Genomic DNA, 72089 nt, shown 5'->3' with positions numbered 1-72089 from the left:
GAAGTTTCGTGTGTTATCTTTTTACAGTAGCCCAAATGGGCCAATGTCTCCAAAGTACTTTCCATTTCTTGCCCATTTGGTATGTCAATGATGTCATCAGTGTAGTGGGCCAATAGGATGTTTTATGGGATGTCCAGATGACCCAGGACCTTTGGGACTGTATTTAGACAAAAGGAAGGAAAGTTAAGATAGGACTGGGGCAAAACAGTAAATGTATACTGCTGTATACATCATAAGTAAATATAAAGCCTTTCTGGTCAGGGTGGAAATCAGCACATTTCTCGGATCAATGGTCACATGCCATGTGCCTAAGGACATATTGATCTCCTCCAGCAAAAGATACCATATCTGGCACAGCAGCTATGTTCCAGTTACCTACTTGTAACAAACCACACAGTGCTGTAAACTAATAACAAGCATTTCCGCTCAGTTCAGTTGCTCTGAACTCTTTGCAACCCCATGGGCTGCAGCATGCCAGGCCTCCCTGTCCATCACCAACTCCCGGAATTGACTCAAACTCATGTCCATGGAGTCAGTGATGCCATCCAACCATCTCATCCTCTGTTTTCCCCCTTCTCCTTCTGCCTTCAATTTTTCCCAGCATCAGGATCTTTTCAAATGAGTCAGTTCTTCGCATCAGGTGGCCAAAATATTGGAGTTTCAGCTTTAGCATCAGTCCTTCCAATGAATATTCAGGACTGAGTTTGTTCTAATTCTGGAGGTCAGCTGGGCTCAGCTGGGTAATTCTCAGTCAGGGTCTGTCATGTGGCTACAGTCAATTGGCGCCTGGGGTCAGGGTCATCACAAAGGCTTTCTCACTCAGATATGTGCTCTCTGGGCTGGGATGACTCAGGTAGCTAGGGTTTCTACCTGAGCAACTCAAGGGTTGCTCAGGCAAATCTCAATCTCAATCTCTCTCTCTCTTTTTAAATGTTTAACATTTATTTATTTATTTGGCTGGGCCAAGTCTTAGTTGCTACACATGGGATCATCATTGTGGCATGCAGGACCTTTACTTGAGGCATGCAAACTCAGCTGCAGCATGTGGGATCCTGTCCTCTGATCAGGGATTAAACCCAGGTCCCCTGCATTGGGAGCACAGAATCGTAGCCACTGGACCATCCGGGAAGTGCCCTCCCACTCACTCTTTATCTCTATTTCCTTCCCTCTCCCTCACCCATCTCTCCAAATAGTCTCTCAACATGGTGGACTCAGGATAGCCAGACCGGTTACATGGCAACTGAAGGCTCCCAGAGAGAGTGCCCCAAAAGAAACCAACATGGCCTTCACTATACTAACTTTGGAAGTCACGCATCAGCATCATTTCTGCCACATTTCAATCATTAATACAGGCACAGGGTCTTCCTTGGTGGCTCAGTGGTAAAGAATCTGCCTGCCAGTGCAAGAGACATAAGAGACCCAGGTTTGATTTCTGGGTCGGGAAGACCCCCCTGGAAGACAGCATAGCAACCCACTCCAGTATTCTTGCCTGGAGAATCCCACGGACAGAGGAATCTGGTGAGGTCCATCGGGTCACAAAGAGATGCACAGGACTTAAAACTTAGCATGCACACATGAGGGGGATGGCTACCCCTGTAATACTGTTTTTTGTATACTATTCTGGCTGATGTGAGAGAGAAGGGCCATTTCAGACACTTCCTGTTGGCCTGCTCCCATTATGACAGTTTTTACTCGACAAGCCAGGGATGCGGAGTTCTCCCAAACACCTAGTGTGTCCATTCCAATCATACTTGGCTATCCCTGGAACAGAAAAGTGACCCGGGGCGAGGCAGCCCTCTTCAGCTGAAAGCAAGTCTTAGAGACTCAGATGAGAACTGTTGGCCTCCAGCATTTCCAACAGATGAGGAAATGAATATTTGTTTCAAATAAAGTGTGGCATACCAGAGCATCCACTACACTGACTGTCCCTCATAGAGTTTGATGAAATTTGATAAAGTTAAAAAAATCAAGGATTTATCTGGAAGTGGCACAGGAGAGAAAAAAGGAAGAAGGCCATTTACTCATTTTTCAAGAATGGGTAAAGAACTAACCTTTTGATTTATTAGTCTTAAAGAGGACTCTCCATGAATAAGCTATTCACAATCTCATTTTTTTCCCACCAGAATGATACAAAAGCTATCATACTCTTTCCTCCTTTCTCTTATTTCAAGCAACTTGTCTTGACTTCTAAACATCATTCTCACTCTAAATGTCAGTGCTGTATATCATGACTCCCTGTGGAGGCAAAACTAGGCATGATGAGATCTATGTTAAATAACAATCAATTCTATTTTTGAAACGAGCCAGCTCTGAATTTCCTAAACCTATTTTTCATTGAGAAGGTACCCTGACCCAATGGCATTTCTCAGAAAAACATAAGCAGCAAACTCCAAAGCAAGCATCTAAGAGGTCAAGAAAGGACCAGATCATGAAGAAATGACAAAATGGGATATTTCAAATGGCTATCACTTATTTACATTCATTTATTTAATAAATGAATGCTTTAAACCCCAAAATCTAGTGCCATGAATAATTGATTTATCTTCTACTGAATTATATTTGCTTGTTAATATTATTTAATTTTTAATACATTTAAACTATATGACTTAAAACAGCAAAAAGAATTAAAAGATAAACATTGAAAAAAAAAAAATCCCCTTCTCATCCTGAATTCCATCTGTTCAATTTCCTTTAACAGTTTCTTAGTTTCTTATATCCTGCCAGATTTTCTTTATGTATATTTGAGCATAAATCTACATTCACAAAAGTGATCTTACACAAAAGGTAGCATATTTTATACATGGCTCTACACCTTACTTTTTTCACTCAACAAAATCAATAATTTCTGATTAATAAGAACCCCAGGGTTTGGGGGGCAGATTTTTACAGTAAAATATTACCAGGGATTTTTTGGATAATCATAAGATTGTTGCAGATATGCTAAAATGATAACTATGTATTACTTATAAATTACAGAATTAAGTCTGTCTGCATGTTCCATCCTAATGACAAGGTCCTCCTATAAAATTACATGGCTTATTTCCATTTAATATTAAGCCAAAGGTCACTACAAGCAATGTGGTCCAAAAATCAGACCCAAATTTAATGTTTTCTTCTATCACCCCTGCCCTCTTCTACAAGACTGCAGGTAGAACCACATTTGGAGAAAACATCAAAAGTCTACATTTAAATGACTGGGTCCCTTCTCATCTGAAACTATCACAACATTGTTAATCGGCTATACCCCAACACAAAATAAAAAAGAGTTTTTTTTTTTATTTCTACATTGAAGACCTTTATGAATAAGGTCCCTGGGCATCACTACCCCAGAATTCCCTTCTCCACAGGACTAACTCTAAATCAGGCAAAACAGATTACAACTGCAAGGTCATCAGTGCCTACTAACAAAGACAGGTAACTTAGAACATTGTCATTTGCTAGGTCAAAGCTCTTTGCCAGCGTCAGCTCCAAGGCATGCACAGTCACACAGGCTCAAGAAGGCCTCATGCTTGGTTAAGTGCCCTGCTGTCACCACCTGGAAATTCTCCATTTTTTACAAAATGCCCTGAATTTTTATTTTGCACTGCCTGCTGCCTCCTCTCAGAATGCATTATAAGAGAGAGGTGCAGTAAGGGGAAGAGAATGTCTCCAAAAATAAGGAAAAACACATTCCACAAAGCTTACTGGACTTAAGTATTATTTTCCCCAGGGGAGAGCCTCCATGGGGTTCCCCATAAATCCTTGCAAAAGGTTAATTGCTAATCCATAGGAACCACTATCATTTTCACAAAAGGCTACTTGTTGCAAAGAGGGGCAGGTAATTGGTTTTTGTGTTCAGCTTCATTCTTGCTTTGTTTCTTTTTTGTTAAAGATGAATGGCTTGTCAAAACAGCAAGAATATACTTATTTTAATTACAAGCCATCCAAAGTCCTTATTTCCAAGAGGAAAGATTAGTTTAATAATTAAATTCCTTCTGCTTCTGTGAATAATAATTAGTTAACCAAATGCTAAGTCTTCTTTTAGTGGACTTAACTATAGAGTATTAGCATTCAGGTGACTTCATTTTCAGACAATTAATACTGGGCTTCCCAGGTGGCTCAACTGGTAAAGAATCTGCCTGCCAATGGAGGAGACACAGGAGACCTGGGTTCAAGCCCTGGGTCAGAAAGATCCCCTGGAGAAGGGAATGGCAACCCACTCCAGTATTCTTGCCTGGGAAATCCCATGGACAGAGGAGCCTGATGGGCTACAGTTCTTGGGGTGGCAAAAGAGTCAGACATGACTTAGCAACTAAACAACAACAACAAATATATGTGATACATACCAATTAATCTCCCATGGACCTCAGGTCATGGGCAGAACTCTACAGGTATTGCAACTGTTTCTCCAGTCCTGTATGTACCAACTATTGCCCATGGACAGAATCAGTAATAGACTGCTCAAGGTCATGTACTAAAGTTTTTCAAATGTTTCTATTAATAGATGCTGCTGGAATTAATAAGTTAACAATTGATATGAAAGCATTGCTGAAATCGTGTGTGTGTGTGTGTGTGTGTGTGTGCTCACTCATGTCTGACTCTTTGCGGCCCCATGGACTTTAGCGCACCAGGCTCCCCTGTCCATGGAATTTTCCAGGAAAGAATACTGGACTGGGTTGCCACTTCCCACACCAGGGGATCTTCCCAACCCAGGGATAAAACCCAAGTCTCCTATGTCTACTCCACTGGCAGGCAGATTCTTTACCACTAACACCATCTGGGAAGGTTCGCTAAATTCACAGCAGCTTTTTAAATGTATTGTCCCAACAAACAAACACAGAAAATCCTACTGCCTTTATGAAGGATGGGTCCAAGAGTATTTTGAATTTGTTAAAAGGATATTTGAGAGTGGAAAGGAAGGGGACCATCTGAGCCACATGTTCAAATCTGAATGACTCAGGATGGCGTTCAAAGGAGGCAATAGTTTAATTTAAGGCGGCAATAAGAAAGAATTCAGGTTTAGAAGCAGATGGACTGTGCTCCATGTTCCACTCTTACCTGCGTAGCTGTGGACAAGTTAGTTATGTCTTCTCACCTGTAGGGCCTTACTCAGTAAAACTTTAATCCAATTGTCAGCTGATGGGTGGGGCTGTGCGCCCCTCCTTTAGTTGTTTGGCCTGTGGTGACCCAGTTCCGGAGTCTATAGGCTTCTACTGCTGTTTTCAGCTGCTGAGTCGGTCGACTCTGCGACCCCATGGACTGCAACACACCAGGCTTACCTATCCTTCACCATCTCCTGGAGTTTGCTCAAACTCCTGCCCATTGAGTCAGTAATGCCATCCAACCATCTCATTCTCTGTCACCCCCTTTTCTTCCTGCCTACAGCAACAGGGTCTTTTCCAGTGAGTTGACTCTCTTCACATCAGGTGGCCAAAATATTGGAGGTTCAGCATCAGTCCTTCCAATGAATATTCAGGGTTGATTTCCTTTAGGTCTAACTGCTTTGATCTCCTTGCTGACCAAGGGACTCTCAAGAGTCTTCTCCAAAGAGGGCTTACACGAGCCACATCTCCCAGGACTGATGCTGTCAATGCTTCTGTCCCCATGGCAGGCCACTCCCTACCCACGCCTGTGCAGGAGACTCTCAAACACTCACAGGTAGGTCTGTCTCACTCTCCTGGGGGGTCACTGTTCCCTTCCCCTGAGTCCTGATGCACACAAGATTTTGTTTTGTTTGTGCCCTCTAAGAGTCTCTGTTTCCCCCAGTCCTGTGGAAGCTTTGTAATCAAATCCCACTGGCCTTCAAAGTCAGATTCCCTGGGGATTCCCAGTCCTCTGGCTGGATCCCCAGGCTGGAAAGCCTGATGTGGGTCCTAGAACCTTCAAAACAGTGCAAGAACTTCTTTGGTATTATTGTTCTCCAGTTTGTTAAGTCACCCACCAGCAGGTATAGGATATGATTTTATCGTAACTGTTCCCCTCCTACCATTTCGTTGTGGCTTCTCCTTTGTCCTTGGATGTGGGGCATCTTTTTTTTTGGTGGGTTCCAGTGTCTTCCTGTCAATGGTTGTTCAACAGTGAGTTGTAATTTTCATACTCTGGCAAGAGAAGATGAGCACATGTCCTTCTACTCTGCCATTTTAATCTCGTCTCTTCTCACTCGGAAAATAAGGAGAACAACAGTTTCTACTTTGTTACCTCACCAGACATCACCCCAGACTCTTTGCAACCCTCTGGACCATAGCCTGCCAGGCTCCTCTGTCCATCAGATTTTGCCTTTTCCTCCTCCAGGAGATCTTCCCGACCCAGGGATTGAAAGTACGTCTCCTGCATCTCCTGCGTCAGCAGGCGGATTCTTTACCACTGAGCCACCTGGGAAACCCCTATGGATTATTACAGGATCCTGGAAATAGTTCCCTGTGCTATATAGCAGGTCCTGTTGATTATCTGTTTTACGAATAACAGTGTGTATCTGCTAATCCCAAACTCCTCATTTATTCCTCCCTCACCCCCTTTCCCCTTGGGTAACCATACATTTGCTTTCTGTCTGTGAATCTCTTTCTGTTTTGTAAATAAGTTCACCTGAGTCATATTTTAGATTCCACAAATAAGTGATATCATATGGTATTTGTCTTTCTCTGGCTCACTTAGTATGATAATCTCTAGGTCCATCCATGTTGCTGCAAATGGCATTATTTCATTCTTATGTCAGCTCCATTTTAAAGATTAGGCCACTTAGGTGTAGAGAGGTTAAATAACCTGCATAGGTCACATAGCTGAGCTGGGTTTCAAATCCAAGTCTTTATAAGTTACATCCAGAACCCTTAAACCTTACAAGCAAACTCTAAAGGGCCCAAAAGTGATCTGGTCCTAGGAAAGGAGTTAAAGTCAGAAAGCATTCTCTCTTTATCTTTTCTCCAGCCTCTAGATTTAAGGCAGTCTCCATATGGATGTGAAAAACTGAGGTTGTTGAGAGAAATTATGGTGGCTTACCTATGGCAATCAGGGTTATCTAAGATGTGCTGAGTTCTACCTCAAGTCAGGAGGAAAATGATGCTTAATCTCACTGCAGCCCAGCACCAAAAACCACAGGGCTGCTGCCTGACCTGTGTCTTGGTGGGCAAAACTGAAATCTGCAAAGTGATCTAGAGTGGAGATAGCTCTGATGATCAGAGCAATCTAAAAATAAGGAAAGGTTTGGAGAATTACTGTGACAGTGATGTGGTGGGAGGAAGAATCTTTTAAGTGAAAACCTTTTGCCCAGGGATGTGAGAGTTGGACTATAAAGAAAGCTGAGTGCTGAAGAATTGATACTTTTGAACTGTGGTGTTGGAGAAGACTCTTGAGAGTCCCTTGAACTGCAAGGAGATCCAACCAGTCCATCCTAAAGGAGATCAGTCCTGAATATTCATTGGAAGGACTGATGCTAAAGCTGAAACTCCAATACTTTGGCCACCCATGGAAAGAACTGACTCACTAGAAAAGACCCTGATGTTGGGAAAGATTGAAGGCAGGAGAAGAAGGGGATGACAGCGGATGAGATGGTTGGATGGCATCACTGACTCCATGGACATGACTTTAAATAAGCTCCAGGAGTTGGTGATGGACAGAGAAGTCTGGTGTGCTGCAGTCCATGGGGTCGCAAAGAGTCAGACATGACTGAGCAACTGAACTGACTGAGGGGCAAAACTACAATGTCTAGACACATCTGCTAGAATTTATTAATACAAAATTCTGCTTCCCTAGATACCAACTTTTGACATTGTTGCCCAGAACACACATGAAATATAGAATTCACGATGTCATACTGTGCAGTACTGACGAAGTATTTATTTAGTACTTGGGAAGTGTTTTCTTTTGCATTCATTATAAAAGCAATATAAGTTAACGGTAAGAAAGTCAAACAGAGCAGAACGGAATAAACTGAAATGTAAAGGTCTCACCCTATTCCAACCGCCCATTTCAACTCCCCAGAAGCTATTACTTTTGTTAAGGGCTTTTCTATGTAGTCATAAAGAAATAATGTCTGTTTACTGGTTCTTTAAACAAATGGGACCATTCTATACATTACTGTTTAGAAGTTACTTTTTGTATTATATAACAGCATGGATTTGGTATCTTGTCACATACAGCTTGGCAAATAGATGTGGAAACAGTGGAAACAGTGGCTGAATTTATTTATTTTTTTTTTGGCTCCAATATCACTGCAGATGGTGACTGCAGCCATGAAATTAAAAGATACTTACTCCTTGTAAGGAAAGTTATGACCAAGCTAGACAGCATATTAAAAAGCAGAGACATTACTTTGTCAACAAAGGTCCGTCTAGTCAAGGCTATGGTTTTTCCAGTAGTCATGTATGGATGTGAGAGTTGGACTATAAAGAAAGCTGAGCACCGGAGAATTGATGCTTTTGAACTGTGGTGTTGGAGAAGGTTCTTGAGAGTCCCTTGGACTGCAAAGAGATCCAACCAGTCCATCCTAAAGGAGATCAGTCCTCGGTGTTCATTGGAAAGACTGATGTTGAAGCTGAAACTCCAATACTTTGGCCACCTGATGTGAAGAGCTGACTCATTTGAAAAGACTCTGATGCTGGGAAAGATTCAGGGTGGGAGGAGAAGGGGATGAGAGAGAATGAGATGGTTGGATGGCATCACCGACTCAATGGACATGAGTTTGGGTATACTCCGGGAGTTGGTGATGGACAGAGAGGCCTGACGTGCTGCAGTTCATGGGGTCGCAGAGTTGGACATGACTGAGCGACTTAACTGAACTGAACACCTTGTAAGTATTGTATGTTATTCCTCTCATTAGAGATGCAGGGAGAAGTTTTGACTAGTCTCCTAGTGTAAGAAATTCAGGAGAAATGTCTGCAAAATAAAGACAGTTCACAAAATTATATGATGAATAAGCATCTTCATACATAAGTTCCCCACAGAATATAAGTTCTACGGTAGCAAAGTTTTTAATGTTTTGTTCACTGACAAATCATGGGTGCCCAATAAATATTTGTGGGGTAAATATATTTTCACATATATATGGATCTATATAGATATGTTAAATTTCTCTATATATTGACCAATCATCCTCCAAAATTTTACGGGACTTCATCTGTAGAGCTGTATATTGGAAATAGTGAATGCTGTGTATTAGTTTCCAGTTGCTGTAACAAATAACCACAAATGTAGGGGCTTAGAACAACCCAAGTTCATTATATTCCAGTTCTGGGGGCCAGAAGTGCAAAATCGGTTGGCAACAATGTGTTCCTTCTGAAGGCCTCAGAGGAGAATTCATTCCCTTGCCTTTTTCACCTACAAAAGGCCGCATTCTTTGGCTCAGGGCCCCTTCCACATCATCCCAACCTCTGTTTCCATTGTCACATCTCCTTCTCAGACTCTCACCCTCTGGTCTCTCTCCTTCCTTTATGTGGATGCTCATAATTACAGTGGGCCCACCATGACAATCTAAAATACACTCCCCATCTTGAAATTTCTAAATGAATAATGTCTGCAAAGTCTCGTTTGCCACATAAGGTAACATATTCACAGGTATCAAGGGATTAAAACATGAACATCTTTGTGGAGCCATTACTTTGCATATCACAGCTGGGAATAAGGTTTGAATATCAGAGTTGTTACTTCAACATGCATATCCTTCATACGTGTTGAGTCCCTACTTATCATGTCCTGAACTAAATGCCCTAACTAGTTGACTGGTCTTGGCCAAATTACAAAAGCTCCTTGAGACTCCATTTTCTCAGTTGCAAAAGTGGAGGGAGTCACATGAGTCTCATAGGAATGGCTATATGGAGAATGTCTGCAGACATTCTTTTCCATTTAATCAACATTTAGGAAATACCATATACTGTTTAAATCTTGACAAAATGTAAGTAAAGTACTAGACTAAGCAGTAAGAGGTAGAGAAACAGATCCTCTTGCTGCGTGATCAGTTGCACCCAACTCTTTTGCCACCCCATGGACTGTAGCTCGCCAGGCTCCTCTGTCCACATGATTCTCCAGGCAAGAATACTGAAGTGGGTTGCTATGCCCTCCTTCAGGGGATCTTCTAGACCCAGGGATTAAACCGCATCTCCTGCATTGGCAGGCAGATTGTTTACCACTGAGCCATCAGGGAAGCCCTGTAAACTGCTGACGTTGATATAAATCGGTACAGGCTTTCTAGAAGGTGATGTGGCACCAGGGATGTAATGAAAAACCTTATATATGTTTGTTCTCTTTATCCTAGTAAGTACCTGCTTCTAAGGTGCATCTTAGGGGCATGGTTGAATTTATGTCTGAAGATGCTCAATAAAGTATTATTTACAATATGACAGGGGAAAGTGGAAACAGACTCAATGTCCACTAATAAGGAATTAGGTAAATGAGGATGGTACATTTGCATTGCAGAAATCTCATCGGCCATATATATAAGAGAATTTGGGGGCTTCCCTGGTTGCTCAGTGGTGAAGAATCCGGCTGCCGATGCAGGAGACACAGGTTCAATCCCTGGGCTGGGAAGATCCCCTGGAGGAGGGAATAGCAACCTACTTCAGTATTCTTGCCTGGGAAATCCCACGAACAGAGGAGCCTGGCAGGCTATAGTCCATGGGGTTGCAAAAACGTCAGATACAACTTAGCACCTAAACAGCAACAGCATTTCTTACAACTGAATGTGACTGTACAATTATCCTCAATAAAACTGTCAAAAACAGAATTTTGTAGAAGAATATTAAATGCCACGTTCACAGATTTATCAAATGAGAGCAACAAACTCTTGATTTAAATCAGGGTTACTCATTATATCAGTAAAATAATTATCTGTGGTGAGAATTTATATACCAAAAAAAAAGACAAAAACTAAAAGCTTAGATGATGTTACAGTAGTAATTTCTGGTAATAGAATAACAAATGATTTCTATTTTTGCTTACTTATACAGAATTTTTTATTTTCTAATAATGGAGGTTGGGGAAAAGGGGACGTACACACAAGAGAATTCCTCTAATTAGATTACAGGCATTTCTACCTACAGAACAAATACCTAGGTGTCCCCCTAGTGGAAGACTAGACAAGGCTACACTGGATACACCTGGTTGCGACTTTTTACAGAGCTAAGAACCCACCTTAGAGAAGGAAATGGCAACCTACTCCAGTATTCTTGCCTGGAGAATCCCATGGACGGAGGAGCTTGGTGGGCTACAGTCCACGGGATCGCAAAGAGTCGTACACGATTGAGCGACTTCACTTAAGAACCCACCTGCCAATACAGGAAACTTAAGAGAGGCGGGTTCGATCCTTGGCTGGGGAAGATCCCCTGGAAGAAGGCATAGCAACCCACTCCAGTATTCTTACCTGGAGAATCACATGGACAGAGGAGCCTGGCAAGCTATAGTCCATAGGGTCGCACAGATTCGGACACGACTGAAGCGACTTAGCAGCATCAGCAATTATAGTCAAGACCTTTCGAGAGAAACAAGAGCCTGAGATTAACAAACTATTCTGCTTTTTCAAAAATTTTTTAAAAGAGGGGCCCATTGCAAAAGAAAGGAGCAAACCTCACCCTGGGTAGCAGGTGCTACCAATCCTAAGCGCAGTCCTTAGACTGACAATTAACTTTTTCAATGGACAATGTCAGGGAGCTCAGTTCCTTGGGTTTACATCTCCTCTCTCGCTTTGTGATAGCTTGTGGTCTAGTGGGTCTAGGCCGCCTGACTCTCAAATCTAAACTACAGACGAGGTGAAACCTGAAGCCCGCAGCAGACACCTGTTGAGAGCGATAGCACCTCCCCGCGGAATCCAGGAATCTTCGATTCCTCTAGGTTCCTCTTCGGCTGCGTTCGGCCTGCTCCCGTCCTGTCGGGCTCGGCTCTCTTCGGCTACTTTCGGCGACTTTCGTCTCGGTCTCGGCTCCCTTCGGCTACACTCGGCTCTCTTCGGCCTGGTCCGGCCCACTCTCGTCTCAGACTCGACTTCCTTCGGCTACGTTCGCCCGCCGCCCCGGAAGGGCGCCCATGGAGCCGGGCTCGCCGGCTCGAACGACTGCTATGGCGCCGCTCTTGGAATATGAGCGGCAGCTGGTGTTGGAACTGTTGGACGCCGACGGACTGGTAGTGTGCGCCCGCGGGCTCGGCGCGGACCGGCTCCTCTATCACTTCCTCCGGCTGCACTGCCACCCGGCGTGCCTAGTGCTGGTGCTCAACACGCAGCCGGCCGAGGAGGTGCGGCCGGCCGCCGGCGCAGGGGACGAAGGGACCCCGAGAGGGCTGGGGAGCCTCCTGAGCGGACGCAGGCCTCGCGCGGAGGCCGGGCCTCTGAGGGCGATGCGGGGCCCTGACGCGGGCGGGAGGGCGTGGAGTAAGGGTCCCTGAGGTAGATGCAGGCCCCTGGCGCGGGTGCGGGAACGCTGAGACGGTGGGAGAGGTCCCGAGGTGGTTGCAGGACGCTGACGGAGGTGCCAGGACCCGGAGAGGGCGGCGGGGTCCTGAGGGAAGATGCGGGACCGTGACACAGGTGCGAGGACCCTGAGAGTGTTGGAGGGTGTCTGCGAGCAATTAGGGGAGTTCATTTGAGGAGGATGGAGGTGGGGAGAAGGATCGGAGGTCTCTGGAGAGGGTGGGGAGATACTTGGAGGAGGATATGGGTGGGAATAACAAGGCAGTCCTGAAGTTGGATATTAAGGGACTTGCTGGAGCCAGAGCAGTGAGGTCCCTAAAAGAGAACAGTGATGGGGATGGAGGAGTCGCTGAGGGGAGTGAGGACTTAGGAGACGCTGAGTCTGGGGAAGACTAAGCGACTTAGCAGCAGCAGCAAGCAGGGAAGAGGACGTCCTGGGGGTTCACCCAGGCTTTGGGACGAGGGGCATAAGGTCAGAAGGGAAGGGAGCTGGAAGCTGGGGGTATTGGGAAAGGGTCCCTGGGTTAGGGAGAGGAGAGGACCCTGAGGAAAATAGGATACACCTGTGTTGTGGGATGGTGACAGGTGTCACAGCCTGCTTGACAAGTCTTATGAGCCCTTAGCTATCTAGAGCAGGTGGCCTCAGGGAAAATGCCAGCTGAGAAGAGTGACCATAAACTCCTAAGAGCTGGGGACCAGGCTGATTCATCTGGGTATCCCTAGTGCTTGACTGGGACTTAGCACGACAGGCGCCCCCCAGGAAAAGTGGCACGGAACTGAAGATGTGAAGGACCAAGGGTCCCACTGACATGATGAAATCCCCTCTAGGGGGGACCCTGACAGAACTAATAGTCTAAAACACCACCTGGGAAAAGGGTACCCTTGTTGTCTTCTCACATGGTACACGTGACTGCAAAGCCACCTCTGGCAGGCAGTATTTTCTAGGTAGCAGTCTTTTAGCCCAGGATTTTAAAGTCCTTTTGTTGCTAAACTGCTAATAACATCTCCAGTGCAATGCGTCTTTAGTGCAAACCCCAAAACAAAAACAAAACCCTAAGTAAATGTCGATGGATTGATTAGTGTTAAGTAGTAATTTGTATGTTCATTATAAAGTTCATAATCTCTGGATAAGTCTTCATGTCATTTTAAGTACAAATGCTGCTGCTGTGCTATGCTGTGTTCAGTCATGTCCTACTCTTTGTAACCCCGTGGACTGTAGCCTGCCAGGCTCCTCTGCCCCTGGGATTCTACAGGCAAGAATACTGAAATGGGTTGCCATTTCCTTCTCCAGGGGATATTCCCCACCCAGGGATGGAACCCAGGTCTCCTGAATTACCAGCAGATTCTTTACCTCTGAGCCGTCAGGGAAGCTCTTTAAATACAAACACTTGCAAAAACACTATTAAAAACTGCCTTGTATTAAATAGTCTGCTAATCCAGTTTAATTTGATTTAGGAGTATTTTATCAATCAGCTGAAGATAGAAGGAGCTGAACATCTCCCTCGCCGAGTAACAAATGAAATCACAAGTAGCAATCGCTATGAAGTATACACACAAGGCGGTGTGATATTTGCAACAAGCAGAATACTTGTAGTTGATTTCCTGACTGATAGAATACCTTCAGATTTAATTACCGGTGAGAATTTGAAGCCTTATTGTTACTTGCATATGTTTCTTTTTTTCCCATGCATGTCTATTCTCTCTGCTAAACTCCAGACTAGAATCTTGTTGTAAACAGCATTGGATGTTGTTTTGCTCAGCATTTTGCTTCCAGGTGTTAACATAATACCTGACACATTTTGGATGCTCAGTAAATATTTATGGCCTGAATGAGAAACTAAATGTAAGATTGACATTTCTGTGTTTTTTAAGCTCATATTCAGTCAATGCTTAGTAATTGACTGGCGGTTGCTTTTAGAAGCTAATCAGATTTGAATGTTTATAAATATTCTTTGTATATCCCCTAAAGTAGTTTGGTTTTTCCTCTTTAAAGGGTATTTTTTTTAACCATGATTTTGAAATTTTCAAAAAAATTTTTTTCAGTGTCGTTCACTTACAGTGTTACATTGGTTTCGGGTGTATAACACAGTTAATTCAATATTTTATAGATTATGCTCCATACAAATTTATTATAAAGATTGACTGTATTCCCTGACCGGTGCATTACGTCTTTAACTTGTTTCTTTTATACTTGGTAGTTTGTGCCTCTTGATGTGCTTTTTGTGTTTTGCTTCTCCCCAACCCCTCTCCTCACTGGTACCACTAGTTTGTTGTCTGTTCCTGTTTTTTTACATTTGTTCATTTGTTTTATTTTTTAGATCCCACATAAAAGTAAAAACACAGCATTTGTCTTTTTCTGTCTGACTTACTTCCCTTAGCATAATACCCTCCAGGTCCATCCATGTTGTGGAAAATGGCAAAATTTCATTTTTTATTATGACTGAGCAGTGTTCCATTGGATGTTTATATATATATGTAGCACATCTTCTTTATCCATTCCTCCACCTGTGGATACTTCAGTTGAATCTTATAGATAATGCTGCTATGAACATTGCAGTGCATGTATCTTTTTCAATTAATGTTTTTATTTTCTCCAAATACCCAGGAGTGGAGTTACTGAATCGTATGGTACTTTTCTTTTTAATTCTTTGAGGAACCTCCATACATTTTCCACTGTTGTACCAATTTACATTCCCACCAAGAGTGCACAAGGGTTCCTTTTTTCCTACAACCTCAGAAACACTTATAACTTCTTGCCTTTTTCACAGTAGACATTCTGAGAGGTGTGAAGTGATATCTCATTGTTTGTCTCTGTTGGCCAATGTTGGAAAAATGCCAATTCAGGTCCTCTGCCCATGTTTTAATCACGTTTTTTTCTTTTTTTGATAGAGTTGTATGAATTTTTTATACATTTTATTTTATTTATTTTTTTATACATTTTAGATATTAATCTTTTATTGGAAATATTGTTTGCAAATATCTTCTCCCATTCAGTAGGTTGCTTTTTCATTTTGTTGGTTGGCTTCTTTCACTGTGCAAAAGCTTTTTAATTCGGTGTAGGCTCATTTGATTATTTTTGCTTTTGTTTCCCTTGCCTAAAGAGACAGATTCAAAAAGTATTGCTAAGACAGATGTCAGAGAGCCTACTGCCTATGTCTTCTCCTAGGAGTTTTATGGTTAAATTTTGGTTTCTAGTCCATTTTGAGCTTATTTAATACAGCGTGAGAAACATGTTCTGATTTCATTCTTTTGCATGTAACTGTCTAGATTGCCCAGCACCACTTATTGAAGAGAGTCTTTTCCCCATTTTGTTGTGGTTGTGTAGCCACTAAGTCATGTCCGACTGTGACACCATGAACTGCAACATGCCGTTTCCCTGTTCTTCATTATCTCCCAGAGTTTGTTCAAGTTCGTGTCCTTTGAATTGGTGATGCCATCCAACCATCTTGCCCTCTGCCACCCTCTTCTCCTTTCGCCTTCAGTTTTCCCATCATAAGGGTATTTTCCAGTGAATCGGCTCTTTGCATCAGGTGGCCAAAGTATTGGAGCTTCAGTTTCAGCATCAGTCCTTCCAATAAATATTCAGGATTGATTTCCTTTAGGATTGACTGGTTTGATCTCCTTGCAGTCCAGAGGGCTCTCAAGAGTCTTCTGTAGTACCACAATTCGAAAGCATCAGCTCTTCAGTACTCAGCTTTCTTTATGGGCCAACTCTCACATCCATACATGACTACTGGAAAAACCATGGATCTGACTGTACGGACCTTTGTGAACAAAATGATGTTTTTGCTTTTTAATACACCATCTAGTTTTGTCATAGCTTTTCTTCCAAGGAGCAAGTGTCTTTTTATTTCATGACTGCAGTCACTGTCAGCAGTGATTTTGGAGACTAAGAAAAGAAAATCTGTCACTACTTCAACTTTTTCCCTTTTTTTTTGCCATGAAATGATGTTAATTAATTGACCATGTGCTTGAGTTTATTTCTGGGCTTTCTATTTTGTTCATTGATATTTGTGTCTGGTTTGGGGCCAGAAACATATTGTTTTGATTGCTATAGCTTTGTAGTATAGTCTCAAGGAACGTGATAGCTCCAGTGTTGTTTGGTTTTGCTCTTTGAAGTCTTGTGGTTCCAATCAAATTATTTGTTCTAATTCTTTAAAAAATGTCATAGATATTTTGATTTGGATTGCATTAAATCTGTAGATAGCTTCAGATAGTATGGTTATTTTAACAATATTAATTCTTCCAATTCATGAACAAAATATATTTCCATTTGTCTTCAGTTTCTTTCATCAGTGTCATAGTTTTCAGAAATCAGATCTTTCACCTCCTTGGTTGAATTTATTGTTAGGTATTTTATTCTTTTTGATTAAGTTGTTAAAGGGATTGTTGTATTGATTTCTCTTTTCAAAACCTAGTACTTAGTGTAAAGAAACAACAGATTTCTGTATATTAATCTTGTAGCCTACAACTTAATTTATGTATTCTCAAAGTTTTTTGATGGCGTTTTTAGCATTTTCTATATATAATATATATCTGGAAATAGTTTTACTTCTTCATTTCCAATTTGGATGTCTTTTATTTCTTTTTCTTGTCTGCTTGCTGAGGGCAGGCCTTTTAATACTATGTAAATAGAAGTGGGAAAAGTGGACATCCTTGTCATGTCCCTGATTTTAGAGGAAAAACTCAGCTTTTCACCACTGAGTATAACATTAGCTGTGGGTTTGTTATAAATGGCTTTTATTATGTTGAGGTATGTTCTCTCTGTCCAACTTTGTTGAGAGTTTTTATCATGAATGGATGTTGAATTTTGTCAAATGCATTTTCTGTATCTATTGAGAAGATTATGTGATTTTTATCCTTTGTTTTGTTAATCGTTCAGTATTCACAAGTCAAGTTTCAATATTGAACCATCCTTGCATCCCTGGAATAAATCACACTTGGTCATGAAGTGTGATGCTTTTTATATATTGTGAATTCAGTTTGCTAATATTTTGTTGAGGATTTTTGCATCTGTGTTCGTCAGGGATATTTTCTCTTTTTTGTAGTTTCTTTGTCTGGTTTTGGTATCAGAGTAATACTGACCTGGTAGAATGAGTTTTGAGGTGTTTCCATCCTCTGATTTTTTTGATAGTTTGAGAACCATAGGTATTTACTTTTCCTGTAATGTTGGGTGGAATTCCTAGACCTAGATTTTTCTTTGTTGGGATTTTTTTTTTATTAGTGATTCAGTTTTATTATTAGTTAGATATTTTATTTTTTTCTGATTCAGTCTTTGAAGATTGTATGTTTCTAGGAGTTTATCCATTTCTTCTAGATTGTCCAATTTGCTAGCGTATAACTCTTAGTATATTCTCTTATGACTGTTTATATTTTTGTGATATAAATTGTAAGTTTGCTTCTTTCATTTATAATTTTATTTGGGCCCTTCCCCTTTTTTGTCTTGAGGAGTCTTGCTAAAGGATCAATTTTGTCTTTAAAAAAAAAAAAAAAAACCTCTTAGTTTTATTGATCTTTTCTATTGTTTGTTTGGATTTTTTGGTCTCTATTTCCAATCAGGTTTTTATTTTCTTCTTTCTGCTGACTTTGGGCTATGTTTGGTTTTTTCTAATTCCTTTAAATGGAAAATTAGGATGTTTACTTGAGAAATTTCTTGTTTCTTGAGGTAGGCCTATATCACTTTAAACTTCCCTCTTAGAACTGCTTTAAGTGTATCCCATAGATGTTGGAAAGTTAAATTTCTGTTTTCATTCATATCAAGGAATTTTTTAAGTTCCTATTTGATATCTTTGTTGGCCTATTGGTTTTTCAGTAGCATGTTGTTTAACTACATGTGTTTGTACTTTTCCATTGTCTTCCTGTATTGATTTCTAGTTTCATTCCTGTTATGGTTGGAAAAGATCCTTGATATAATTCCACTGTTCTTAAATTTACTTAAGGGCTTAAGTCCTTCTAGGACTAGTATGCTAGTCTTTCTAGCATTTCTCACTTTATTGTATTTTTTAGTTCTGATTGGCTCTTTTTTGTTCTTTGTTGAAGTTCTCACTATGTTCCTCTGTTCTTTTCCCAAGTTCAGTCAGCCAGTAAGTTCAGTCACTCAGTCGTGTCCGACTATTTGTGACCCCATGAACTACAGCACTCCTGGCCTCCCTGTCCATCACCAACTCCTGGAGTCCACCCAAACCCATGTCCATTGAGTCAGTGATGCCATCCAACCATCTCATCCCCTGTTGTCCCCTTCTCTTCCTGCCCTCAATCTTTCCCAGCATCAGGGTCTTTTCAAATGAGTCAGTTCTTTGCATCAGGTGGCCAAAGTATTGGAGTTTCAGCTTCAACATCAGTCTTTCCAATGAACACCCAGGACTGACCTCCTTTAGGATGGACTGGTTGGATCTCCTTGCAGTCTAAAGGACTCTCAAGAGTCTTCTCCAACACCACAGTTCAAAAACATCAATTCTTCAGCACTCAGCTTTCTTCATAGTCCAACTCTCACATTGATACATGACCACTGGAAAAATCATAGCCTTGACTAGAAAGACCTTTGTTGACAAAGTAATGTCTCTGCTTTTTAATATGCTGTCTAGGTTGTTCATAACTTTCTTTCCAAGGAGTAAGCGTCTTTTAATTTCATGGCTGCAGTCACCATCTGCAGTGATTTTGGAGCCCAGAAAAAATAAAGTCTGACACTGTTTCCACTGTTTGCCCAGCTATTTGCCATGAAGTGATGGGACCGGATGCCATGATCTTCATTTTCTGAATGTTGAGCTTTAAGCCAACTTTTTCACTCTCCTCTTTCACTTTCATCAAGAGGCTCTTTAGTTCTTCTTTACTTTCTGCCATAACAGTGGTGTCATCTGCATATCTGAGGTTATTGATATTTCTCCCGGCAATCTTGATTCCAGCTTGTGCTTCTTCCAGCCCAGTGTTTCTCATGATGTACTCTGCATATGAGTTAAATAAACAGGGTGACAATATACAGCCTTGACGTGCTCCTTTTGCTATTTGGAACCAGTCTGTTGTTCCATGTCCAGTTCTAACTGTTGCTTCTTGACCTGCATACAGGTTCCTCAGGAGGCAGGTCAGGTGGTCTGGTATTCCCATCTCTTTCAGAATTTTCCACAGTTTATTGGGATCCACACAGTCAAAGGCTTTGGCATAGTCAATAAAGCAGAAATAGATGTTTTTCTGGAACGCTCTTGCTTTTTTGGTGATCCAGTGAATGTTGGCAATTTGATTTCTGGTTCCTCTGCCTTTTCTAAAACCAGCTTGAATATCTGGAAGTTCATGGTTCACGTATTGCTGAAGCCTGACTTGGGGAATTTTTGAGCATTACTTTACTAGCATGTAAGATGAGTGCAGTGTGCGGTAGTTTGAGCATTCTTTGGCATTGCCTTTCTTTGGGATTGGAATGAAAACTGACCTTTTCCAGTCCTGTGGCCACTGCTGAGTTTCCCAAATTCGGTGAGCATTTTTATGACTCTTATTTTAAACTCTTTATCAGGTAAATTACTTATCTCTGTTCATTAGGGTTTTATCCTCAGAATTTTATCTTGCTCTTTTGTTTGGAACATATTCTTCTGGATTCTCATTTTGCTTACCTTTCTCTGATTGTCCCTATGAAGTTAAGCAACACAGTTACCTGTCCCAGTCTTGAATCCATGTCCCTGTGTGGGCATGTCCTTTGCAGTCTATGTGCCCCATGGGTGCTTCTGGTGGGAGAGCTGGGTCTGAAGAGAGCAAAGACTGCATCTTCCCTGAGGGTGCACTGGTGGAGCTGCCTTGTTGGGGGATCGGGCTGGGGCAGGAGGGGCTGGAGCAGGAGCCCAGTGCAGGCTGGCAGAGTGGGAGGGGCGGCAGGGTCCTGCAGGGCAGCTGGAGCACCAGGCAGCTTTCAGTCTGCTGCCTCTGCTGAGACGTCTCTGCATACTTGCTCTCTTCAAGAGTGGAGTCTCGGTTTTCTGCAGCCCACTGGTAAGCCCCAGCAATTTCCAAACCAGCCAAAGGGGCTCGTCTTCCCCATGCTGGACCGCTGGTACCCAATGTGGGGTTCAAACCCCTCACTCTTCAGAGAGGATCCCTGAGCCTGCAAGGTCTCCCTTATCTTCTGGGCCACCCCCTGGGGCTGTGGGTCCCAACGAGATCTCTTTTCCTCCTCTCCTGTCAGACTCCCTGGGGTTCTTTCTCCACAGCCTTGGTTGTAGGAGAGCCGTTCTGCTGGTCTGCAGGTTATTCTGAGAGAGAGTTGCTCTGTATGTCATTGTAGTTTTGATGTGTTCATGGTGGGTGGGATGGTGGTGAGCTCAGAGTCTTCAAACTCTACCATCTTGATCCCAGCTCTCTCCCATGATTGAAATTAAACTAAGCAGTTGCTTAATTATTTTGAGAAGAATGGTTTAATGGTAGCCAGAATTAATGTAGAGATGGAATCATTTTTCACTGTTGTTTATCCTTCGGGAAACCTTTTCTGATTTCCCCAAAGATAATTTAGGGGCCCTACCCCTGTCCTCCCCAGCCAGAGAACTTCAGAACACCACCCTGCATTTGCCTGTTTGTCTGTATCACTCATGAGATGGCAAGCCTCCTAAGAGTGAGGAACAATTGCATCCCAGGCTTAGTAACTGGTACGTAGTAGGTACCAAACACATAGATGTTAGATGAATGATGTATGTTTATACTGTGGTCTTTGATGAACTTCTGATGGGCAGAGAGGTGCTGGAATTCATAATTGTCCTTCCTACTATATCTAACACATTGCCCTGAGCCTCGAAGACCCTCAGGAAATATTTAATGCATAAATGTATGAATGAATGTTTTTTTAATGGAAATGTCATTTGTAATACTTCATAATTTTATGTCTTTGTTTTTGGCTGTGCTGGGTTTTCATTGCTGAGTGGCCTTTTCTCCAGTTGCTCTGAGCAGGGGCTACCCTGTAGTTGTGGTGTGGGGGCTGATTCTCACTGTGGTGTCTTCTCTTGGGGAGCGTGGGCTCTGGGGCACACGGGCTTCAGTAGCTGTGGCTCCCGGGCTCTAGAGCACAAGCTTACTAGTTGTGGTGCCTTGGCTTAGTTACTCCATGACATGTGGGATCTTCCCAGATCAGGGATTGAAATTGCGTCTGTTTCATTCGCAGGCAAGTTCTTTACCACTGAATCACCAGGGAAGCCCTGAACCAATGTTTTATATGATTCATAGTGAACTGATTGATGGAAAGTTTTGCTGTACTTTGATATGTATCAGTTATAAGCCATGACAGGGCTGTACAGTTAGGGTCAGACTCGCTTGACTTTGGAAGGTAACGCCACTGCTTACAAGCGAGTTATTAATTTTCACAAGTCTCAGTTGTCTCATTGCTTACGTTGAGAAAACAGTGCCTTGTGAAGTTATCATAAGGACTAAATGAGGTAAAATAAATATACCTGCTTAGTACAGTACATGGTACATAATAAATAATAGATAATAGCAAAAAAAAAAGCTTTGTATAGCCCCAAATCTTCATACATTGTAATAAAATATTTTATTGCTTGTTGCTGCTGCTGCTAAGTCACTTCAGTCGTGTCCGACTCTGGGCAACACCATAGACGGCGCCCACTAGGCTTCCCCATCCCTGGGATTCTCCAGGCAAGAGCGCTGGAGTGGGTTGCCATTTCCTTCTCCAGTGCATGAAAGTGAAAAGTAAAAATGAAGTCGCTCAGTCATGTCCGACTCTTAGTGACCCCATGGGCTGCAGCCTACCAGGCTCCTCTGTCCATGGATTTTCCAGGCAAGAGTACTGGAGTAGGGTGACATTGCCTTCTCCGTTACTGCTTGTTGGTTTCTTATAAATTAGCTTTACTCGTTGATAAAATGGAAAAAAGTATTGGAATGACCACTAGATGTCAGTATTACTCTGTGACTCCCAGTAACAGTTCAACCTGATTAGGCAGAAAGCAATCTGAGTCGAAGGACTATGCAAACTGTAGTTTATAGGTGGTTCCTAATTAAAATGCCATTCCCATTTCTGATTGATTCCCAGCCAGTAATGAAGCTGGAGCTGTTACTGCTCCTTGGCTGAATAGAATGCAAATGATCCAAAGAAATGAATCCTTTCAAATGCTGCAACCCCTGGGATCATCGTCTATCCCCCACATTCTCCCAGCCCCTGTAGAAGCTTTCAACACAGCTGTTACAGACCAGTGTCCTAGGAGCATGTAACCTGAATGCACCAGGCAAAACTTGTTCCTGTCACTAGCTCTTAGCATCCCTGCCAACATGACTTCTCAGTAGTGGGAGAACTGTGAAAATATCTCCCCAGATTATAATTTCAAACATACAGGGAAAGAGGATCCTTTCATTGTTAAAGCATATCCTGACATCTCTAAACAGACCTCAGAACACACTTTCCTTGGTAAACTTAAAGGAAAAAAAAAGTTACATGTTAGATTTGCATACCCAGTGCTGTAATTCAGCCTGATTGTCATTCAGACTGTATGTCATTTTTAACATTAAATATTAGTAAAGGTCACCTGCCAGTGGTCCCTTATTTGGCAGGAATGAGATCGGTGCTGAAGACAAAGATGACAAGATGGCAGGGTGCTCTCCTGAGTCAGGCGGCCTCTGGGTTTGAGCTCACCGTCACCAGGTGCCAGCTGTGTGACCTTGGGCAAGTTTCTCCGTTTCTGTATGGCTCAGTTTTCTCTCCTTTCTCTTAGGATTATTGTGAGGGTGAACTGACATCAGGTGTATGAAATTCTTTGCATTATGCATAGCACATAGTAAGCACTGTCTGATTACTTCTTATAATGGTCTTGTGCCCAAGCAGGAGGAGATAGGTGTAAAGATACAATTACAGTGCAGCAAAATGAGATGCAAAAATGTGGCACTAGACTCGCACCCGGAAACCTAACTTACTTATACTTTTTTAAGGGGGAAGGGTGCATGGTCCTCAGATGATGTCACCTAGTAGGAAGAATATAGCTGTTACCAGACACTCATGATTTGGAACCTTTGGCCTCCATTTACTTGTAGGGTGACCATGGTCAAGTTCCTGGCCTCTATAGTAATACCTACCCCATAGAGTTATTGTGAGGATTAAATGAAATAAAAATCTGTAAAAATACCTAAGCCCAGTGCTTAGGGCTGGGATAGAATATACTTCTCTTCTCCCTCCTTCTTCTGGCTTCCAAAAGAATGACAGCCTTTTGGAGCACACCATTTTCTTAACTTGAGATTCACCTTTTCTTTAGAAGTCTATTTTTATTATTTCTAACTTTCGTGTCCTATTTCATCCAGGCCCACAACTGTGGCCCAGAAGCATACTTGGAAAAACCCACCTGCTAGGTACTGAGTATTTTCTGAGTAGTAGATTAGCTGTGCACATATACTGGTGTTGGCTTCCCCTGGAAAAAGGAAGTGGCAACCCACTCCAGTACTCTTACCTGGAAAATCCCAATCCATGGATTGCAAAAGAGTCAGACACCACTGGACAACTAAACAACAACATTTACTGGTGTTCTTGAAAATCCTTTGTCTACAAATTCCTACTTAGCTATTTATTTTTACTGTCTTTGAAAAGCAGTTTGCTTGGCTAGAATAAATTTCAGCTCCATCTACCTCCATCTAAATTTAAATACTAAAATAGTAGAATCTGAATTGAGTCTATTGAACTACTGGGAGTCATGGGTTACTATAGTCATTTTTCCAGATCTCAGGAGTGGTAAGAATGGGAGCAAAAACATGCCAGTGAGTTTACAGCAAATATATATGGTACCTGGCTTGGTTTAGGTCTAAAAGGAGAGAATTGTCATAGAATGATTAACATCTGTGCACTGTGTCAGTTCACGTCTCTAATGCCCCACTAATCCTACTGCACCACAGAGGCGTGTGTATGTGGTATATGCACATGAGAAATCATCTGGTCCAGAACTCTCTTTTTCTAATTAAAGGAACGTGTATATCCTTGTTTTTGCAATTCAGAGGTGTCATTGTCACATCCACCCCACAAAACAGATGTTTAAGCATTTTTTTTAGATTTTTATTTCAAATAGACTAATTTATCTTTCAGTAGAATATACTCTGAGTCTGAAAGTTGAATTCTTATAATAAGTGAAGCAGATGTTCTCCACACTTCTGAAAGGCAGCTATTTTGCAAAGTTCACATCTGATTCACAGATAAAAGAACAAATGGCCCACTTGACTTTGAGAAATGCTTGCTCCACCAGGTCAGACACACCCCACCTCGGGGCCTTTGCTCTTACCCTTCTTCGGCTGGAACTCTTTTGGCCCACATGGTCACAAGGCTCACCCTCTCATCTCCATCCAGCCTTTACTCACTTAAGACCTCAGTGAGGCGTACCCTATCTGAAACTGCAAATCCTAAAAAATACAACAAACTAGTGAATATGACCAAAAAAGAAGCAAACTTGCAGATACAAAGAACAAATTCGTGGACTGTCCAGTGGTTAAGACTCCATGCTTCCACTGCAGGGGTCATGGGTTCCACCCCTGTTCAAAGAAGTTCCACACACCTCAAAGTGCAGTGAAAAAAAAAAAAGAACATATGAGTGTTACCAGAGGGGAGAGGGAAGGAGGGGGCAATATTGGGGTAAAGAATTAGTAAAATATAATTATTATATATAAAATAAGCCACGAGGATATATTGTACAACATGGGCAATATAGCCAATATTCTATGATAGCTATAAATGGAGTATAACCTTTCAAAATTGTGAATCACTGTATTATGTACCTGTAATTATAATATTGTATATCAACTACAATTTTTTTTAAAGATTAAGTAAGAAAATTGCAAACCACCATCTCTTACACATACTCCTTGTCTTCCTCTGATTCACTTTTTTCCCTCAGCACTTATCCCTTATAACAACTAAATGTCTTACTTACTTACATGACTTATTGTAAATGCCACAGGACAGCTTTTCGTGTTTTGTTTGTGGCTGTATCCTCAGCCTAGAATAGCTTGCCTATGCACAAATAAGGCATTCAGGAAAACTGTGATGAATAAGTGAAAGCAAGCATAAAAATGACATGTCTTTTGTGCACTCTAAATTATGATTTTTTTCCCCCCTCAGGCATCTTGGTATATAGAGCTCACAGAATAATCGAGTCTTGTCAAGAAGCATTCATCTTGCGCCTCTTTCGACAGAAAAACAAACGTGGTTTTATTAAAGCCTTCACAGACAACGCTGTTGCCTTTGACACCGGCTTTTGTCACGTGGAAAGAGTGATGAGAAATCTTTTTGTAAGGAAGCTGTATCTGTGGCCAAGGTAAATAGCATTATGTGACCAATTTCTGCAAGAGAAACTGCTGTACTTTAATTTCACACTTTAATGTAGTACTTATTGTCACTGTACTTGACACATGCTAGTCAGGTTTATAGCAATGCACCCAAGTATAGATAAATGGTCACCACATTTGTTATTCTTTTAATAAGAAAGAGAGATTTGATAGTTATTTTTCCGGTAGTCCAAGGCCCCCACTTTCCTGTTCATTTAGTGAATCCCTAGGGATCTGGAGGCTCATGTGTACAACAGAATTAGGTGAACTACAAATTTACTGGCTAAGATTCTCACTTCCACTTTGAAAACTATCCATCTGCAGCGGGGAAGAGGGTGGGATAAATTGGCAGATGGGATTGGCATACATTACTGTATATAAAATAGAAAACTAGTAAGGACCTACTATATAGCACAGGGAACTCAGTGCTCTTTAATGACCCCTGTGGGAAAAGAATCTAGAAAAGGGTGGGCATATCTATATGTTAAGGCTTCCCTGGGGCCTCAGATGGTAAAGAATCTCCCTGCAGTGCAGAAGACCTGGGTTCAGTCCCTGACCCTTGCCTTATCTGAGTAATACTTCTGGCTCAGATGTTAAAGCGTCTGCCTGCAATGTGAGAGACCCGGGTTCAATCCCTTGGTCGGGAAGATCCCCTGGAGAAGGAAATGGCAACCCACTTCAATATTCTTGCCTGGAGAATCCCATGGATACAGGAGCCTGGTGGGCTACAGTCCACGGGGTTGCAAAGAGTCAGACATGACTGAGTGAATTCACTTTCATATTATTAAAAGTAATCCTGAAAACATTGTCACCTGGATTTCCGTTTTGCTTCTTAATTACATTTGTTGCTGTTTGGTCACTCAGTGATGTCTGACTCTTTGTGAGCCGGTGGTCTGCAGCACACCAGGCTTCCCTGCCCTTCACTATCTCCCAGAGTTTGCGTAGATCCATGTCTATTGAGTCGATGATGCCTGTTTGCTCAAATCCATGTCTGTTGAATCGATGATGCCATCATTCGCTGCTGCTCCTTCCCCTTCTGCCCTTAATCTTTCCAAGCATTAGGGTCTTTTCAAATGAGTTAGTTCTTCACATCAGGTGTCCAAAGTATTGGATTTTCAGCTTCAGCATTAGTTCTTCCAATGAATATTCAGGACTGATTTCCTTTAGAATTGACTGGTTTGATCTTACAGTCCATTTACAAAAAGCTGTTAGAGTATTAAACTGAGACCGGAAACACAGGGGTCTTACAGCTCTAGAAAATATTTTTTAAATGTTTGTCTTTTTAGGTTCCATGTAGCAGTAAACTCGTTTTTAGAACTGCATAAACCCGAAGTCGTAGAAATTCATGTTTCTATGACACCTGCCATGCTTGCTATACAGACTGCTATTCTGGACATTTTAAATGCCTGTTTAAAGGAATTAAAATGCCATAACCCGTCGCTTGAAGTTGAAGATTTATCTTTAGAAAATGCTATTGGAAAACCTTTTGACAAGGTACTCTATTTCTCTTCCTTTTTAAGCACTGTTTGTGATGTTGTAATTTTTAAGTATGCAAGTTATTTTAATATTTATAATGTTCTCAGTAGGAATTTGTTGTCATTTTAAAATTAGGTTGGAGGTGATTTAAAGTATATCTTCTTTGGTTTACTGGGAAGTAATTTGTAGTCGAATACATTGATTAGCATCTAAGCATAATTCTGATTTTTGCAGTTATACAGTGACTGTCTCTTTTTTTTTTGAGTATATGTAAGAGAACACATGTAAGAGAACTTTCCTGGGGTCTCAGATGATAAAGTGTCTGCCTACAATGTGAGAGACCCGGGTTCGATCCCTGGGTTGGGAAGATCCTCTGGAGAAGGAAATGGCAACCCACTCCAGTACTCTCGCCTGGAAAATCCCATGGACAGAGGAGCCTGGTAGTCTACAATCCATGGCGTGGCAGAGAGTCGGATACAACTGAGCGACTAAACTTTCACTCCAAGAGAACAGTGAATAACCTTTTGCTCTGAACTGACAACATTTGAATATCTACAGGTAGAAGAGTGTACATAAGAAGGCTTCATAATTTATTATGATCTCTTGTTTGGAATAAAAATAATTTGGATGAGTTTTGATTACTGAGGAATGTGAAACTTGCTCTGTCTTAAAATTACATTCTGAAGTGAGAAAATGGTAAGACTGTAGTCTAAGAATGTTTATTTCAACTAATTTTTTCATCATAGATTAATATTAATACAGGTACATAAATGTCTAAGATCAAATTGTATGTCTAGAAAAAACTAAAAAAATTCCAGGCAGCTTTTTTTCATATTTTTGTAGAACAAGTTCTTATCTTTCAAACTCTGAATCAATCTCTTTGTCGCTAAAAATAATGCATAGTGATTTTTAAAAGGGAAAAACTTAAGTCCTTATTTTTCTGATTCTTCCAAAAAGTCTTTTTACTGTGAAATAATGATGCATAAAAGCCATTCCATGTGTTTTGTGCCTCCGTTTTTAAAATTTATTTTAATTTAGTGCCTAGTATACCAAAAACACCTCTCACATTCTTCGGATGGTACATATATCTGTGTGGTGGTGGTTTAGTCACTAAGTTGTGTCTGACTCTTGTTACCCCATGGAACGTAGTCCGCCAGGCTTCTCTGTCCATGGCATTTCCTAGGCAAAAATACTGGTGTGGGTTCCCATTTCCTCTACAGGGAATCTTCCAACCCAGGGATTAAACTCGGGTCTCCTGCATTGCAGGCACATTCTTTACCAGTGAGCTACCAGGGAAGCCCCCGTATATGTCCCTAGAAAAACAAAATATAGCCAGATATGCTTTGCACTAAATTTCTGTAAATCATCCCCTGGCCAGTGAAAGTCAAAGTATTGTTTTACGTATTCATCTCATAACCAAAACAAAATATAGGCATAATTTGCATTTGTTAGAAAATTTAAGTTTTGTTAATGGTTTTAGAAAAGATTTTTACAAAAGATGATATACAAAAGACTTATATGTCCCAGTTTATCGAGGACAGTCACAGTGTCTGCCTGTTGTCCTGGAGTAATTATTAATAGTGTCATTTCATTTTCACGAGTTCCAGTTTGGACAGTAGATTATTCGGTCTTCTAAATATTGCTTCCGTTCAGTATTAAATGTGTTAGATAAGATGCCATGTAGTGAAACTGCTTCTGAAGCATGCTGCATTGTCCCTTTTAGTTACAAACTCAGCTTGTGAAGGAGACATGCATATATATAGCTGTGGATGTATAGATACCTACATAGTATATACATAAAGCTGTTCTGTGTTTTAGACAGTTTTTTAGGATCTTAAAAAGTATTCAGATTTAGTTGGTTGTTAACAAATATTTTCTCATCCTTGAATCACACTTAAAAATAATAATAAGCACAGCTTTTACAGCAGCAAACTGTGGTCTGCTGATACTAATTTGATACATGTAGTTTCCCTGGATTATGTCTTCTCCCTCATCATCCAGCTGGCTCTCACATCTCTATCCATACAGGACTTGGCAGAAGTTAAATGTATCTGAATTACTTGCTTTGCTTCTGCATAAAAGTGAATAATTGAGTATCTGATGTTTATCAGGACCTTTGTCTCCTAATAATGTAAATGCGGGTAATTATGAATTGACTGTATCTGACCATAAAGATTGTAGTGATGACACTCTGCTTTACATTTGAAAACTTAAACATTCTAATTAGAACATTCTGAGTCTTATGAACTTAAATTTTCTGTCCACTTCCTTGGGAGATAATGTTTTTTGTTTTTATTTTTTAAAACCATTGTGATAAAGCTTACATAACAAAATTTACAATTTTAACCATTTTTAGGTATACAAGGGATAGTGTTTGTTGCAAGTATCATTTGTATTAATAATAGCTATATTAAATATCTCTTAGCAGTATTTTATTCTTGTTTTAGACAATTCGCCATTACTTAGATCCTTTGTGGCACCAGCTTGGAGCCAAGACTAAATCCTTGGTTCAGGATTTGAAGATACTACGAACCCTCCTGCAGTATCTCTCTCAGTATGATTGTATCACATTTCTTAATCTTCTGGAATCTCTCAGAGCAACAGAGAAGGCATTCGGTCAGAATTCAGGTGGGAGATAAAAATACTAATATTATTCTAGGAACTTATTTGAATGAAGTAGTAGATTTTGTTGGGGAGTCAGGTGTGCAGAGTGCTATATTCAACTACATGATACACTGAGATGTCAAATTATGTTTTATGTTCATAGCACAAGGATGTAGATTTTATTGATAGCTGATGTTTCTACCTACTTAACTTCTGCCCTGTATATTAATAAATATTCATATCCATTCCAGGCAGTTTTATTTCTAGAAAAGACCATATATCACAGGCAGTCCCCAGCTTAGAAATAGGTGGTATTCTGAAAGTTTAGTTGTTATGAACTTAAAATTCATTTCCCCAAAGAAACGGCAAGGGAATATGGAGTTTCATTAGCCAAAGAATGAGAAGAGATTTGTAGAGAAGCATACATATGCCACTGTCCACCGACTGGATTTTCTACCAGTCACATTCTTGCCTCACTACTGTGACCTTTCTCACTGTCTGGCAAGACCAGTGATTTTTAAAGTGTGGCCCAGGGGCCCCTGGGGCCAAGATTTAATGAAGTTAATATTTCTTATTGCTTCACCAAGGACTTTCTTGAGTCATAAACTACAAGTGCACAGTGTTGAATAATACACTGATTGCTAGTGAACTTTGGGTCCACTGCCTTCATCTGTGCTTGGGCACCAGCAGCATAACCCACCGATGCTTTTGCACCATCATTAGAAATGTCAACATAGTGGGGGATATTCAGTAATAGTATTAGTATGAGAGTAGTTTTGAGGTCACAGACCATCCCCCTGAAAACATCTTGGGAACCCCCAGGGATGTGTAGGCCGCACTTTGAAAACCACCAGTCTAGCCAGTGACAGAGACCATAACAAGGGAGGTGTGGTTGGGAGATGAATAAGCTGGTGACTGGTTGATATACAGGTCATGTGACCTTCAGAGAGTCTCTGAAGTTAACCAAAAATTGAAGGCTTTTTTGTTTTCCGCTTAACTTTTTATGTTAGGTTGGCTCTTTCTTGACTCCAGCACCTCAATGTTTGTAAATGCTCGAGCAAGGGTTTATCATGTTCCAGATGCAAAAATGAGTAAAAAAAGCAAACTTCCTGAAAAACTGGAGATTAAAGAAGAACAAGGTATCTTGTATGATTAAGTCTTCAAACATGTCTTTATATTTGGTGTGGAAATGCTTATCATGATACAGTATAACTTTAAATTTCATTCGACTGTGTGAAAAATATGTGACTGCATTTAATTACTTGTTACATGTAACGTATGTGATCTATGTTAAAAAATATTTGGAATGGATTCATTGGCAGGGGATTCCAAATAACAAACACCAAGTATCAATCAGAAGTATTCTTACTACTACATAAGAATGGTTGATTTTTTTTTTTAACTTCAGAATAATTACTATTTGGGCACATAAGGTCTTAGTGGACTGTTTTAACATCCCATTTCAGTTCAGTTCAGTCCCTTAGTCATGTCTGACTCTTTGCAGCCCCATGTACTGCAGCACGCCAGGCCTCCCTGTCCGTCACCAACTCCCGGAGTTTACTCAGACTCATGTCCATTGAGTCAGTGATGCCATCCAACCATCTCATCCTCTGTCATCCCCTCCTCCCACCTTCAATCTTTCCCAGCATCAAGGTCTTTTCAGATGAGTCAGTTCTTCACATCAGGTGGCCAAAGTATTAGAGCTTCAGCTTCAGCATCAGTCCTTCCAATGAATATTCAGGACTGATTTCCTTTAGGATGGATTGGTTGGGTCTCCTTGCAGTCCAAGGGACTCTCAAAAATATTCTCCAGCATCACAGTTCAAAAGCATCAATTCTTTGGCACTCAGCTTTCTTTATAGTGCACCTCTCACATCCATACATGACCACTGGAAAAACCATAGCTTTGACTGGACGGACCTTCGTTGGCAAAGTAATGTCTCTGCTTTTTAATACGCTGTCTAGGTTGGTCGTAACTTTTCTTCCAAGGAGCAAGTGTCTTTTAATTTGGTGGCTGCAGTCACCATCTGCAGTGATTTTGAAGCCCAAGAAAATGAAGTCTGTTACTGTTTCTACTGTTTCCCCATCTATTTGCCATGAAGTGATGAGACCAGATGCCATGATCTTCATTTTCTGAATGTTGAGCTTTAAGCCAACTTTTTCACTCTCCTCTTTCACTTTCATCAAGAGGCTCTTTAGTTCTTCACTTTCTGCCATAAGGGTGGTGTCATCTGCATATCTGAGGTTATTGATATTTCTCCCGGCAATCTTGATTCCAGTTGTGCTTCATCCAGCCCAGCATTTCTCATGATGTACTCTGCATAGAAGTTAAATAAGCAGGGTAACAATATACAGCCTTGATGTACTCCTTTCCCTGTTTGGAACCAGTCCATTGTTCCATGTCTGATTCTAACTGTTGCTTCCTGACCTGCATACAGATTTCTCAAGAGGCAGGTCAGGTAGTCTGGTATTCCCATCTCTTTAAGAATTTTCTTTTTAGCTTTTAGGAAACAGAGGTACTAGAATGAGGCAAATAATGGATTCTATTTCACACTTATCTATAACTATTATAATAAATATATAGTGAATATTGTTGGCTTTTTAAGACATGAAAGTGGAAGTCGCTCAGCCGTGTCCGACTCTTTGCCACTGTACAGTCCATGGAATTCTCCAGGCCAGTATCCTAGAGTGGGTAGCCTTTCCCTTCTCCAGGGGATCTTCTTCCCAACCCAAGAATCGAACCCAGATCTCCCTCATTGCAGGCAGATTCCTTACCAGCTGAGCCACCGGGGAAGCCCAAGAATACTAGAGTGGGTAGCCTATCCCTTCTGCAGCAGATTTTCCCAGCCTAGGAATAGAACCGTGGTCTCCTGCATTGCAGGTGGATTCTTTACCAGCTGAGCTACCATGCTTATGTCCTGCCTAGTACAAAGATCTATTTCAAAACTTAATTAAATACATTAGTAATACGTTTGCGTACTTACAGAAATAAAAGTTTTATTGTTGTCTCCTTAATCTCGTGTTCAGCATTAGGAAAATCATGGAGATTTTAGAAATAATAAAAACTGTTATTCTGTACTGATTCCTTTATTTTGTGTAGCAGTTTATGTATAACATCACAGTTGACAACTGACACGTAATCATCTCTTATTAGTGACCATGCATATGACTTTCTGTCAAGGCGTTATGGAGCCTGTGTTAATCTGGGTTTGAAGTGTCTTCATTTAGACCATAAGGAGACCTTCTCAAGAATCTGGATTCTCTCTGTAGAGCGTTATGAAGGAAGCGCAAAAGAATGGGCTTATAGAACGATGCCTGTGTTATTTGTTGTTTTCAAAGCCTTTGGAATACCTTATGGATAAACATTATCACATAGAATGAGATTATCATTTATTTCTATACAGAAACAAAGAAAGAACTGGTCCTAGAAAGCAACCCAAAGTGGGCAGCACTCACAGAAGTTTTGAAGGAAATTGAGGCAGAGAATAAGGAGAGTGAAGTCCTTGGTGGTCCAGGTAGGAAAAAAGGAGATGATGACATTGGCCTTCAAAATCTGGCAAATGAGTCCTTTTGATTAGCTCTTTAAAAATAACTTAACACTATTACTTTGTCTGCAGAATAAGAATAAGTGCCACATCACCCAAATCTTAGTGACAGCTTCCTTTCTGTTCATTGGATGGTTTTCTCCAAGTTCAGTCATTGTATTTTCATGAAAGCGGGTTGTTTTACTGGTTGAGTTCTTGGGAAAACGTCTATTTAAAGATATAGCTAATCGACTATTACATATAGAATGGATAAACAACAAGGTCCTACTATATAGCACAGGAAACTCAAATCAATATCCTGTGATAAACTGTAATGGAAAAGAATATTAGAAAGAATGTATATATGTATATACCTGAGTCACTTTGCTGTACAGCAGAAATTAACACAACATTATAAATCAACCAGGCTTCAATTTAAAAAAATGAAAGATGCAGCTAATCTCCACATATATGTTCACCAGGCTTTAAAGCTTAAAGTCTGGAATCCCCAAGGAGAAAGCTAATGGGCTTATGTTTTAAGTTGTCAGCAAGTCTTTTCAAATAAGCCTTAATTGGTCTATGGAGTAACATTGGCCTAGCCCTAAAGAAATTCCAAGTTTTAGGGCTACTCTCTTTAAACATTAGCACCATAGACTGAACCTGAGCTAAGTTTTTAAAATAGATAAAAAATAAAACTAAATTTTAAAGACTATCTATTGGGACTTTGACTCCTATAAATCAATAAAGGCAAGCACAGAGTCCTTATATGAGTATTATTCTGTGATATTATCATAGAACATATGGTGCTGAGATTTATGACCCTAAGTCATACATACCCACTTAGACAAAGTAAAAAGTATAAAGAAAAAAGAAAAGGGGGAACATTATGTCTTGCAGCCACTGTTAACCCTGACATATTTCCTTCCTAGTTTTCTTCTATATATTTTCTGTTTCACGTTGTTATAGTATAGCTATAACACTATAAAGTTATAGTGTAGATTAATTCTGGATGTAGAATTAATGAGTCAAATGATACTGACATTTTCAAAGTTCTCAAAACATATTACCACATTGATATATAGAAAATTTTTTTCTTTTTTATGATGACATTGGCCTTCAAAATCTGGCAAATGAGTTCTTTTGATTAGCTGTTTAAAAATAACACTATTACTTTGTCTGCAGAATAAGAATAAGTGCCACATCACCCAAATCTTAGTGATAGCTTCCTTTCTGTTCATTGGATGGTTTTCTCCAAGAAATATAAGACCTTGTCTCTTTTTCACCTAGCTAGCATTGACTGAAGATGCTGTATATATTTGTGTATATCTGCATGTATCACATACATATAACAGTTTTATTAATTTGATTGGAGAAAAATATTTCTCTAGTTAAGACATTTTGATGTTTAGGGAACTCAGTATTTTCTCAGATGCATTTCTTCCTTTGTGAATTGTGCTAGTTTCCTTTGCTGGTTTAAGGTGTATCCTTAGTTTGTATCAGCTTTTTATACTTTGAAGATACTAACATTTATCATAGTTGTATAAAGTTATATTTTGTCTTTAGCTCTTTTTTAAGATTAGAAATGGATTTATCTAGAGAGAGAACATTCTGTAGACAGAATGCGGTCCATCTCAAAAGGCTTGAGAGCAGCCTGTCTTTACTTTTATAATGCACAGTTAATTCTCCTATGTATTGAGTCAGTCTTAGTTTACGGATATCAATCTTCTCTGAGATTTCTTCCATTGCTTTTAAGCCCGGAAAATCATCCTCATATGGAGAGATGGAGAAGAGTCATCTTTTTTTTTTATGATTTATTATTTAACATTTGACTTTGTAATCCATTTGGAATTTATTTTAGTATTTCCAGATCCTCTGGAAGATTGTTAATTAAAAAGAGCTCCTTTAAAGCCTCCGTTATATCACAGCTATATTTTCATAAGTCTCTAAATATTTCTGGCTTCAACTTTACCCAAAAGATTTAAGTGATCCTGGCAGAGAGGTGAAAGTCTTTGATGAGCATCTGAGACCCTTGTTAAACAAATTGTAAACTGTCTTTAGCACCAAGGAGGTGAGATGGGGGGACAGGAGGAGGGGGCACACAGGGAGGAGGGGAGCAAGTGAGCTAATAGCTCCATAACGCTGTTTTTAATTTTAGGACAAGTTCTCATTTGCGCAAGTGATGACAGGACGTGTTCCCAGCTGCGAGAGTACCTCACTGTCGGAGCAGAGGTCTTCTTGTTGAGACTCTATAGAAAAACCTTTGAGAAGGACAGCAAAGCCGAAGATGTATGGATGAGGTTAAGGAAGGAAGATGACTCAAAGAGAATCATGAAATCCAACAAGAGGCCCAAAGACCTCCGAGACAAAGACAGGCCTCCTGCCAAAGAGAAGGCCCTGAGAAAGAAGAAACCAAGGATGACTTTAACTCAGATGATAGGAAGAACTGAAGAACTAGAGGGAGAGGCGGGTGTTGAGGAGGGCAGCCCAAGAGAGCTGACCAGTAGCCCGGAGAGCTGCACAGAAGACATTAAGCACGAGGAGTTTGAAGTGAATGTGTCCTCCGATGCCGCCTACGGAATCCTAAAAGACCCCCTCACCATCATCCACCCGCTCCTGGGCTGCAGTGATCCCTACGCTCTGACACGCGTGCTCCACGAGGTGGAGCCGAGATACGTGGTCCTGTATGACGCAGAGCTGACCTTCGTGCGTCAGCTTGAAATTTACAGGGCGACTCGGCCCGGGAAGCCTCTCAGGCAAGTTGTAGGGAAGGTGAACTCTCACCTTACAGGCTTCAGCTTCACAGTTCTGTAGGATTTAGCACAGATAGACCAGTTGCACACGGGCTTTCTGATCTTTAACGCTGCCTTGTTGGGATGTTGGCTGAGTTTATGAAACATTTGACTGTTCAAACCAGTCTGGGAAGTACACCTGAGAAGGAGGCCAAATGTTGCAGTGAAACTGGGAATCTGGGGGAGTGCCTCCCTTCTTGTTAACCTTCTCTTCTGCTGTTCAGTGCCATATTCTTAATGCATCAGTTGTAGCCTATAGGGTGCCATCTCTGAATAAGCCTAGGAAATTTACAATATCCTAACTTCTCCCACATGTTAATGTAATTATGACTCAGCGAAATCATTTCATAATTCAAAAATGTCTTTCATTTAAATCTGAAGAAGTGACTCTTAAGTTACAGCCACATAAAACTGAAGTATTTGGGGAATTATTGTACCAAGTTTTCTTGAGTTTCAAGAGCTATCAGATGAGAAATCTACAGAAATATCAGATGAGAAAATGGTGCCTCCCCAAGAATATAGTGTTCTGGCTCTCCAATTATCTGAGGGAAATAAACAGCAAAATTAATATCCTGAACTCAGCCTGAACCAAAAGCAGAGCCAAAAGAAACCTTTCCAGCCAGTTTAACGAAGGCAACCCTTCCAAGTAGAGATGAATGGAGGAGGTGGGTCAGAAATAACGCAGGATGAAGAGAGAGATTAGATGAAGCTGGTAAAATAATTATAGGCTGATAAACTTTTCATACTTTGCCATTGATCAGTACTGTGAATAGCTTGTGTGCACCCAAGTTCTCTTGCTGCCTGATAATAGAATACTCTGTGTGATGCTTAGAAACAAAATGTCAGAAATGGAAGGGGCTTCGGAGCTCAGCCACTCAGTCCAACAGTGAGAAACTGAAGCTCAGAGGTGGTGAATGACTTGCCCGTGGCCACTTGATATATTCGTGGCAGAGCTGGGGTTCTCTGGACTCATTGGCCAGTGGCCTTTTCCATGTTCACCCTTTAAAAAAATGCAATCTAGGAAGATGAAGGTCAAAAGAAAAATGGAGGGTTAAAAAGGAAAAATATCTCTGATGGAAGGTGAAGAAAAGGTGCTTCATTCAGCTTCTTAGCAACAAACAAGAGAAAGCTGGCCTTTTCTAAGAGAAAAGAATATGTCAAATTATTTCTTGAGGCACTTGATATAATCCATATGTCCTCTGTGTCCTTGTGTTTATATAAAACGTGTGATGGCTTGGTTCTGTTAAGACATGAATAAAAAGGAACTGAGAAGTTTCTTGTGAAGATAAAGGTCATATAGATTTCATTTGTTTACTTTTCACTAACATGAACTTTCGTAAGCTGGCTTTTACAACTGCTCTCCAGCTTTTTAAACGATTGTTTGGCAGGGGTGCAAAGAAAAAATTGAAAAAAGAGAAGCCGCTAAGATTGTGTTTTCTGATTTGTTTATAGTTATGAGGAAAGAATTATTCTATCCCTCTTTGTTATATTTCAGTGTTTACCTAAACTCCATTCCTCCTTTTGGTGAAAGAAGAAAGGAAAAAAAAAGCCCATGTGGTAATGAGACCTTTAACAGGTGGGGTTTAGGCTGCTTGATTTTAGCAAGTGTGTGATTAATGGAACCTTTTCTTCTCCATCAAATATTTATTATTTGAACACTCCGAGTTGCTGATTTCACACTTTTCCTTCCAGGGATTAAAAATTATGTGTTTGCAGCCTAAAAGAGATCTGTCTTAACTTGCAGGGTTTACTTTCTTATATACGGAGGTTCAACGGAGGAACAGCGCTATCTCACTGCTTTGCGGAAAGAAAAGGAAGCTTTTGAAAAGCTCATAAGGTAAATACACAGGAGATCAGTATGAAGGAATCAAAGGCTTTTGAAGATCCAGAGGCTCCTCTGGATCTAGGTGGGGGAATATCTACTAGCCCTTAGGTGCTAGGGAGAGTCACGTCAAGATACACCTGTGGTCTGATAACCCCCCAGGGTTTACATGGTTCAGCACCCGTTTCTTTTTTCCCTGCCCCTCCACCATCCCCATTTGCTTTTCAGGGGTTTGATGGACTATTAGAAATGTGAAGAAAACTGCTTTTCTGTTTGTAAAGAAATAAAACCTAAAGCACCAGCAATAGAACTCTCCCCCTCCCCCATGTCCAAGATTTCTCCATTACCTTGGAATCATGATTATTTTTTTCCCGTTGTGACATCTCCATTGTCTTGGGTGGGTGACTGCTTTACTCTTTACCCCAAAATACTTTTATGACCTGGTCAGTTCATATCAATAGAATCTCTCTGAAAAAACATTTTTATAAAAGTGTGACATTTGTATGAACAGATGTGTGTTTTTTGAGAATGAGTATCCTTTAATGTTCCAGATCCAGATAGAAAAAACTTTTAGTTTAATAGAAGGAAAATGTTCCTAAGTGAGATATTGGCAAACTGCATGGCTGCCTCTTACCTGTAGGCATCTGAGAAAGCTGATAACATCCCCCGAGGAATGTTGTCAAGGAGATGGCAGCTTGGTGAGAGAAGATGGATCAGGTGGTCTCTTAGGGTCCCCAGGAGCCAAGGCAGGGGCTGGACAGGGAATCCTTGAGCTGAGATAGAGAAGAGGCTAGATGAGAGGAGACCTTGGCCTAGTCTGGCTGGGACCGAGCCAGACCAGTCTTAAAGCCTCAGACGCTGGCAAGATGGCAGTGACAATGAGAGGGCAGAAGTCACTTTTAGTGGCAGTTATCCAGCCAGGACCTCGACACAGTTTCAAAATGGACAGCCATTCTCCAGCACTGGCTGTGGGCTTTCAGTATATGCCTAAAGTAAGTAGATACCCCGGTGCATCCAGGAATGGTTTCCAGACACAGGAGCACTTCCTGAATCAGTGCCACTGAGTCCCTGTAAAGACACTCAGCACAGTATGGGGGCAGCACCTTGTGCTGTCCTTCCCTCCCCTTCCTCTCCTCTGTGATTGTGGCATGCCTTAGGCAAGGATTCTTATAGCTATTGATCCACAGTTATGGGGCAGTCCTTTCAGCCTGTGAAAATGTATTTTCTTTTTATAGTTTTTATTAAAGTATGGTTGATTTGTAATTTGTGTTAATTTCCACTGTACACCAAAGTGATTCAGTTACCCACATATAACTCCCATTCCTTCCCTCTCCCAGCCCCTCTCCACCTTGGGAAGTCTTTTCTCTATGTCTGTGAATCTGTTTCATTGTTGTTCAGTTTTTCAGTTGTGTCTGACTCTTTGCAGCACCATGGACTGCAGCACGCCAGGCTTCCCTGTCCTTCACCATCTCCCAGAGTTTGCTCAAACTCACGTCCATTGAATCGCCGATGTCATCCAACCATCTCAAACTCGGTTTCCCCCTTCTCCTGCCCTCAATTTTTCCCAGCATCAGGGTCTTTTCCAATGAGTTGGCCCTTTGCATCGGGTGGCCAAAGTATTGGAGCTTCAGCATCAGTCCTTCCAGTGAATATGCAGGGTTGATTTCCTTTTGGATTGACTGGTTGGATCTCCTTGTGGTCCAGAGGACTCAAGAGTCTTCTCTAGCATCACAATTGAAAGCATCAATTCTTCGGTGCTTAACTTGTTTTATGGTCCACTCTCAACATCTGTACATGCCTGCTGTTCCCCTTCTGTTGGCCATGAAGTGATGGGACTGGATGCCAAGATCTTCTTTTCTTTGAATATTGAGTCTTAAGCAAGCTTTTTTCCTCTTCTCTTTCACCTTCATCAAGAGGCTCTTTAGTTCCTCTTCACTTTCTGCCATTAGGGTGGTATCTTCTGCATATCTGAGGTGGTTCATAGTTCTCCTAGCAGTCTTGATTCCAGCTTGTGATTCATCCAGCCTAGCATTTCGCATGATGCACTCTGCATAGAAGTTAAATAAGCATTTAAATTAAATGAACAACTCCTTTTCCAATTTTGAACCTGTCCATTGTTCCATGTCCAGTTCTAACTATTGCTTCTTGACCTGCATACAGGTTTCTCAAGAGGCAGGTCAGGTGGTCTTGTATTCCCATCTCTTGAAGAATTTTCCACAGTTTGTTATGATGCACACAGTCAAAGGCTTTAACACAGTCAGTGAAGCAGATGTTTTTCTAGAATTCTCTTGCTTTTTCTGTGATCCAATCAATGTTGGCAATTTGATCTCTGGTTCCTCTGCCTTTTCTAAATCCAGCTTGTACATCTGGAATTTCTCAGTTCACATACTGTTGAAGCCTAGCTTGAAGGATTTTAAACATTACCTTGCTAGCGTGTGAAATGAGCACAATTGTATGGTAGTTTGAACATTCTTTGGCATTGCCCTTCTTTGCAATTGAAATGAAAACTGACTTTTTCCTGTCTGGTGTTTTGTGGATATGTATTTTCTATTAATGTGTTCTGGAGGATAGTTTGTGGGCTTCCCTGGTGGCTCAGATAGACGGCAAAGAATCTGCCTGTAGTGAGGGAGACCTGGATTTGATCTCTGTGTTTGAAAGATTCCCTGGTGAAGGGAATGGCTACCCACTCCAGGATTCTTGCCTGAAGAATTCCATGGACAGAAAAGCCTGGTGAGCTATAATCCATGGAGGATGTTTTATATGTGTGTATACATGCTTTTTGAAAAAAATATCCCAAAAAGAGTTATAACCATGTCTGTTATACAGACTTGCTCTTCCTGTTCAGAACATTTAGCTTCTCTCTCTCTGTCTCCTAGACCTTCATCTCCCAAGACTTAGTCAACAGATGTTTCTTGAGCATCTATTATAAGCCAACTCCTGTGCTTACATTGAAGTGCTAGACTTACAGTGGTGCAGAAAAAAAGCTCAGTTCTGTCTTTTAGAGCTTATCCCCTAGTGTAAAAGACAAACATTGAATGGTTATGCACAGTCTAATAAACACTTGCAGGCTGTAGCCTGCAAAGGTGAAAAAAAATGGTACTGAATGATAGTTTGTCGGGGGGTGGGGCGGGGGGCGCTGCGTCAGGGGCAGCATCTCTGAAGGGGTGACCTTTAAGCTGACCTAGGGAGCATGTGTGGTGGTTGCTAAGTAGACAGAAGTGGGCCGAGGGTTGTGTTGTTCAAGAGTGTGTGGGAAAGCTCAGAGGTGCAGGAGGCCTGTTAAAGATTCAGAGCTTGACTCTGAAGGCCGTAAGACAGCACTGCAGGGTTCTAAGTAGGAGAGTGACGTAGTGTGTTTTCAGAGGCTCTCTCTGGCACCAAACTCGGAATGGATGGAGTAGGGAAGTAGTCAGGAAGCTATTGCAGTTGTCCGATAAGAACCAGTGGCAGCTAAGATTAGGTTGATGGAGAGGAGAGATTTAAGCGATATTGAGAAAATGGAGTCAAAGAATTGGTGCCACTGGATGTGGGCCAGTAACCTCCTGATTGGCTCCTTCACTCTTTTTAAAATATCCTTTGCCTCAGGCTTCTCTGATTAAAATGACTGTCTCTAGATTACATTGAGCACATGGAACTAAAATATTCAGACGAGGTTGTTGGTGTTTACGTTCAGGGTCCCTAAAGACCACCCTCAGGCTCAGTGAGTCACCAGAAGGACCCACAGGAGTCAGATAAACTGGGATGCTCCCCATTGTGGCTAATTACAGAGAAAGGACACAGAGTAAAATCAGCAGAGAGAAAGAACACACGGAGCCAGGAGAAATCCAGCATGAGCTTCCAAGTGTCCTCTTCCAGGGAGGTCCCAGGGAAGCGCATAATTCTGGCATCCGTGTGTGAGAGCACACGCTCAGCATTATCCTCAGGGAAGCTTACCCAAGACTTGGGGTCCAGCGTTTTTACTGGGAGTCAGTCATACAGATGTGGTACTCAAGGGACAGACTCCAGCTCCCTGGAGAGGAAACGTATTCACCATAAATCACACTGGGGCCTGCTGTATGACCCTCTTATCAGGCGCAGTAGTCCAAGGACTCAGAGGTCAGCTCCCAGAAGCTGGCCAGGGGTTTCCAGGAATCAAGCTGAGGAGACAAGCCTTTCTTGGGAATGTGCAGGGTTTGAGCATCCCAGGCCTGCTCTCTGAACCCTTTCCTGCCCAGAGCTGTAGCCCAGGGTGCTTGTAGCATCTGAGTAGGTGAGTTGTATGCTCCAGGTCACCTTCCCACAGCTGCGTCTTCTCCAGCTCATCAGTACGTAGCCTAGAAAAGAGTGCCATTAGTGGACTGTAGCCAGGTGTTGGGGACTTGCATGCATTTCCCAGCTTATACGAGGGACTCTACACTCAAAGGACTCAGTGACAAGGCTCAGATCAGCCTGGTCTTGACTGGAAATGTCCCTCAGCAGAACCCAGGATGTAGGCTTTCTCCTACATTTCAATTTCTAGAGCAATTTCCATACCGGATTTCGGTGTAACTTTATCTATATGGCCTGGCCTAATTTTCTAACTCTGTCACTGGTGACTGTCTGTGTATTATGTTAGGTCTTTCCATATCACACAGATAGTAGAATCTTAAGATATTTACTTTCCCAGAAAACTTGGGGAATTGGAGAAGTGTTTGTTTTTAAAAGCAAAATATATGTGAGGTGCATGGCTAAAAGAGCATCTGCGCTGAGCCTGGACTTAGAGAAAAATGTAGTGGCAGGCTGAAGAAATGCACTTCTGCCAGGACCTCCACAAGTGATTTTCTAAGAACAAAAGCAATGCTGCTGTTTAAAATAACCAGAGAGGAATGAATCAGGCAAGCTGGCAGTGAGAGGACTGTTTGGCTGGACTAGAGATCAGTAGATTACAGATGACAAGTAAAGAGAAAAAAGATTACATGTCTCAGTATTGATAATAAAATGTTCCCTGGGTCAAAAAATTAGTAATAACATTATGAGTAAACATAGTTTTGGAGAGGTCACCACTTTTCAAAGGGAAGGGTTAGATTATTTGAAATTTTACAGTTAAAAAAATATCACAAAATGGGTTAGAATGAGGACTTGAATAAATGCCCCATTTGAAGAGACTCCTCCAGTACCTCCTTGCTGTGTTATCACATTGTACAAGCTATAAAGATACCACTAGAGATGTTAGAGCAATATTAAGAAACCACAGTATTTCAGGTGGATGTAGGACTCTTGAATTGTTCAGTTATTATTTTGTATCTGTCACAGACAGTAATTTGGTTATGCTAAATGTTGTGAACAAGGGACTGAATATTTTTACGTATGACAAATTTCTGTTAAACTAATTTGAGTTACTAGTTAGGAAGACTTAATATTTTCTCCACAACCCTGGTTTCATTTCAGGAGTATGTTGTTTTCTGAGATTTAATTTGCAGTTATAACATTTTACACTAAACTAGCTGTTTTGTTTTAACAATATTAACTGAAGCAGTTGCAGAATCATTTGAAAGAAATCTGTTTTTTAGCATGCAAGTGCGTGTTTGGTCGTGTCAGACTATTTGCAACCCTGTGAACCATGGCCCGCCAGGCTCCTCTGTCCATGGAATTTTCCAGGCAAGAATACTGGAGTAGGTTGCCATTTGCTTCGCCAGTTTTTTTTAGCATAGTCATGGATAGTTAGGGGATGAGGTTACTACATTATAGGGCTTCCCAGGTGGCTCAGTGGTGAAGAATCAGCCTGCCAGTGCAGGAGACACAAGAGACGCAGATTCAATCCCTGGGTTGGGAAGATCCCCTGGAGGAGGAAATGGCAACCCACTCCAGTATTCTTGCCTGAAAAAATCGCATGGGCAGAGGAGCTTGGTGGACTACAGTGCATGAGGGCCACAGACTCAGACACGACTGAGTGACTGAGCACACACAGTTATAATATTAATAAAAGCTAATATATGGTGCTTGTTACGTTCCAGGTACTACTCTGAGTGCCCTACATATATTACGTGATCTTTATAACAGTCTGTTGAGGTTCAGTTCAGTTCAGTCGTGAAGCGCCCAGTTGTGTCCAACTTGTGCAACCCCATGAACTGCAGCACACCAGGCCTCCCTGTCCCTCACCAACTCCCGGAGTCCACCCGAACCCAATGTCCATTGAGTCGGTGATGCCATCCAACCATCTCTTCCTGTCGTCCCCTTCTCCTCCTGCCCTCAGTCTTTCCCAGCATCATGGTCTTTTCAAATGAGTCAGCTCTTCACATGAGGTGGCCAAAGTATTGGAGTTTCAGCTTCAACATCAGTCCTTCCAGTGAACACCCAGGACCAATCTCCTTTAGGATGGACTGGTTGGATCTCCTTGCAGTCCAAGGGACTCTCAAGAGTCTTCTCCAACATCACAGTTCAAAAGTATTGATTCTTCGATGCTTAGCTTTCTTTATAGTCCAACTCTCACATCTATACATGACCACTGGGAAAACCATAGCCTTGACTAGACAAGGCTTGACTTGACTTGACGGACCTTTGTTGACAAAGTAGTGTCTCTGCTTTTTAATATGCTGTCTAGGTTGGTCATAACTTTCCTTCCAAGGAGTAAGCATCTTTTAATTTCATGGCTGCAGTCACCATCTGCAGTGATTTTGGAGCCCAGAAAAATAAAGTCATCTACTGTTTCCACTGTTGCCCCATCTATTTGCCATGAAGTGATGGGACCAGATGCCATGATCTTAGTTTTCTGAATGTTGAGCTTGCCAGCTTTTTCACTCTCCTCTTTCACTTTCATCAAGAGGCTCTTTATTTTTCTTCACTTTCTGCTATAAGGGTGGTGTCATCTGCATATCTGAGGTTATTGATATTTCTCCCGGCAATCTTGATTCCGGCTTGTGCTTCCTCCTAACCTGTTGAGGTTAGGTTTTAGTGTTCTTCCCATTTTACACACAGAATTGAGGGACAGAGCCTTTAAAAAGCTCCCCTAAAGTTAACACAGCCAGTAAGTGGTTTCAAATCCACAACATGTGGATGCAGAGTCTGAGTTCTAACCCCATGTGCTCTGCAGCCACACACAGGTAACAGACTGATTAGGAAAGGAGGCTGCCCCTGCCTGTGATGGCTTAGCCAGTAGGATAAGTGGAGATAAAGAGGGGGGAAAATCCCCCATGTTGATCCCAAATGTAAAAGAAATTTAAGAGCAGTGAGTTCTCTGGACAGTTCGCCATTTGTCCCCAGCTGGAGTCTGGTGGGTGTGACAGGGCAGTACTGAGTGACTTTGGAGCTATGATCACTGCAAAGAATTCTGCAGTAACCACCCTTGACACTGGTATTGAGAATAATGGGCAAGAACAGAACTGGAACAATTGGCCTTTGCAATCTGTTCATAAAGTGTTACACAAATAACAACTTTGCATTTGTATATTATTTCAAATAGTATAGAACTTATAAACTTGAGTTTCTGTTCACCCATGGTACCTCTTTATGGTACCGTGCCCTAAGATATTGTGTATCCAGAGTGGCTGAGGAGTTGCTCCATCTGATCTGATCTTCTTTGGTTGGAAAACCCCTGGGTATGAGCCCTTTTTGGAATCGCTAGTTGCTAATGATTCCTCTTGTCTCACCTTCCGCAGACTCTTTTACTGTAGGCAGTCAGTTCCACAGTTGTGTTTCATGTTGCTGTATTTCCTCAGCTCAGTTGCAAGCCCAGCCAGGGCAGAGACGCAATCTTACACATCTTTTCTGTCGACCTGGCACAAAAGGACACACAGCTCGCTGTTTCCTGAGCTGATTCTAACATCCTCTTACTGGTTTTGAAAAATCAGATGATGGCAAGCCTAGCTTAGTCTTCTGTGGTTACTGAGGGTCCTGTCATGATTCTGGTTCCTGATTACAAATCTGAGTTAGGACTCTAGAGGCTTGTCAGTCCACCAGCTTAAGGTGCTAAGCTTTCTTGAAGACAGAAATTATTGGGTAACCATATTGGTATCTAAAGTACCTTGCATAGTACGTGGGAGCCTGCCCTAAATATTTCAAATGAACAGCTGAGTTAGTGCATCAGTACTGGTGTAGTGCATAACCGGAGATGTCGATTTTTTTGTTTAAATCTCTGTTGGAAATTTGCTTTCTTTTATTAATCATGATTTTCCTTTAAAACTGGAGAGTGTTTAATGGGCCTCCAACCTAGAGTTTTTCAAATCAAAGTTAGTTTGGCCGTTTATGTTTTCATGTCTTTAATCGTTGGTCTTTAATTATCTTATGATATCTCTGAAAATATTGGAATATAAATTACTTGAATTCTTTTCAGTGCTCAGTAACACATTTAACACATTTGTATAAAAAGCCTCAGTAACCTCTTTGTGGCAGTCTCCACATGCTTATTTCATGACTCAAAGTGTTTGGAGGACATACAGAATAGCAAATAAGTAAGCTTTTTTCTTTTTTAACTCCAGAGGATGAGCAGAAGTACCCAACCAAGAAACTCTTTCTGCTTCCACTCCCCATTGCTTGTCTCTGCATATTTCCTTCTGATGTGTCCTGGGTTCTCTTTTAGCACTACAGTTCTGTAGATCATTTTCTGTTATAATTTACCAAAGATTAAAATCAGGAATTTTGAAATTCAGAAAGGTTGAAGATGTGTTCCTCCCACCCCCAGGGAAAAGGCTAGCATGGTCATCCCTGAAGAAAGAGAAGGCAGAGACGAAACGAACCTTGACCTTGTGAGAGGCTGCGTGTCTGCCCATGCTCCCACCGACACACGCAAAGCCGGTGAGTCCCGCCCTCTGCCGAGCTCTCCTGCTGCCCGTGCTGGCGGCTGTGGGGCTCCAGAGTCTCTCTGCAGCTTGTTTTTTCTCAACAAGCTCTTCAGCGTGGGTGTCTGCTCTCATATCCCAGTCTCAACTCTGCTGTTCACTAACCACGTCTTTCCTGAATCTCGGGCTCCTCACCCATAAGATAAGAGGGCTTGTGTCCTAGGCGCCAGCATTGGAAATAAGTTACATTCCAGCATTGGTTGAGATTCAGAATGTACTTTGGCCAAGAAGCTTTTGTGAATGGTGATTAGGTTCTCATGTTAATCCTAAGAGGCCAGTGTCTCATAGATAAGACACGGTGCATTGTTCAGGGTGCATTCCCACCCCTTCCAGGGTTTGCTGATTGCTTCTTGGCACTTTTCTCGACCCCGGGTATGTGATACTCTCACTGCCCTGCAGCATCCAGGCAGTGGCCTTCCACTGAGACATGCTGGATGCCCCTTGCACTGTGGTCCAAGGATGACCATGTCCCTCCCACTACCCAGATCCCCATTTCAGCAGCTGCCTTCAGCCAGGTGGCGTGGGAAAACAGTATGGCTGAGTCGCTTTCTCCTTTGGTGGGGTCAATGCAGTTAAAGCAGTATGTCTCAGAATTCACTGTACTTCAGAATAGCCTCTTATGCTTGTTAAAACTGTAGATTCTTGGACCCCACTCCATAGAAATTCTGATTCGATTGATCTGAAACGGGGTCAGCATCTGATGGAAGTGGTCCTTGGACCATACTTTGGGAAGCACGGCCTCAGAGCATCTGTGTCTTTTGAAGAAGATTCTTAACTCAAACAGGTTGGGGACATTTCATGCAGGACAGCAAGATACCTGGCAATATAAAGGAAGATAGAGCCTGTGGGTACCACACGGAAAGCTATTCACAGAAATCTGCCCTCTGAGTTCAGTCTTCTCAGCACTCCTATTAACTTCCCTTTTGCTACTGTAACAAATTGCCACAAACTTTAGGGTCTTGAAAGAACATGCAGTCATTATCTAACAGTTATTATACAATCCAAAGTCCAAATGGGTTTCACTAAGTTAAAAAGGTGTTTGCAGGTCTGCGCTCCCTCTGGAGGCTCTGGGGGAGAATCCCTTCCTCTTCCAGGTCATCCAGGGCTGCCTGCTCCCTCGCTTATCGCTCCTTCCTCCGCCTTCAACACCAGCAGCTCTGCCTCTGAGCTTCCTGCTTTCCTCCTTTGCTTATAAGGGCCCTTGGACCTGTCTCAATAATCCAGAAGAATCTCCCAGTCTTGAGGCCTCTAATTTAATCACATTTCCAGAGTCCCCTTTGCTGTGTAAAGTAACATATTTGCAGCTTCCAGGGGTTAGGACAGAGACATCTTCGGGGGGCGGGGGGCTGGGGGGAGGGGGACATTATTCTACCTACAGAAGCCGTCATGTAGTCCTTCAGCCAGCAGCGTTGGCATCACCTGGGAGCTTGTTAGCAACGCAGGCTCTTGGACCCTCTTCCACACCTACGGAATGCAGTAGGTGTTGTCACTCCATTCCAGGCGATTCATATGCACGTTAGTGGGAGAAGCTCTGTGCTCCTGTTTCTCCCAGCTTCTTCCGTTTTTCTGTCTCTGGACTCATTGATACAAGCACAAAAAGCTTCAGAATTTTTCACAGCAGCTCACATGGCAGTTTACTGAGAGGACGTTACTAAGCATCTCCTGCATGCGAGGCTCTGTGCTAGGAATTGGGGTGACGGTGATCAGTAAAGAGTGGTCAGTGCGGCAGTGAGGGACCAAGAGGAGCCCCAGAGGGAAGCCGATGGTGAGTGTTGGTGTCTGTGAATTCTGTGTAAGGAAGTATTTACCAAGAGACCCCAATTTCCTAGTAGCTCTATTTAGTTTAAGGGAAATTGCCTTCAACCGTAAATAAACCTTTTTGAAAATACGGGAAAATGTGGAATAACGTAATATTGTGTAACCAGGCGTGGGAGGTTAACAGCAGGAACACAGACATCTGACTTTAATTGTGATCTTCCATCTTTGAGAGTTACTCCTCAGCAACGTCTCTTAAAATGCTTCTTTTTCTTCCCAGGCGGCCAAGAGCAGAACAGTACCCAGCAGAGCATCGTTGTGGACATGCGGGAGTTTCGAAGCGAGCTCCCCTCCCTGATCCACCGCAGGGGCATCGACATCGAGCCGGTAACCCTGGAGGTCGGAGACTACATCCTGACTCCGGAAATGTGCGTGGAGCGCAAGAGCATCAGTGACCTGATTGGCTCTTTGAACAACGGCCGCCTCTACGGCCAGTGCATCTCCATGTCCCGCTACTACAAGCGGCCGGTGCTTCTGATCGAGTTCGACCCCACTAAGCCTTTCTCTCTCATGTCCCGCGGCGCCTTCTATCAGGAGATCTCCGGCAACGATGTCAGCTCCAAGCTCACCCTCCTCACGCTGCACTTCCCCCGGCTCCGGATCCTCTGGAGCCCCTCCCCGCACGCCACTGCCGAGCTGTTTGAGGAGCTGAAGCAGAACAAGCCGCAGCCAGATGCCACCACCGCCATGGCTGTGACCGCCGATTCCGAGACTCTCCCCGAGGCAGAGAAGTATAACCCAGGTCCCCAGGACTTCTTATTAAAAATGCCAGGGATAAACGCCAAAAACTGCCACTCGTTGATGAACCACGTCAAGAACATCGCGGAATTAGCAAGCCTGTCCTTCGACAAGCTGGCGAGCATGCTGGGGAACACGGCCAGTGCGCGGCAGCTCTATGACTTCATTCACACTTCCTATGCAGAGGTCCTGTCCAGAGGGAAGATGAAAAAATGAGCAGTGCTGCCTGTTTTCTTACCCCCTGACTGTGCCTCTGAGCTGCTCTTGGCCTGCCCTCACAGATCTCTATTATTAGCCCAGTAGCTCATTCTCTTGGGATTCCCAGGGGGTCAGTGGTAAAGAACCTGCCTGTCAGTGCAGGAGACTCAGGTTCCATCCCCGGGTTGGGAAGATCCCCTGAAGAAGGAAATGGCACCCCACTCCAGTATTCATGCCCGGGAAATCCCATGGACAGAGGAGCCTGGTGAGCTACAGTCCATGGGATTGAGTCAGACACAAAAGAGTCAGACACGACTCAGCGACCAAACAACAAAGCTCATTCTCTTCAATCTTTGAACAGTCGTGCTGTTTCCTGGGTCAGGGGACCAGAGGCCAAGGCTGGGCTCTGAGCTTTGTGTTTAGGCATCGTTTTCACTCTGCACCATCCGCGCCAGGTCTCGTACTTTCCATCTTTACATGAGGTGTTGTCAGGATCAGGGAAGGTGTCTGCAGGCGTTTATAGAAGGCTGTTTATGAAACAAGCAGAAACTTCAGTTTCCTCTCGAGACTAATAAAATACACAGTTGCATTCTTACCCTTTGTCTGAGAGGGACCTCTGGGACTCTGAGAAGGGAGCATCTCTGCCCCTCCTCACCAGTGCTCTCCATGCTCTCCTCAGCTGCGTGCTTATCCTAGCTGCCTGCCTCAAGGATAAGCTCACGGGACTTGCTACTGCTAATCGAAGAAAGACCGCCACCTCTAGAACAGGCCAGTTGGTGTTCTGACCGCCTGAAGACGTAGCATGTACCATAACCATACCTGGTTTGTTCAAAACCAGTATTTTTAAAACATAGAATGAATTACCTATTTACAGAACTGGATTGTCTAGAAGGAGCCCTAAAAATTCTGTTTCTACAGATATTTAACCTCCTGAGTCCAGCGATCTCTAAGACCAAATGGCTACTCCAGGAGTCTGTTAGATGCCCTCCTTCCCAGTGTCTCCTCACCTGCCTGGGACCCCCCCCAGCACAGGTCCTCTCCCAGGCCCCTGCCCCCCACTTTCCTGGGCCAGACTGGCCTCCTGCGTCTCTATGTGAGGACTGGATGCAAGCAAAGGAGGGACCCACAGTTTTTAAGATTCAATTTTCCTTCCTTGATTTGAACTACAAATGTTGCAAGGAAATGGAAGATCAATGCATAGAATATATAAAAATCTTAAAGAAATATATATTTTAAAAATCCATAAGGAAAACAATCTCATTCCAAACCTTCTTGTGATTGACTTTACTTAGCTTCTTACAGAAGTATACATACAGGACTTTCACAGCATCTTTGTGCAGTTTTTAAACTTTGATATTGAACCATTATTAACTTAGATATTATTCACATATTTAGTGATGAGTCGATCTTCTACCTCAAGAGCTGCTGTTCAAGAGCATAAGTTCCACTGGCCACATCACATAGGGTCATGTTCTGTCAGCAACAGCTGTGTTTTTGTTTGTCACAGTGTCTGAACTCAGAGTAGACAGGGGACTGTGTGGCATGAAATGGTCTTCATCTTTAACACAGTCTTTCAAGTGTCATCACTCAGCCGAATCTGTTGTCTTGACATCTTGGTTTCTTGGTATGTTGACATAAAGTGTGTGGATTTTGAACTCTTTGTGAGGGTACCACAAGAATGAATGAAGGGGTACCGAATTGTTATCATCAGACTCTGTAGAGTGACTTGGAGAAGAGAGAAGAGGACAAGAAACAGAGATTAGTTTATGGTAGAATAAAGATTTGGGATACTCTGTCCCAGGGTTAAAAATACACCCTTGAGAATAGAAAACAAAATGTCAGGCACATATGTTAACTTTCACTTTCCTCTGCATTTCTTTCTTTAAGCACTCAGTCATAGTCATGTATTTTAAGTACTTTAAAATAGATACCACCTCAGATAGGGATGGTTATTACCATTTTTCTTCACGCCATCCTAGCACTTCTGCTTGAGAACTGTAATTTCTATTTTTTACCCCGAGTATAATTCCACCTGCCTTTTATTGTTCTTTCATTACATAAAAGGAAAACCCTAACAGCACATTTTTCAAGAAGGGTTTCACTCCAAGTTTTCAAAAATAAGCTCTCTTAAAGCTACTGTTTTAAAATAGTCCTCATTACCTGCTACAACATAGAAGATGGTTGTATTTAGTTGGTTGTATTTACAGAGCCGACGTCCTCTGGCTCCCAGAGACTTACTTGCTGTTGTACCTACTAGGAGGAGGGTATGGCATCCCATTCCAGTATTCTTGACTGGAGAATCCCGTGGAAAGAGGAGCCTGGCGAGCTGCTATCCATAGGGTTGCACAGAGTTGGATGTAACTGCAGCGATTTAGCATGCACAATGGATATACCTACTGGACATCTTAAGAGGGGGCACCGGCTCCGATGTGTTTAAATTATGAATGATGGTTTCTCATGAACTCTAAAATGGTCATTATAATTGAAATGCTCTTATTGCCACTTCCTCTTCCCACTAAATATATCTTAGTGTCTCCAGTTCTGAAAACCCTTCAGTATAACCATCACGTATTTACTTTACATCAACTTCTTTTACAAATTTTTGTAGCCTAAGAATCTGGCAAAGAACTAGAAATGCATGCAGTTGAAAAATCTTTATCACTTTGTTTTCTAGCAGCGTTTTATTAGCTTTGCCCTTTTTTTCCCCAAAATCACAAATATCCAATTATGAACTTATGCTTAGCTTTTTTAAAACCTTTTTTTAAGAACTCGAGACCAGCATTATTCTAGTTTACAAGTTTTTTGCACAAAACTTTCAGTACATGAAATATTGTGAGAAATGGTTTTCAGTTTTGTTTAAATCACAGTGCCTCTCTTGATACTTTCTCAAAATTATATATAAGAAATCATTTTTAATAGTGGCCATAAATAATATCCTTTTGGCAATCAGTTACTGTTTCTTTAATCTGAGGCTTAGTATATCTATGTCTGCATATGTTTGGGTACATCCAGATTGTAGTTTCCCAGCTCATGAGAGGACTGAAAATAATTATCTCATTTATCAACCCTCTGAGACGCAGAAGGTTAAGACTAGGTTTGGTCGTGTTGAGAAAACAGAGTATGCAGTTAATAAATGGCCTCCAGCAGGAAAACCTACACTGAAGTGAATGGGGGGCGGGGGGGGGGCGGAGAGACAGGCATTATTAGTCTTTGCTTTTGTTTTTCAAGCATAATTGGATTTTCTTCTGGCTCAGAAAACTTCTTTAGGGAAATTCCCTTCTCTTTTGTGTTCAGTTGAACCTAGGAATGTCCCCTTAAGAACCAACATTTTAGGAAAATTCTTTTCTCAGGCTTGAGCCTGTTAAAATTTACCCAGACTTCAACATGAGTTGTCACTTTTCTTCATTATTTTGCTTTCTATTTTGGTTTATAGCTATTTCCTGTCTGATTCTGAGCTTCAGTACTTAATCTGCCATCTTCATCCATAGGTTTTTGGTGGCCTACACCAGTGTGTGGTTTTTTTTGTGTTTTTTTTTGATTCAAGGTTATATAAGCCAAAATTGGGATGGGAGGTATACCTAACCATTTATATCAATTTGTGACAGAGTTGTTTGTGTATGTTTTAATAAAATGTGTATTTATTCAGTATTTTCCTCAACATTCTGTGGGCAAAATAAAAGCAACCAAGTGGAGTGACGGAAAGGAATACATTCCCAGGACATGATAGTTACCAATGTGTTGGTACATTTAATTTAAAATTAAAGAGAGTATTTAATTAGTTTTTCATACAGAATAAGTGATTAAAGCTGAAATGCGCTTTGAACCACTGCTTTGGCATTTGACTTGCTTGGTTAGCCCACTTTCTAAGGCTCCAGTGTATTTTTCTTCTGGTTATTTTCCTTTGCTGCTTTTCATTTTGTAGCATGTGTCCTTAGGAGGAGGAAAAAATGATCCTTCTGAAAATACTCGTTTGTTGACAATTCAATGAATGTGTTGTAAGCACAGTGCCTGAGACACCTCAACTCAACAAAGATTAATTCTTGCCACCCGTGACTCATACATTTTTGTCCCTTTAACATCAAAGCTGAAAGAAGTAAATTATTCTTTTGAAACAAGAATTTATTGTAACCTCTTAAATAAGTTATTAGTTTACTAATTTGCTCATTTGGATGATTTAATTATTTTGAGCTTCCATGGTGGCTCAGATGGTAAATAATCCACCTGCCAATGCAGGAGACCCGGGTTTGATCCCTGGGTGGAAAAGATACCCTAGAGAAGGGAATGGCCACCCACTCCAGTATTCTTGCCTGGAAAAATCCCATGGACAGAGGAGCCTGGCGGGCTTCAGTCCATAGGGTTGCGAAGAGTTGGACATGACTGAGAGACTAACGGTTATTTTGCTTCTGCCTTAAAATGTAGAACTTAAACCCTCTTTAATGTTTTAGTGTCAATTTATTTTCAAAATGTTTGTGTCCCAATTAATACTTTGGTAGAATAATGAACCCTGGTAAAGTGAAAGTGTTAAGTTGCCCAGTCACATCCAATCTTTGCGACCCCATGCACTGTAGCCCAACCCAGGCATCAAACCCTTAGTGGTAATATAACTCAGATTTATTAGCAGTTGTGCTCTATCTCTTTTAACTCACGGCAAAGCCACAAAGTTACAGATACTTAAAATTTTCTTTTACAGTGACGGAACTGAGGCACAGAGAGGTTAAGTGATTTTTCCCAAAGTCATCCGATAAATGGTGGGGCCATGATTTCAACTCAAGCACTTGGACTCCAGAGTTCATAATGAAAAACTTGAGGGCAAAGGAGGGCCCAGTGGAAAGTGGGAAACTATGTTTTGTGTCTCCTTTTCTGAATCTAATAACAAATAGAGAGAAAGCAGATTGGTTTGTTTCCATGCCTCTCAGAGAAGAGTGTGCAGAGCAAATACGCGAATTGGAAACAGGTCAACGAGAATACTGAGCACCTCTTCTCTGCAGACCTGGGTATTGTCTAGTGACCTCTGCTGCCCAGGGATTATCTGATTTTCTAGAGTTGTGAACCTTTTGCTGACTGCTTAGGAAAACTTTTGCGTGCTTATAAAGAATAGAGGTTAACTTGCAGAAAGCTGATAGCTCTACAGATAAGTCTTATCCAGTAACATCACAAAGGTTATTGTCTGGTGGGACATTAACCGATTTTGCATTTGTTAGTAAATTTATTTCTACGTTCCTTTGACCAGCTACAAATCTCCAGGTCCTTCAATTTTCTCTTAACTCAGTCAATATCTAACTGGTTTCCTCATTAATGGGATTGAATTAAAAAAAAAAAAACTTCTGTTATTTTTCTGTTTGTATGAGAGCCCATGTATTTAACCTTTTGAAAATTGTACTTTGCAAATGATGTTGCCAACAGGAGCTCCCATATAATGATGAAACCATATTTCCAGCCTCATTCATCCTAAAATGAAACTTTGTAAACTAGAAAGTATAAATTAAACCTTCTAGTGGACCTCTGTTTCTCATTTTATGAAAGCTCAACTGAATAATCTGAGTTCCTTTTCTACATTGTATTATCAGTGTTAGAGACTGATTAATGAATGAGGAAAAAGATATGTGTATATATATATATATATATATACACACACACACATACAATACGGCTTCCCTGGCAGCTCAGTAGTAAAGAATCCATGTTCAGTGCAGGAGATACAGGTTCTATCTGGGTGGGGAAGATCCCCTGGAGGAGGAAATGGCAAGCCACTCTAGTATTCTTGCCTGAGAAATCCCATGGACAAAGGAGCCTGGCGGCCTAAGGTCCATGGGATTGCAAAGAGACACAACTGAATCGACAGTGCGAACACGTGCACACACATACATAATATATGTACATATACTTAAGAGCTGAACTTTAGAACTAGGACATTAATATTAAAACTATGAATCGATTAAATATTTAAGAACCATAGATACATGTTAAGATGTTGGCTCAGTAGACCTATGTTTTTCATTGTTTACAAACATTCAACTGAATCTTTAATCTGAGTTCCTTTTCTGTGTTGTATTATCATTGTTAAAAAGGCTGATTAATGAATGAGGAAAAAAATTTCAGACATTCCCAAGGATCTATTTGCATGAAGAACTTTTTTCTACATCGAAAGAACAGTGCTCCCTTACGGCCTGAGAGACAAGTAAACAAAACCAAGTTGTGATTTCAAACAAGGGAATTCCCTGGGATTTATGAAAACAGTAAATCAACTGGGTCTGATGAAATGGTGACGTGGATTATTTGGGAGGATATTCAGGGACACTTTTCCCGTAATGATGAGCTCCAGAACTTGGGTGTCCGAGAGAATGCCTTTCACTGAGTTAGCGATTTGCTTCCCTGTGCAACTTTGTTTCTGGGAAAGGTGACACCCAACAGAAACTTCAGGAAGAAGAAAGCTCAGTAGACAAAGGGAAGCGTGACCAGGCAGGTTTGTTTTTGGCATAAGGCGTTTATTGCATAAGGCGGAGGACTCTCTGGGCTCGGTGCAGTAACAGTCTGTGCCATCAAGGACATTCAGTCGTGCAGTAAAGAGAATTCAAACAAAGAACATGAGCCAAGAAGAATAATAAAAATGCCGCCAGAGAGGGATAAGTGTTCCGGGGCCAGAGAAAGATGTCATATCCGATGGTAGGGAGCACGGATGGCCTCAGACAGAATTTGAGATGAGTCGTAAAGAACAGCTAGAATTTCGTCAGACAGAGATGCAGCCGATGCACTTCAGTCCAAGTCCAGAGCACCAGCAAAGGAGCAGACGGTGTTTAAAGAAAGAGTCGTGAACAGCAGAGTTGGAGCAAGACACAGGGCCATATGCAAGTCTCTCAAGTGCTGGGCTCAAGGAGTTTGTCCTTATTTTGGTAGAAAAACGTATGTTTGAGTAAGAGAAGGGCGTGACTAGGAAGTCTGCTTTAAGGCTTAGGTCTGGTAGTAAGTTTGAATGGAAAGGAACTAACATCCGTTGAGCGTTTAAAGTGCGCCGGACATTCTACATATGTTGTTCAGCCACTGAGTCGTGTCTGACTCTGTAACTCCATGGGCTGCAGCACACCAGGCGTCTCTGTCCTTCACATATGTTACCCCCATTAAATCCTCACACCTCAAATTACGGATTTATACCTGTCTTACAGGTAAAGAGACTTAAGAGTCAGGGATTATGAAAGTAAAGTCACAATGAAAGTAAATGGCAGAGATGGAAGTCCAACTCCAAAGCCTACTTTCTTTCTACCATAATTTGCTGTCTTGAAGAAGGGCTGGATGTGAAAACACCATTTCAGAAGTTGTAGCAATTTCAGCAACAGTTCTGGTGATGATGACCAGAACTCAGACAATAGCTTTGGAAATGGAAAAAGGACACAAATGGAAGAAGCATCAATGGACAGTCAATGGAATGTGGCAAAGAAAATATCTGCCTAGGAAGAGTCTAAATAACACCTAACCTTTAAGCCTTAGGGAATGATGATGCTGTTAACGGAGCCTGGAGAAGGATCCAATTGTGTTGGGAAGATTAAATTCAGTTTTGATAGGGCTGGCTTTGATATAATCTATAGGCAAACAGTCTCAGCTGAAAATGTAGTAGATATCTGCTTAGAAATGAGAATTGAAGACATCAGATAAATGGTTAAAGCAAATATGAAACAGGACTTAAAAAGTGCCTAAATTTAGGAGGTGAGACAATAGAAGAGACAGACTATAAAAAGAAGATTCTGAATCATGCAGCAACCAGAATCAAAGGCAGGAGAGAATTTCAAGGAATGGCCCACAGGGTTAGGAGTGGAACAGTAGGAATGCTTATTGCCTGGGTGTGCAGCAGGCAGAGAACATTGCGCATCCCGGATGGTGGTTGCAGGGAGCTCCGGACGCACACCAGACTGAGAGAGAGGCCAAAGGAAGCCTGGACAGTGTGGATGAAGAGGAGAATGGGCAAGTACCATGGCCAAGGCAATTTTGTCTGTTGGTGATCAGAAGGCACAAAGCCAAGTGAGAGAAGGCAGATGCTGGAGAGAGGGCAGATAATTAATGGAATCCAAGCCCAGTGCTTGGGATCCTGGGGGTGGAGGAAAGAAAGAGTGGTTTTGCTTTTCTTCCTTTCACACCTACAGAAAAGCTGTTTTCATACGGATTTGGCTCTTCTTAAAAATCAGCGTTTAGAGTACCATGTACCCCCTACTTGGAACGAAACTGGCAAGCCACAATAAGTAACAATGAGCCGTTTTCCAAAGTCTCTTTCAACGACAAATGCTGCTGCTTGGCACTGAGGTCTGCTTGTGTTTTAAGCTGAAAGGGGGGACAGCCCAGAACCCCTCTGTTTGTAACCTGGCTGGATAGCTCTATTATTATTGAAAGCGTCCTTTTCAGCAATTTAGGAAACCAAAATACATGCTGGCTCATGCTGTCTGGAAACTGAAAGTCTGTTGAGCAGCTCTCATGAGCCAATCCTGAGACTTGGTAAGGATTTTTATTTTGGTCGTCCTGCGCGCCTACTGTAACTGGGGCGGCTGAGTTGCTATGGTGATTTGTTCTCCAAACAGAGCGCTTTGCCTCAATACCTTGAAGCAGCAGATCAATCTATTTTACGTTGGCTTGATCATGACATCAATTCTAGTTGAAACCTCTCCCCTGCTCCCCTCAGATTCGTGTGCAGGAATTTTAAATCGAGGCCAAGAGGGCACTAGCTAAAAGAATCACATCTCCCGCTTTGTAAACCTCGGCCTTCAGTATTCCTGCCCCTGAGACTGTTGGCAGAGTTCTCTGAGGGGGAGGCGGGTTGCAGCTGGGGGAAGGTTCATCACTGAAGCAATTATGTGGCTAATCGCTCCAGTGTATACACCGGCTGCAAGTTGTGACTCACGCTCCACTCTGCCACTGATAGTTGGGGGTAGTGGGCAGGATGCACAGGAAACTCGGTTGCGTTTTCCCACTTCTCTTATCAACCTGCAAGTCGGGAAGATCTGGCCTTCAAGTGTGAGAAAGGCAGACCTTCGCTCCATGACGTGGTCCTCCCTGTCTCCACCGGTAGGGGGCCCCATTGAGTCACCGGACGCTTTAAGGATGACTGCACTTGAATGGTGGTGTATCTGCCTCTAATTCTTGCCCAACCCTGACATGGGAGGGGAAAAAAAAAGGAGCTGCCTGATTTCCAGCATGACTCATTATAAACAAACGGAGGACAGATTGACTGCCTCTTATCAGAAACCGAGTATGCGCCCCAGGCCTGAGGGTGAGTCATGCTGGAAGTCCCAAGTCTTTTGTTGGTCAGAGGGATTGTTTTTCCTGCGGAAGCAGTGGATTTGGGGCGGAGGAGGGAGCGGGGGTAGGGGTGTCGGGAACGAGGTGAGGTTGCTGTTGATTTCTTCAACGTTATCAGTGACCCCTGGACTCCTAGGTGAGCTCCAATTCCCTCAAAACCAAAAAAGCTACCAAACTGGAAAACTGGCCATACACACATGGAAACTCATTTGGAGTTGATGGAAGTGTCCAAACTCTTACAGGGATGATGTCACAACATACACGTTGCCAGTTATCATTCAGGAAATACAGTTTAAGTATGTGATGTTTATTGTATGTAAATTATACCACAAATATTTTTTTAAGAAATAAACACAGTTAACACTTCGGTGGAATTAAAAATAAAAAAAAAAAACCTGGCCAACCCATTGTTATGGTGATTTATTCTGAAGCTCTTGGTATCCGCCCTCACTTGTCTCATGCATACCCATCTGTGGCTTTGTGAAAAGTGTGAGTCGCTCAGTCGTGTCCGACTCTTTGTGACTCCATGGACTATAGCTCACCAGGCTCCTCGGTCCATGGAATGAATGTCTCCAGGCAAGAGTACTAGAGTGGGTTGTCATTCCCTTCTCCTGGGGATCTTCCGACCCAGGGATCAAACCCAGGTCTCCAGCACTGCAGATTCTTTGCCATCTGAGCCTCCAGGGAAGGAAGCCCCTGTTGCTTTGTATTTGGGTGCAAACACAGATGAAGTGTGCACGCCTAACACTGGTGTGCTGATCCCACTCCTAGAGTGTATTTGGTAGGTGAGCTTTTTTCTTTCTTTTCCTTTTTTTTTTACTGACACATGACTGCAGGAATAGGTAAAGCACAGACCGGCAACAAATTTGGAGAGGTGTAGATGCTGGGGAGCAAAGACAAAAGGAAGGCCCTTCCCTGTGCCTGCCTCCGCCCGCTCCCTAGCAGCCTTGAGACTAGAGACATCTGTTTATGCCCCGGGTGCCTTTCCATTTCAGCAAATACAAGTCAGGTCAAGCCAACAGCATAACTGCACCCAGTTGTGCTACGCTGATGGGCGGTGCCGCACACGTGAAATGACTTAGCACTTGGACCCCAGCAAACCCACGAGCAAGTTAATTTAGGGGAAAATGAACACATATGTGCTTAGATGGCAAAAAAGAACCAAGTGGCTTGGCAGGTGGGGCTAATCAAGAAACAGCCACAGTGAAGGGAGGGGCGGTCCAGATGTTTTTAGATGTGATCGACCTCAATTGGGAAAATATGAATATGGGTTTCTGCGTGGGCTGGCCCATGAGCTTCTTCTGAAAAGTATGTGATATTTTTCTCCTTTCAGATAACACACCCATGGTGGACAGGAAAAGTGACTTTTCCATCCTTCTCCTAGAGAGATTCTCTCGATAATTCCTGCTTCTGGCTGATAACCTTTTGGGTAAGGTTTTAATTATTTCTTTCATTGTTCCATCTGTCTGCTGCTGTCTTTTGGTGACCGAATTCGACGGACAAAACAAAATGATTTGGAAAATTTGACTGTCATCTGTACAAGAGGGCCATTAATGTAGGCGGGCTTTGTCTTAATCTCTTCATCTCTCTGTCACTGAATACGTGTGTGTGTGTGTGTGTGTGTGTGTTATTTTCTGACGCCCTGGCTTCTGAACATACTCTGAAGGTGTGTCCTTGTCAGGGTGGCTGACCTTACGTACAACAGCAGTGTGTCCTTAACATCCAAAGACAGTCCCAAATTTCAACTATCCTTCTGACATACCTCCCCCATAAATATATTCATCCTTTTTAGATTGCTTCTTGCTATATAGACATGCCTTCAAAATACCATAGGTTTGGTTCCAGACCACCTCAATGAAGCAAGTATCATAATAAAGCAAGTCACATGAATTTGGGGGTTTCCTAGCACATATAAAGGTTATGTTTATACTGTACTGTGGTCTGTTAAGTGTACAATAGCATCATGTCTAAAAAATGATATATGTACTTTAATTAAAGAATGCTTTATTGCTGGAATATGCTCACCATCACCTGAGCCTTCTATAAGTCATGGCAGTAACATCAAAGATCGTGGATCACAGATCACCATAACAAATATTATAATGAAAGATCTAGAAATATTGCCAGAATCACCAAAATGTGACACCAAAGCATGAAGTGAGCAGATGCTGTTGGAAAAATGCCAATAGACATGATTGACACAGGGTTGCCACAGACTTTGAATATGTAAAAAAAAAAAAAATGCAGTATCTGTGAAGCACAGTAAAACAAGGTGTGCCTGTATAAACAGGATCTGTAGAAAGGATGACTCACTGAACAAGTGTTTACTCTTGAAAGCCAGGGTCTTCAACATCGTTCTTTGGAAAACAGTGCCAGTGAACTCAATAAAACACTCAGGAAGCCCCTACTACGTGACAGACAGTAAGAAGAATACGGCCCAGAGGCTGGAGTTACAGGTTGTTGGGGATTTTTTTTTTTTTCCCCAGATCTTAAAGAAACTTAAAAGCAGAGCCAGCTTTTGTATTTGTAATAATGGAATGATGGTAGAGTATTACTTAGATTAAACACACATGTACATATACACGCACATACTCATTGCTGGAAATGACCAAACCTTCCAAGCACTTTGATATGCATTGCAGAGTTCTGAGATGCCATGAGCCTAGGTTACCAGGGCTGTAACAGTAGACTTTGTGGCAAACTGCCCAGCAAGGCCTTATTTCACATTTAATGCCTTGTAGGAATAAGATAGCATGAGACGAGTCTCTCCAGCTGACCCTGAGAGCTTAGCTGTCTTGAAAAAAGCCAAGGAACCAATGGCTTCAGTTGCTGAGGGTCTTCGGGCTATTCCCTGGTTTCACTGAGTGGTATCAGAGGATGCTTTTGAAATGGAAGATAACTTTTATAAAAACAAAGACAAGCCCCAGGTAGGTCTGTTTACCTTACTCCTTAGTGCAGTTTTAGATGGTAGCTCTGCATATCGTTTGTAGTAGGCGCTTCAAACTTTTGATGTATGCCTTCAGACCAAATCTTCAATCCGTTGTCCAGACTCCAGCTCCCTATGTTTCCTCTAGTTAATAATTGTGTTTCCTTTATCATATTCTAACTTTCATTTAACATAGGTTTTTCTTTCTTATTGGATGCCTGATACACAGAAGTGCATAATTTATTAATAGTCCTCGGTTCATGAAATGCATCACTATCGATCCATGCATGACCTGCTTTCATTACTTTTTTCATAAACGCGCCATCATTTGATTTGATTTGATTTTTTTGGCCACACCATGTGGCATGTGGGATTTTAGTTCCCGGACCAAGGATCGAAACTGTGCCTCCTGCAGTGGGAGAGCTGGGTTTTTAAAAACAAAACAAAACTTTTATTTTAACCAAAAAAGCTAGAACCTTGACAAGAAGATTATAACCTGCATCTAACCATGTAGGTCTACCCCTACTCTATTTACCTGCTTCTCCCAAGCCAAAGTGGACCCTTGTCCTGAAGTGTGTGTTCAGTATGCCCTTCTTTTTATCTAGTCTCGCTGTTTTAAATATACGTTATATGTATTCAGAAAAGTGTATGTGTCTATTTATGTGTATGTATATTACTAATTTTATAGAAAAGACATCATGCTATATGTAATTTTTTAGGAACTATGCTGTTAAGATTCACTTATTGTTGCATGTTGCTGTTCTCTCATTTGTTTTGGCTCCTCTATAATATTTTATTACATGAGAACCCATAGTTTATCCAGCCACCCTCTCATTACCAGTCATTTGAGTTGGTCAAAGATTCTTGATATGGTAAACAGTACTTTGATGGTCTCTGGCATTACAGGCAGATTCTTTACTCTCTGAGCCACCAGGAAAGCCCAGAAAATATAATAATAAGAGTAGACAAAAAAACTATATCTAATTTTACTAGCCAGAGATATCTTTTCTGGCATTTTTACCTGTATCCTAGGTTGCTTCCTTGTCTCTATTTACCTATATATTTCATTGAAAGTGGAATCTTCCCATAGATGCTGTTGTACACAGTTTTTCTACATGATGAATGTTCTTCCACATTATTTCAGTGATACAGAGTATTTCCTTGTGTGGGTGGAATCTACAATAGTCACAAAATGTGCATGAGAGATGCTGACCAATCCGAGTCGCTCTCACACACTCATATCAGGCCTGGCCTTTTTCAAACCAGTTCTGTATTATTGACCCTTCCATTTCCAATTATCCTCAGTAGAAGGAATGGTGACACTCATCTCTTTTACACTAAGCTTTTGTGCACATCCATGATAATGTTCTCAGGATAAATTCTGACACATGGGAATTCCTAATCAAAGGGTAAGAACGTGTTTTTACTTTTTGATATATCCAGCTCTCCAGAAAGGTTTTGTCAATTTATATTCGTATCAGCAGGATATGAGAACCCAGCCTCCCACAGGCTCTCTAAGAATAGCATTGTTGTGACTTTTATTAACAGTATACCAAGCTCAATGTCATGTCACTATTTTAATTTGTATTTCTTCAATTACTATTGAGAGTAAATTTTTTCATCTGTTTTCCTTGGCCATTTGTTTTTCCCTCTCTCGCCCCACTCCACCCAGCACTTTGTATGAATTGCCTATTGGTGTCATCTCCCCTTTTTTGACCCAATTTTCTTTCTCTTGTATACTTGTAAGAATTACATTATTCGTTTTAAATAGAGCAGTGTGTGCACGTCCATTCCAAACTCCTGAACTATCCCTTCCTCCCATCCTGCCACCCAGTAACCATAAGTTTGTTCTCTAATCTGTGAGTCTGTTTCTGTTTTGTAAATAAGTGCATTTGCGTCATATGTTAGATTTCACGTATAAGTGACGTCATACGGTACTAGTCTTTCTCTTTCTGCCTTCATTTAGTATGATAACCTCTAGGCCCATCCATGTGGCTGCAGATGGCGGTATTTCATTCTTTTTACGGCTGAGTAATATTCCGTTGTGTGTATATATTCCTCATCTTCTTTATCCATTCATCTGTTGACATTGTTTCCATGTCTGGACTGTTGTGAATAGTGCTGCTATGAACATAAGGTACGTGTGTCTTTTCAAATTATAGTTTTGTCTGGGTATATGCCCAGGATTGGGGGTGCTGGGTCATATGACCGCTCTGCAAAAGATGTTTTCTTTACCTGCTGATGTGAAGTAGGACTTACTTATACTGTGTTTATGTGTACATTTGGGTATGTTTCTATGCTTTTAATTCTCTTTCTGTTGATTGTCCCTATAATCATATAAGTTTAATCATTTTATAATAAATTTTAATTATTTGTTGAACAGATGCTTCCCTATTATTAGACTCTGACATTTTTATTGGCTAGCTGGCTATCCTCAAACATTTATTCTTCCAGATGAACATTTAAGACTCTCTTGGTCAAGTTTCCCCGAAAGAGTTGTGTTTAGATTTTTCATCGGAGTTGTGTTACATTCATGTTCTTTTGGTAATAATGGACATCCTTACAACAATTTTAGGAAAATGGTGTGCTTTACTTCTCTTGTGTTGAAATCATTTTTTATGTTCTTCAGTAGCATCTCATAGTTTGACTCATATAAATGCTGCACATCTCTTGCCAAGTGAGCTCAAAGGTATTTGTTGTTCTTGCAAATGGTAACTAAACTCTCTTTCCACCCCCAGCCCCTAGATGAGTTTTCTTATTTTACTGCTCCAGGTCTTAGTTGTGGCACGTGGGATCTTTGTTACTGAGTGCAGGAGCTTTAGTTGTGGCACACAGAATCTTTTTTTTTTTTTTTTTTTGCTGCAAGTGGGCTCTTAGTTGTGGCATGTGGGATCTAGTTCCCTGCTGCTGCTGCTGCTGCTGCTGCTGCTGCTGCTGCTGCTGCTGCTGCTGCTGCTGCTAAGTCGCTTCAGTCGTGTCCGACTCTGTGCGACCCCATAGATGGAAGCCAACCAGGCTTCCCCATCCCTGGGATTCTTCAAGCAAGAGTACTGGAGTGGGCTGCCATTTCCTTCTCCAATGCATGAAAGTGAAAAGTGAAAGTGAAGTTGCTCAGCCATGTCCGACTCTTAGTGATCCCATGGGCTGCAGCCTACCCGGCTCCGCCACAGGGGTCTGACCCCCTGAATTGGGCACACAGTCTTAACTACTGGACCATCAGGGAAGTCCCTGCCATATAAATTTTTATTAACTTGGTAACTGGCCATCTTATTGAACTGTCATTCATTTTAAGGGTTTTTCATTGATTCTTTTGGCTATTGCTGGTAGCTCATCACTTCATTCCCCTAAAATGATAGGTTTGTCTCCTTTTCAATGTTTATACCCTTTTTTCTATTTTTTGCCTTGTGCAAGGATTCAGGAATTCAGATGTCCATGGGACTCAGGGAAGTAACATAAATGAGCAAATTGGGCCCAGTGAAGCCTCTGGCAAATGGCAGAGCCCAAGTCTTGTCTAAAGGGAGAAGTTCTTACTCAGCTTCAGCCATTCTCTGCCATTTGAGAAACAGGCCTCATGTTGATAGATGGTCAGATGTTTTTAAAGATATACCAAAGATCAGGTGTTTTAAAAAAGGTGAAATCTATAAGCCTTTTAAATGTTGATAATGAAATCAAATGTTTTAAACAACAACCAAGTCAAATATAGAATATTTGATGGTCAGGTTCAACCCAGGCTCAGAGTAGGACACACTTCAGCTAGAACTTCCAGAATTTAAGAATATATTGAGTTGGAGCACCAGGCATTCTTGCGTCATCCTACTTTAATCAAAATGCATTCATCATTTGACCATTGTAGACTCCTAATTTATTATTTTTCACATGAAACCTCTGTCTCTCTCCAATTTAACAGGATTACTGTAGGAAGAAAGAAATTTGAATTCTGTTAGTTGATTCATTTTTCTTCTTTGATGGATGAATGTGATGAATCCATACATTTTCTAATATTGAACCACCCTTGCATTTGTGAATTGTGGAACTAAGCTACATTTAGTCATATTATTCTTTTATTATACAGTGGTATTCCACTTTCTGTCTTATTTAAAGGTTACAAGATAGGAAGGGAAGAGTTTTGTTCTGTTTTGTTTTTGCAGCAAAACTCACCTATTGCCTTTATCCACCTCCACCTCCGTCCCTACTTGTTTTCTTGGGTAAATCATGTGCCACTACTTAGCAGGAAGGGAGAGGTATTACTTCTAGGGTTTGGTTCCTGGTCAGGGAACTAAAATTCCACATGCCACTAAGCCCATGCACCACAAGAGAAGCCGGCTTGCCACAACTAGAGAAAGCCTGCATCCTGCAACAAAGACCCAGCACAGCCAAAAATATTATATCTATCAAAATAGAAGTGTAATAGTTTTTAAGCACAGTTTACAGCTCTTAAACACTTTAGCATGTAGTATTTCTGTATATTCCCTTTCTACTACCAGGTTAGGTTACCAGGGTTAGGTCGGTTTGTAAAATTATTTAAGACACTTGTAAAGTTTTTTATGTTCTGGAAACACCTCGATCCTATAGAAATTCTTCCTTTAAAAAGTGTTAGAAAAAGTGAACATGTTAGTTGCTCAGTTGTGTCCGACTCTTTCTGACCCCCACAGACTATAGCCTACCAGGCTTCTCTGCCCAGGGGATTCTGCCACTGCCAACCCCATCCAAATCATCTGAGTTCACATCTCAGCAAAGTCGTGGAGAGTTATCAGCTTCTTCTTTATTCAACTTATTGCCTCCTTGAATTTTTTGACCTCATCTTGAGTGGATTTTATTGTCTTATTTTGGTTAGTATTTTATTAGCATAAATTTAAATAAAACATGTTTTAGCTTTAATCTTCTTTCATGTCTTTGTTTCTCATTCTTTTTGTAATTCTAGGATTATTTACTAGTTTTTCTTTTTTTCTTATGTAACCCTGCCAGAGGATTGTCTCTTTTATTGGTCTCTTAAAAGAGTTAGTTCTTTGATTTATCTTACCAATCCTATTGTTTTTCTTTTTTCCAATTTGCTTATGTCTGCTTTTATCTTTCATTCTTTCCTTCTACTGTCTTTAGATTTATTAGTTTTTATCTTAGTTGTTTTAGTTAATTGCCCTTGTTTTTTTTCATTTTTATTTAATAGTAAAATCACTTAACCTTTATCTTTTCTCCAGTGAGTAGCCAGCAAGCTGGATGCACTGTGAGAATGTTATAGTGAGGAGTGAGGGCCTGGACATAGAAAAGATCAAAAACGTACTTCTCTGTTAGGGATCTGACTCTGGGTCCAAACCACTAGTTGTTCAGATGATGCTACTATATACATCATCTCTTTTCTACTTTTGCTTCCTGCTGAATGCTAACTAGAGGGCCATGGTGGTCTCTAGTTGCTAGAGATTGAATGTTTGTTGATGTTGTTGTTCAGTTGCTAAGTCATGTCCAACTCTTTGCAACCCCATGGACTACAGGACACCAGGCTTCCCTGTCCCTGACTATCTCCTGGAGTTTGCTCAGATTCATGTCCATTGGGTCAGTGATGCCATCCAACCATCTCTCTGTCATCCCCTTCTCCTCCTACCCTCAATCTTTCCCAGCATCAGGGTCTTTTCCAATGAGTTGGCTCTTTGCCTCAGGTGGCCAAAGTACTGGAGCTTCAGCATCAGTGCTTCCAATGGATATTCAGGGTTGATTTCCTTTAGGATTGACTGGTTTGATCTCCTTGCTGCCAAAGGACTCTTAAGAGTCTTATCCAGTACTACAGTTCAAAAGCATCAGTTCTTCATTGCTCAGCCTTCCTTATGGTCCAACTCTCACATCCATACATGACTACTGAATCATGTATGAATGATTCACATACGTGCTTCAAAGAATCACAGTTTTGACTATATAGACCTTTGTCCGCAAAGTGATGTCTCTGCTTTTTGATATGCTGTCTAGGTTAGTCATAGCGTTTTTCCAAGGAGTAAGCATTTTATAGTTTCATCTCTGCAGTCACCATCTGCAGTGATTTTAGAGCTCAGGAAAATAAAGTCTGTCACAGTTTCCATTATTTCCCCATCTATTTGCCATGAAGTGATGGGACTGGATGCCATGATCTTTGTTCTTTAAATGTTGAGTTTTATACCAGCTTTTTCACGCTCTTCTTTTACTTTTATCAAGAAGCTCCTTAGTTCCTCTTCACTTTCTGCCATAAGTGTGGTGTCATCTGCATATCTAAGGTTATTGATATTTCTCCTGGCAATCTTGATTCCAGGTCGTGAGTCACCCAGCCTGGCATTTCACATGATGTACTCCGTATATAATTTAAATAAGCAGGGTGGCAATATATAGGCTTGACATATAACTGAATTTTGTATCCCCTTAAAATCATAGTTTGCAACAACCTCCACTGTGATGGGATTAGGAGGTGGGGCCTTTGGGAGGTGATTAGTCATGAGGGTGGAGCCCTCATGAATGGAATTAGTGCCCTTACAGAGACCCCACAGAGCTCCCTCACTGTTTCCATCACATTAGGAAATAATGAAATGACAATCTGTGAACTAAGAAGTAGGGATCCTCACAGACACAGAACCTGCCAGCATTTTCACTTGGGCTTCCCAGCCTTCAGGATTGTGAGCAACAATTTTTTTTTTTTTTTACTTACTAGCCACCCAGTCTGCCAACAAATATGCCAAAAGATTTGGAAAACTCAGCAGTGGCCACAGGACTTGTCAGTCTTCATTGCAATCCCAAAGAAAGGCAATGCCAAAAAAATGTTCAAACTACTGCACAATTGCATTCATTTCAGATGCTAGCAAAGTAATGCTCAAAATTCTTCAAGCCAGGCTTCAACAGTACATGAACCAAGAAATCCCAGATGTTCAAACTGAATTTAGAAAAGGCAGAGGAACCAGAGATCAAATTGCCAACATCTGTTGAATCATAGAAAAGGCAAGAGAATTCCAGAAAAACATCTACTTATGCTTCAGTGACTACACTAAAGCCTTGGAGAGTGTGGATCACAACAAACTGTGGAAAATTCTTCAAGAGATGGGAATACCAGACCACCTTACCTGCCTCCTGAGAAACCTGTATGCAGGTCAGGAAGCAACAGTTAGAACTGGACATGGAACAACAGACTGGTTGCAAATTGGGAAAGTAATACATCAAGGCTGTATATTGTCACCTGCTTATTTAACTTCTATGCAGAGTACATCATGCAAAATGCTGGGCTGGATGAAACACAAGCTGGAATCAAGATTGCCAGGAGAAATATCAATAACCTCAGATATGCAGATGATATCACCCTAATGGTAGAAAAGTAAAGAGGAACTAAAGAGCCTCTTGATGAAAGTGAAAGAGGAGAGTGAAAAAGTTGGCTTAAAACTCACTATTTAAAGAACAAAGATCATGGCATCCAGTCCATCACTCTAAGGCAAATAGATGGGGAAATAATGGAAACTGTGACAGATTTTATTTTCCTGGGCTCCAAAATCACTGCAGATGGTGACTGCAGACATGAAATTAAAAGACACTTGCTCCTTATAAGAAAAGCTATGACCATCCTAGACAGCATATTAAAAAGCAGAGACATTACCTTGCCAACAAAGGTCCATATAGTCAAAGCTATGGTTTTCCCAGTTGTCATGTATGGATGTGAGAGTTGGACTATAAAGAAGGCTGAGCACCAAAGGATTGATGCTTTTGAACTGTGGTGCTGGAGAAGACTCTTGAGAGTCCCTTGGACAGCAAGGAGGTCAAATTAGGGAATCCTAAAGGAGATCAATCCCAAATATTCATTGGAAGGACTGATGCTGAAGCTAAAGCTGAAGCTCCAATACCTTGGCCACCCGATGCAAAGGGCTGACTCATTAGGAAGGACCCTGATGCTGGGAAAGATTGAAGACAGGGGGAGAAGGGGATGACAGAGGATGAGATGGTTGGATGGCATCACTGACTCTGGACATGAGTTTGAACAAGCTCTGGGAGATGGTGAAGGACAGGGAAGCCTGGTATGCTGCAATCCATGGTGTCGCAAAGCGTCAGACACAACTGAGCAACTGAATAACAAGCCACCCAGTCTGTAATAATCTGTTAAAGCTGCCTGAACAGACTACTGAAGGGCTGGACTCTGTCTTTCCATCAGTGATACTGTAACTGTGACACTTCAAACTTTAACCCACTAGAATTCAAGGCTTTTCTGAATCAGTTTTGTCTTATTCAAGGGGCCCTAAGGCCTAAGTGGCAGTCGTTTGGAGTTGCATCAGCCAGTCTATGAATGCTACAGCAGGGCTTGACAGACAACTGCGTGTGACAGGGAGATTTCCTATCCTTCCCCATTTCCAACCTTAACCTTGAAGCATTCTCAACTCCTGACTCTGCAAGGCTCACACAAGGACTCATTGGAGAGCATTAAGATAAAGATAAAAGGGAGGTGACATGGAAAGCTGATTGAAAATATAGATCATCATTGACAGGATAGGTTTGAGGATAGAGATACAGTGCGAAGTGAAACATTTTTACAGGCTCACCAAGTCAAGTCTGCCTGTAATATCTTGAAAAGGCTCAGGTTCAAGGCACCCTGGAATGTCAACAGAGAACAACAATGGACTATGGTTAGGATACCTGACCTTGACCCCTGATTACCAAGTGGAACTTGGTACATGTGTGCATGCTAAGTCACTCTGCTTTTTTGTGATGTTTTGGACTGTAGCCCATCAGGCTCCTCTGTCCATGGAATTTTCCAGGCAAGAATGCTAAAGTGGGGTGCTATTTCCTCCTTCAGGAGATCTTCCTGACCCAAGAATTGAACCTGTGTCTCTTATGTCTCCTGCATTGACAGGCAGGTTCTTTATCACTAGTGGCACCTGGGAAGCCCAGAAACTTGGTACAGGATGATGTAAACTTCCACTGGTCTGTTACAGGTGGTGATCAACATAGCGGACATATAAAATTGGGGGATGTGAGAATTGGGGTCCCCGAAGGAAAGTGAAAGTCACTCAGTCGTGTCTGACTCTTTGTGACCCCATGGACTATACAGTTCATGGAATTTTCCAGGCCAGAATACTGGAATGGGTAGCCTTTCCCTTCTCTAGGGGATCTTCCCAGCCCGGGGATTGAACCCAGGTCTCCCACACTGCAGGTGGATTCTTTACCAGCTGAGCCACGGGGAAGCCCAAGAACACTGAAATGGGTTGCCTATTCTTTCTCCGGTGGATCTTCCCAACCCAGGAACTGAACCAGGGTTTCCTGCATTGCAGGTGGATTCTTTACCAACTGAGCTATGAGGGAAGCTGATCCCTGCCAAACCCCAACTGCCAGACCACTGAATGCAGATCTTCACTTGTAATCAATTCACTGCAGAGCCTCAGCCCTAGCATTTCACCCCTAAAATGAGGAAAATAACAAACATTTACTGAGCCTTCCCCATGTGCTAGATATTATGCTTAGCTTTTTCTTAACAGCTTTCTTGCGGTAGAATTTGCATACCATAGGATTTTTTACTTTTTCAGTTATTTATTTTTGACTGCACTGGGTCTTTGTTGCTGCACGTGGGCTTTCTCTAGTTTCAGTGAGGCGGGGCTCCTCTCTAGCTGCGGTGTGCAGGCTTCTCATTGTGGTGGCTTCTCTTGTTGTGGACCACAGGCTCCAGGTGCGCAGGTTCCAGTAGTTGCAGCGTGTGGGCCCAGCAGCTGCATCACGCAGGCTCAGTAACTGTGGCTCTCAGGCTTAGTTGCTCTACAACACGTGGAATCTTCCCAGCCCAGGAATCGAACCTGTATCCCCTGCACTGGCAGATGGATTCTTATCCCCTGTACCTCCAGGGAAGTCCCACACCATAATATTGACCCATTGTAAGTGTACAATTAAATGATTTTCAGAAAATACATAAAACTGTGCAGTCGCTATCACAATCCAGTTTTAGGCTATCCCATCCCTTGCCAAAGCTCTCTCAAACCTGTGTTCAGCCAGTCCCCACTCCCACACTCGGGCCCAGGCAACCTCAGGACTTCCTTTCTCTACAAATCTCTCTTTTCTGCACATTTTATGGAAATCGAATCATACAATACACAGTCTTTTGCAGTTGGCTTCTTTTACTTAAGTTAAGTCGCTCAGTCGTTTCCGACTCCTTGCGACCCCATGGACTGTAGCCCACCAGGCTCCTCCGTCCATGGGATTCTCCAGGCAAGAGTACTGGAATGGGTTGCCATTTCCTTCTCCAGGGGATCTTCCCGACCCAGGATCAAACCCAGGCCTCCCGCATTAGAGGCAGACGCTTTAACCTCTGAGCCACATGTTTTTGAGGTTTGTTTGCGTGGTAGCATATCTCAGCACGCATCTTCCTCGACTTTACAATGGAGCTACATCCCAATAAACCCATTGTAAACTGAATTTATCATACACAGAAAGTTCATTTAATACACTGAATCTACTAACAATCATGCTACCTTAAACGTGCTCAGAACACTTATATTCATCAACAGCTGGGCA

At 41.8% G+C, this 72089-nt stretch overlaps 1 protein-coding gene across 1 annotated transcript; it reads left to right on the top strand.

The window, feature by feature from the left end:
* The first annotated feature begins 11985 nt into the window (after positions 1-11985).
* On the top strand, positions 11986-49710 carry ERCC4 (ERCC excision repair 4, endonuclease catalytic subunit). Its single transcript, XM_068968790.1, has 11 exons — positions 11986-12192; positions 13823-14003; positions 25434-25629; positions 26926-27133; positions 29563-29743; positions 30730-30858; positions 33123-33233; positions 35398-35995; positions 37776-37868; positions 46489-46601; positions 48681-49710. Exons 1-11 carry the CDS (start codon positions 11986-11988, stop codon positions 49412-49414), a joined length of 2751 nt encoding a protein of 916 aa, XP_068824891.1. The 3' UTR covers positions 49415-49710.
* The last annotated feature ends 22379 nt before the right edge of the window (positions 49711-72089 follow it).

The sequence above is a fragment of the Capricornis sumatraensis genome, chromosome 3 (assembly GCF_032405125.1).
Source record: "Capricornis sumatraensis isolate serow.1 chromosome 3, serow.2, whole genome shotgun sequence".
NCBI lineage: Eukaryota > Metazoa > Chordata > Mammalia > Artiodactyla > Bovidae > Capricornis > Capricornis sumatraensis.
Note: the sequence above shows the minus strand (reverse complement) of the source record. Positions and strands in the feature narration are given on the sequence as shown.

Bases quoted from the DNA above. Each gene is read 5' to 3' on its own strand.
- ERCC4 (XM_068968790.1), top strand. From the start codon at position 11,986: ATGGAGCCGGGCTCGCCGGCTCGAACGACTGCTATGGCGCCGCTCTTG. The intron at 29,744-30,729 runs GTGGGAGATAAA...TTTTTATGTTAG, and splicing joins GGCATTCGGTCAGAATTCAG to GTTGGCTCTTTCTTGACTCC. The intron at 30,859-33,122 runs GTATCTTGTATG...ATTTCTATACAG, and splicing joins GGAGATTAAAGAAGAACAAG to AAACAAAGAAAGAACTGGTC.